Source organism: Alligator mississippiensis, chromosome 5, assembly GCF_030867095.1.
Source record: "Alligator mississippiensis isolate rAllMis1 chromosome 5, rAllMis1, whole genome shotgun sequence".
NCBI classification, from domain to species: domain Eukaryota; kingdom Metazoa; phylum Chordata; order Crocodylia; family Alligatoridae; genus Alligator; species Alligator mississippiensis.
Window position 1 is genome coordinate 158,197,874 of NC_081828.1, and position 72,089 is coordinate 158,269,962.

A 72,089-nucleotide genomic window follows, 5' to 3' on the forward strand; every position below is an offset into this window, starting at 1 on the left:
AATCCTTTAGCCCTTGCCCCACCCCCAGACAACCCCCACCTCAGATCAGCTAGCTCTCCTCCCCACCACTCCCCTCCCTGCTGAGCTCACCAACCCCCCTGATCCTACAAGACACTCCCTGTGCCAGTTTTTGCAGTGTTTGCTGATGCCAAGAGCCAATGGAAGTAAACTGGGTGGGCAGGATCAGGAGGGTTGTTCCCCTGGGGATAAACGGGGCATAAATGGTGGGGGAAAATATTATTTGTTGGGGGGCTGAGTTATGGGATTGGTACGTGCTGGACCTGTACGCTGCTGCTGTTGCTGGCCACCACAAAAAGGTTTTTTTGGAGGGAGAGGGGCTAATCGCTGTTAGCCCTGGCCTTCTGTTGCCCTGATCCTGCTAAACCTCACCAGTTGAATTGCTAAACACTCCCAATTCCACCGTGTCCCCCCCACCTCCCAATTTACTTCAGTCAGGCTCCCAGAACCAATAAAACCAGTCCCAGGAGTGGTTTGTGAGATTGGGGGAAGTTCAGTGGCATGGGGGGGGAGGGGGAGTTGCAGGGGTTCAGCAGGATCAGAGAATCCCTCTGCTCCTGCCAACCTCCCATCACCCCAAGCCTTCCTGTGGACCCCACTAGTCCCCTTGATCTCACCAAACCCTAACAGACCCAACCAACCCCCACGCCCCGCACGACCTCCCCATCTCACCTGCTGCTCCCCTTACCCTGACTTACCTTAGATCAGGTGGCCATTTTTAACCTAATCTAACCTCCCCATAACCTCTGTGAATGTCTGTACATACTCACATCACTGCCTGAAACTGCACAGGAGGCACAGCCTTGCAAAAAGACCTTAACTGGTGTTTGGCCCTGCATGGCACAGCCCTGCATAGGGACCTGGCCCAATATTCTCAACATCATCTCAGCAGCCTACACAGACACGTGGATTTTTTCTGGGGCTTATTAGTATGTACACTTTTCTTTCACCAACCTGAACAGACTTTCCAAGAATTCCTCATCCCCATCCCACTCTCATCTCTTTCAAGAAACTTATCTTGCATCTGTGTTCTCCATTTCTGTTCACAGTACACTTTCTGTTCATCCCTTGTAGCAGAGGCTGTGTGCACAAGTTCCAGGGGTACAGCTACTCTTCAGACCTCAAAGTGCCTGCAAAGGAAAAGAAAGGATACTTGTACCTGTTTTGTGGTGGTGGTGGTGGTGGTGGTGTGTGTCTGTGTGTTCTTCTTGTAAAGAAATGTGAGAATGAATTCCCCACACATTACTTCTTCATGACAAGAGGACACAGTCGGCAGCTGTGATTGTACCTGGCAGGCTACCCTTTCTCCAATTCAGGCTTGGTAGTGCAGAGGTTGCAGGTAAAAATTTACTAAGAAAATAACTGAATATATCATAGAAAGTTATTTTTAGTAGTATATTGAGTCTTTTTTTTTCTTTAATATTTACAAACTGGCAATGTGAAGCGCGTTGCCTGTCATTAGTACAGTGTGGGGAGGAGGGAGGAAAAAAATCTTCAATCTGATATAAGAACTCCTGGAAGCCATGTGATCCCATAATGGTGGTTAGAATCACTAAGAAAATATGAAGAGAAACGTAGCAGTTCCCTTGTTCTTTTTAAATTAATATTTCCCTTTGACAGCAATCTTGAGAAGTGAGAATGGAAACAAGAAGAGCAAATCACTGCGTAAACCCCTGATATATGGCTGCTATCTTAAACAGAAGCCGCTCAGAATCCAGTGAAGAAAAAATCCTCCATCTCTTCACTCATTGGCCACCTACCTGGAAATCCATCTCCTTTTACACCACAACTCCCCAATAAACAATAAAGCTGTAGGGAGCACTTACCAGGCTGAGATTCTGGATTCTCTGCTGTGGAGGTATCAGTGGCTTCAGCACTGAATTCTCCCAGAATTAATTCTCTCAAGCAATTCTCCTAGCATCAAGCTGCTGTGGGTTCACTATGAGTTGAGGCACAGTAATTATGGTCACCTCCTGGGACCATTCCATGAGAGCCTGACCTTTCTCTTTGTCCCTTTAAGTCCCCCAGGCTTAGAATGAGCTTGTGGGAGGCAGCAGGTTCAGTGCTTGAAGACCTGGCAGAGCATCTTGATGAGCTCTGCACAGCAGGGGTCCAAAGAAAAGGCATAACCAGAGTTCTATTTAATATCATCTTTAAAAAAAAACAGACTTTAGTTCAAATTTTGCAGTGATAACAGTAGTACATCAACTTTGATCTATCTTTGTAGCTCCCTTTGATTTATACTTTTAAAACATAACATCATCTTTCATGGATTTCACTAGGGATTATTACAACAGTTGCCAAGATGACCTTCTATAGCAAACTTGGAGCAATGCAATTAAGATCACTCATATCAACACAGGGCTTTTTTATTTGTTATCATTAACTTATTCAAATACAGGACACACACCACTGATGAGAGCTGGGACTAGGAGTGTCCCTGAGAATGGAATGCTGAATGTTATGGCTTTTTAGTTTGTGCTGGTAATGTGGGTAGAAACAGAGCAAGGAGAAAGAGATTAAAGGCTGCTTGAGAATCCATGCTCCACTTCCAGTAGTGCAGCCCAGGGTACCTCTGTGCCCTTGAGATTCTGGTCTGGTCTATAAATGAAATAGCGTTTGGCATAACTGTAGCAACACAGACATCTATGGGGCTTGTTTCCTGGAAACTCCACTACACAGAGCTGCCCAGAATGGCCATAGTAGCTTCATACTCTTCCCACTATTAAGCTACCATTATCAGGGCTTGTGATTACTGACAGCCTTCATGTGCAGTGCTCATGCTTGAGGAATTCTCCTGCGCTGAGTAAGATGTCCTTATTAGGGCTGTGTGAAATGGCTAGGTTTCATTTCGATTTCAAATTCAGCTGTTTTGGAGGACAGTGATTCATTTCTGTGTTTTGGATCATTGTTCCATTTCGATTAGGCCGAATCTGTTTTGGAGTTTCAACGCCATTTCAGTGATTTGGCCATAGGTTATAAAGGGGAATCACTAAACCTGTAACTTGGTCATTTCTTGCCTGCCTGATTTGGATGAAAATTGCAGGGATGGTAGCCCCTTCTAAGGGCATGAAGACTGCCAAGTTTCAAGGAGATAGGTGCAGGGGTTTCTGTGAAACTGCACCTCAAACTGTTCAAAGCTGTCACTGCCGTGCACTGCAGCGGGGGGGGTCGGGACCTTAGGGGCCGTCAGGCGGGTACTTGTGACGCTTGGAGTGGAATTAATTAGGCAGACGCTTATCGGTTGCAAAGCAAGATTATTTACTCATGCCATCAAGGTGGTGAAAGACGAAGGTCAGAGATACTTGGTTAGTTACAGCTTACAGTTCATGAGGTCGGTCTGTAAAGTAGGTTAGTCTGTAAAAATTGGTCGGGCAGAAGGTCGGGCCGGCGGTCATCGATTACATCTGAGATAAGGTCGAAGACTGGGGGGACGAACTGGCAAGTGATCAAATTGCCAGTTTACTCTGACACCTATGTCAGAGGTCTCTAGGTGTATACAGAGTCGCTCTCTCCGACTTCACAGAAATGCAGCGGGGTTTTGTTTGTGTACTAGCCAAATGCTTTTCGTCACGTCATAAATTTAATTAGAATCGCCAATTATCTAGTGGTCTTCACTAGGGTTCTCTCTCACAGGGCTACTCCCTGTTTTCTTTGACCAATTATAATGATTTATGTAAAGCACAGGTTAAAGTTTCATTTCTAGTTAGTGGCGCAGCAATACATTTCTTTTTGACATGCGCAACAAAAAAAACCTGTTACTATCATCTTGTTAGTTAACCCTTAGTTAACCTAGTGGAGACTAAAACTGTTTTGAATGGTTTACTTGCTTGTGACATGGGCACTACTTAATTGGGTTGTGACAAAAGCAAAACTCATGACATCTGTGACTTCATGTGTGTGTTAAGGCACAGTGGGATCAAACTAGCAGGAATGGTAGTCTGTAACAGGGGGCCTTCCCAGTGCTGGTTTGATCTCATCTGTGAAAAGTGGTTTGTAAATTCAAACAAGCACCGAACCTCACTAACCTCATCACCAAAAGCCAACCTCCTACAGCCCAAAACGCACCAAATGGATCCAGACCATGCCATGACAAGAAATGCCTCCTACCTGCCTTTCACCAGGGAGGTTTATGGTCCTGGCATTTCTTGGGGGCTGCCACCGGCAGTCTCACCAGGCCTCCCAACCCTGGCAAGGTGCTGTTTTAGGTCATGCCCAGGACCTGGGGTCTCCTCCTTCCCCATAGCTCCAGCCCATACCTCCAAGCTCATCCTGGCATGGGAGCTCAGCAGGGAGATGTTCTTCCCCTGCTGGCTGGTGATACAGGGAGTGCTGCCTCCAGCTCTGAGAATGAGGCATTAAATGGTTAAAAAATTATATATATAAATAAAAGAAATAGGTGCGGACGGAGTGAGGAGGGTGGCACTCAGTTTGCACACGGAGCATAGGGAACCCCAGCAGTGGGAGGGGTTCACTTTGAGGAACACCAGCTGCTCCACCAAACCAGGATCCAAGGAGGTGCAGTGGGGCATCACAACATCCCCAGCAATGCTAAACCCTTTTGCTTGGAACACCAGTCAGTGGACAGGACAGGTGTTCCTGGGCAACTGTGGAGAGATCCTGCCACATATGACTGCGGCTTGCCCAGTAGGCCAAGGGGTCGAAGAGCAGCAGCTCCACGTCCTCAGTGAGATAGGTAGTCACTGAGGCCTCAGCACTACCTGCTTGATGCTGGGGTCTGGTGCCTCTGGACCTCAACATGGAATCCATGCCCATGGCCCACATTGGCAGTGCCTCTGGTGATGGTATCCCACTCTGTTTTGTTAAGGGAGCCGCTGATCCCAATCTCCCCAAGCAAGCCATCTCATGGATGGCCTTCTGTTGCTCAGCCAACCTTTTGAGCATCAGGTATGTGAAGTTCCAAGTCTCCACATCCTGCATGATTCTGTGCTGTGGAACTGTAACAGGAGGGAAGCCTGGGTCGCCGTGCTCTCCCCTGCCGCCTCCTTTACCGTGCCAAGCTGCCGACTCGCACCCTCCAATTCTCACCTGCCACGACTTTGATTTTATATATTTCTATAGGGAGGCTGCCTTCTGTCTTCTTGGCCATGGTTCTCCTGTCTCAGGTGTTCCGTACACCCCAGCCAATGCTATGCGTGCTATGCGTGGCTCCAACCATTCCTGTACCACGCCCGAAGCCTTGCAGGTGTAACGGACGTTGTTCTGTCTCTCTCTCTCTGTCTCCACGCCCTCTCTGGCACTCAGGCTCTCCGCAGCCTTGTCTCTCTCTGTGCCCTCTCTCTGGGGCCTTCTCAATAATGCCGCCCTCTCTCCAGGGCCTTCTCAATAATGTTGCCCTCCTCTGGGGCCCTCTCAATAATGCTGCCCCTCTCCAGGGCTCACCGCGCCCGCACTGGGGCTTCTCAGCAATGCTGCCCCCTTCTCTGGGGCTCACCGCACCCACACTGGGGCTTCTCAGTGGTGCCCCCTCTCCAGGGTTCCTCAGTAATGCCACCCCTCTCCGGGGCTCACTGCGCCCACACTGGGACTTCTCAGCAGTGCCCCCCCTCCAGGGTTCCTCAGTAATGCCGCCCTTCTCTGGGGCTCATCGCACCTGCACTGGGGCTTCTCAACAGTGCCCCCTTTCCGGGGTTCCTCAGTAATGCCACCCCTCTCCGGGGCTCACCGCGCCCGCACTGGGGCTTCTCAGCAATGCTGCCCCCTTCTCTGGGGCTCACCACACCCGCACTGGGGCTTCTCAGCAGTGCCCCCTCTCCGGGGTTCCTCAGTAATGCCGCCCATCTCCGGGGCTCACCGCACCCGCACTGGGGCTTCTCCGCAATGCTGCCCCTTTCTCTGGGGCTGGGGTCCCCACTCTGCTGTGGGTCGCCTATGAGGGCTCCTCCATCCCCTGATAGCCTCACCCAAACCACCGGTGAAAAAGAGCAAACACAAATACAAGCCCCTTGGCTATAACATAAACAGAAGCTGCCCGGCTATAATCACACTCAAGCCTACTGGGGATTCTTCATCCCGCCGCAGTGACAGACGCTGCTCTTGCATTCAGGCTTCTCTTCTCGTTCCTGACAGGGAGCTCCTTCCTCCTTGGCTGCTGGCAGGGAACTGCCTCTGGCCTCAGCCCCTAGGCTTTATATGGGAGCTAGGCCCTGCCCCTTCTGGTCAGCTGACCTCCTCTGGTTGCCCTGGCAACCCGCAGTTGGGCTCGTCCCTCCCTGCTAGGGCTCCTTCCCCAGCAGTTTCTCCCTTCATAGGAGCAGGGCACTTCAGTGCTCTGAGACAGGGACGCTCAGCTCTGCCTGTTTGTCTCTCAGCATCTTGCCCCCCTTGACGCTGCAGTGGAAGTAACCTGCCACCTTCCTGCATTTTGAAATGAGCTGGCTGGTTGTGATGGCACCCTCACTGGCACCCCCATCCCCCTCCAAGGCATCCCTGACTATAAGGTGGAACTTGTGTGCCACACAGCAGATGCCAACCAGCTTGGCATCACAGAATGCCTTGACTATATTGGTCCCTTTGTCAGTGACCATGAACCCACGGGTGGGCTCGCCCTGCCTAAGCCCTCCCTGTACCATGCAGTTCATGGCCCCCATGATCTCCATTGCCATGTGGGACTCGTCTATCACCTCTGCTTGAAGGAGATCCCAACAATGGCCTCACTGATCGCATCAGTGCCTTGTGAGGGAGAGGTAGACATGATCTCCACCTGGGCTGCTCCAGATGTCAGAAGTGAAGTGTAAGGCCACCTGCAGCCCTGCCTTGTGCAGCTCCTCCCTCAATTACTTCTTGCATGCCTCATACAGGTAGGGCATCACCATCCTGCTGCAGGTGGTGCGCACGGGCATGTGGTATGATGGGGCCATGAGTGCCATGAGCTGCCTGAACCCTGGCTGCTCAACTAAGGAGAAGGGCTGGCCATCCAGAGCAAGCATCTCCCCAGTGCTCTGGGTGACCTCGTTCACCTTTGGAATGCACCCTCCTTTCCCTCTGCCTTTCCCACACTGGTCCAGGGTGGCCTACCTCTGTTTCTGGGGGATGGGGACTTTGGAGCAAGAGGGGGACTTCCCTTTGGGCATGCTCCCACTGGTTCCAGGCTGAGGAGGAGCAAGGGCAAGGGGGTGGTGCCTCCTGATGTGCATCAACATCCCTGTGGTGCTGAGGTGTTTCTCGTCCTTGCCCCAGTTGGTCTTGCATCAGCCGTGCAGGCAGATAGCATACTCGGGATCATCTGTAACCTCAAAATGATCCCACACTACACTACCCCCTCGCTTCTGGGGTGTGGGTGGGGATCCTGCCTTATCTCCCTCCTCAGCAGTCAGAGGCACAAAAATGGGGGAAGCTGAGCCACCTGCCCCCACAACCTCCTCCTCATGCCTTCTGGAGAAGGAGACCTGGCTCTAGGGGAACTTTGAGGGGTGTGGAGCAGAAACTCAGATTCCCCCTCCTTTCCCAGAATTTCCCTGGCAATGGCACTGAGCTTCCCTGGTTCCAGATCCAGCGCCTCCTCTGGCACTGGGAACTGAAATTGGGGTGGAGGAGACTGTTATCCTGGTGCTTGTCATGCTGGTGGTGCTGGGGGTTATTATTACTCCTGGTGTTAGTGGAGGTGGGGCAGGTGCAGACACTGCTCCCACTTCCTTGCTGCCACTAGCAGCAGAAGCCTCATGCCGACTAGGGAAGAGGGTGCATCTAAGTTGTGGAGGAGGCTTACAGCTCTCCCTCTGCCTCCTCTCATTCCCCTGCCAAAAGACCTGGCACCTGCCTTTCCTGCACACTTTATAATGTTTGATGTGCTGGAAAGTGTGTGTGTGTGTGTGTGTGTGTGTGTGTGTGTGTGTGTGTGTGTGTGTGTGTAATATATCTTCTATGTGTTTATTATATCTTCTTCTACCTTATTTTACTATATCTTCTATTTACCATATCTTCTTCTATCTGCTAGGGCTGTGTGAAGCTTCGGTCCCTGATTCGATTTGGCAGAGATTCGGCCCGATTTGGTGGCAGAATCTCTGAATCCAAATTGAAACAGAGGACCCTTTAATCGCTCCGAATTGATTCGGAGAGATTCAGAAAGATTTTGAGATTCGGACATAGAGACTTTAAATGTTTTTCCTGCATACCTCTAGGTAGCAGCGACTCGTGAATGCTGTGATGCTGGGGTGCATGGAGTGTCCCACAGAAGCACAGGGGACTCCCCAGCATGCTTGGCAGCAGACCCAGAAGTGGACCAGAAGCACTTCTGGTCCACTTCCAGGTCTGCCGGGGAGTACACTGGGGCCTCCCCCAGGCCCCCCCTGGCTCAGTGACTTGTGCCTCCTGAGTCTGGGAGGGGCACTCAGGGTCCCCCTGTGACTGATCCCATATCTTGTATCTATAATATATTGGAAAGGTGTATCCAATTCTTTCCAAAAAGAGACACTAGCAGGAGACTGACTAGGAAGCCAGTCACTGCAGCCAGTCAGTTCCTTTCACATGCTGTTACTTCCAGAGAGACACTCACAAGAGGGACAGAAAGGCTTCACACAGAGCCTTATATACTGTTTCTCCATCCCTCCTGTCATGAACAACTCATGCTCCCAGCGGCGGGAGTGCAGCGGCAGAAGTGGCAGGAGAGCGGCGGCAGTAAGCAGGGAAGCTCCCGCAGCTGCTGCCAGTGCTGATGGCAGTGGAGGGCATGGGGAAGTGGCAAGCGCCAACGAAGGGTCAGCAACCACCTGCAGCCACCATTGGCAGCGTTGGCAGCAGCCAGCAAGGATTGTGGACTGCCCGCAGATACTGCCAGCAGTACTGGCGGCGGGGTGGTGAACAGCTATCACCCACAGGCACCGCTGACAGTGTTGGCAGTGCCTTTTTGTAGGGGGTGCACTGCCACGCGTGGGGCGAAACTTTTTAGTTGGTCTTGTTTCATTTCAGAGATGTTTTGGAGCCTTCCATTTCTTTTCAGATTCAGTGTATTGGGTGCCAAAATGGCTGAAACACCTCCAAAACGAAACAGCTGCGGCTAGTAAAGCGACCAAAACACTGGCTTGCATCCATAGATGCTTCTCAAGCAAATCCCGGGACGACATTCTCCCCTTGTACTCGGCTTTAGTGAGGCTGCAGCTGGAGTACTGCATCCAGTTTTGGGCTCCACAATTCAGAAAGGATGTGGAGAAGCTTGAGAGAGTCCAGAGAAGAGCCACGCGCATGATCAGAGGTCAGGGAAGCAGACCCTACGATGACAGGCTGAGAGCCCTGGGGCTCTTTAGCCTGGAAAAGCGCAGGCTCAGGGGTGATCTGATGGCCACCTACAAGTTTATCGGGGTGACCACCAGTATCTGGGGTAACGTTTGTTCACCAGAGCGCCCCAAGGGATGACGAGGTCGAATGGTCACAAACTACTACAAGATCGTTTCAGGCTGGACATAAGGAAGAATTTCTTTACTGTCCGAGCCCCCAAGGTCTGGAACAGCCTGCCACCGGAGGCCGTTCAAGTGCCTTCATTGAACACCTTCAAGATGAAACTGGATGCTTATCTTGCTGGGATCCTATGACCCCAGCTGACTTCCTGCCCTTTGGGCGGGGGGCTGGACTCGATGATCTTCCGAGGTCCCTTCCAGCCCTAATGTCTATGAAATTTCACACAGCCCTTAGTCTTTATGCCCTCTCTCCCCCACTGCCCATACACTGCTGCACTGTGCAGAGGGGCACTACTGCAAAGGAGAAAATAATCGCCTATACATAGAGAAAAGTACGATTGCTTTGTTGGCTTCCTATTCTCCTCTATCCTAAGTCCCTTTTGCCATGGGGGTGACTGTCTCATGGAAATAGGGGAAATAAAGATCATACTCTTCCCATACCCTCAGTTATTCTAGTACCAGCTCTCCAGATTCAATGATTCAGGAGTGCAGGTACCAACCTGCACAGCATTTGAAAGAAGGGCTTTTCAGAAGAAGGGAGATTAGAGGAGATATAGAGGGTGTGGAAAGCTGAACTGTAGGTGGATCAGCTCTGCAAACAGTGGCCTTAATAACAAACCAGTTTAGCTTAAGAAAGAGTCTTTTTATATTATTAAACCACTGACTCTCAACCAGTGTGCTGCCACACTCTGGGCACCTTGAGATCTTTTCAAGGGTGCCCTGACATGCGCTGCTACACAATGTCAGCAGTGTTAGGTGTGCAAATATTAGTTATAAAATAAACCCAGGGATTGGTGGTGCAGGGCACTTATTCAGCACCCAGGACCAGGGAGAATGGGGGATGGGGAGCACCATTCTGCTAACCCCATTCACTCTCCCTCCCGCTAGACACATAGTTGGGTGCAGTGCTGAGCTGCTTAGGTCCTGTGGCCAGGTACAGGCAGTGCCTTTTACTTCAAAAGCTCCTAGAGGGGTAGGGGAGCAGAACACCAATCTGCCCACTCTACTCACTGTCCCCTCCCACCCCCCATACACTTACTGGGGAAGCACTGCTCTGCCCAGCTCCTATGATCAGGCAGGAGCAACACAGAGCTTCCCCTACTGCAGCAAAGACTTGTGGGGGGGGAGAGGGGAGGGGATCCTGATACCCTATCAGAGTTGGCACCTAGGGCAGGTGCCCCCTCACCCTACCCTAGTTATGCTCCTTCCAGAACTTTCAAAGAGGAATCCATGGTGTTAAAAACATTCTGACCTGTTGTGATCTTTTTGAGTTTTTTGGAACAGAAAAAACTGCTCTATTATATTTTTCCATAGTAAAAAATGAGTGAAAACTAAGAGCTAACATTTCCTGAAGGGTGCCTCACATGTAATGAGAGGTGCCTCCAATCTAGTGAGGAGTTTCTTGAATCTAAAAAGTTTGAGAACTACTGTATTAGATAGCACATGAGAGAAGGGAGGGCTGAGCAGGTGAGGAAGGGTTTTGTTGCATGGTTCCTTCATCCCACATAGAAGAGTTAAGGGTGCAGTGTTGCCAACCACAAAAATTCAAAAATCCTAAATTGGATCCTATAAAATCAGTAAATTGCCCCCAAAATCATGGGGGACGGGTTTCCTCTCAGGAAAAAAGAATTACAAATGGCTTGTTTGGGTTTTTTGGCCTGTCTTTTTATTTAGGAATTTTTTCTTCCCCTTCTACTGTGCACATAGGACAATAGCATTGCTAATTCTCCTAAACTGACATGCTCTTGGAGACTGCTGTGCTTTCACTGGCTGCCCAATGGTGAAAAACCTTCTCCTCAAATGCTAATCTAGCCTGACATCTGCCATGTCTCACCCCAGTTATTAATTGTGCATCCCCAGCCCACAATTAGTTCAGCTTGTCAGCACCTCTACCAATGATTTACCCCCACATCAATTAACTATGCCCCCAGCTCTGGCTGTTTTCCCAACTCTGACCTCTAGTCTGCCCCTTCCAACTCTACCTCTGCAGCTCCTGAGGTTCAGCACCCCCTCACTGAAGCCTGGAGGGAGGATGCAGAATTTCCCTTTCTATCCCTACCCAAACCAGTACTGTCAAGCGGAAGAATGTGGGGGAATGGTAGTGAGTAAATAAAAAAGGAGGGAGCAGATTTAGCAGAGCTGCTCTGTGGAGCTCTTTCTGCTCCCCCTTGAACAGTATCAGCTGTTTCTTCTCCCACCCTACCCCATCTAAAACTCTTTTCAGCTTCTGAATGGACATAAGGCTGAAAGCTTATGCTTAAGCATAAGGCTTAAGCTTGCCTCCTGCAGCTTTTCTGATCAGCTTGTCCCAGCAGGAAATGGGAAGGAGGAAGAACAGCCAATGAGAGAGGATTTTTTTCAATCCTCACAAGGCTGAAATTCAAGTGAGGAAGCAGGAGGAAGTGTCATCTAAAGTGTTTTCAACTCCAGCTTCATTAGCAACATTGAGGGAGTAAGGTTTACGAAAAGGGAAATTCTGCATTTGTGTGGAAAACTGGCAAGTGTGGAATAAAAGACTGTCAGATTCTGAAAAGATGGGATGGGATGGGTTGGGGAGAGAGAGAGAGAGAAATAATTTTCTTCTTCTCTTACAGACCAGTCTTCAAAGTTGGGAACATTTAATGAAGTATCAAGCAAATATTACCAGAAGTAAAAGCATCTATAATAGAAACCTATAGCAATAGAACAATATAAAACAATATAATAGTAAAAATTGTCCTGTCATTGAAACGTTTCACACCTACCTGCACTTATTGTGAATCTCAGGCTCCCAGTGAATGAAGTAGAACATTTTGCCAGTTTTCATATTTTATCGTGAGTCTCTTGCTATTCAATTTTCCTCTTACACCTCAGCCTCCTTGAATTTTCAATCTCAGCTTTTGGATTTTTTGAACTAACATCTTGTTATGAATATAGGAGAAAAAACATGAACCATAAAGGCTCAAGAAACCAAGGCAAATGAAAAGGAGCCAACATTTAATATTTTGCTATTACCTCATGCTTTGGGGTAGCGTGACTTGCTTTTGAATGTTGTGGCTTAAGAAACTCAAAGCAGGAAGTACACAAGGAATGGAAGTTTAGTTCCATAAATAAAAATTGCTCAATACTGTGTTTGCTCTGGACAAACTACAAGAAGATTTAGAAAAAAAATTCCAGACCTGTATCAATGTGTGTTTGGGTATACGCATGCACACACACACTTTTTGTATATATTCTATACCAGGTTGATTGCTTTGCTGCTACCAACCATTTCTCATTAAAACAATTAGGTAAACAAATGCAACCACTTAGAAATTTATTCAGCTTTTCTACACAGGTGTCTGTTCCCTAAGATGGAGAAAATTCATATAATTGAGAGGAACTGCACAGAGTATGCAATTTGTGCATATTCTTCTTCTGTAACCTTTCTTTTCTCCAGTAAAACATATGTATGAAAGATAATGGGAGGCAGCTTTAGTTTGACAAATATAAAAGTGGTTTGACTCAGGCCAATCTCATCTAATTATCATCCCACAATCAGTAATGCATATAGTATACATGATGCATATACAAAATGCCAACACAATATATGTCTTCTTAAATTCAGTTTTTGTAAGGAATGCATTATAGCAAAGTCTAGAGTCTAAACTAATGAAGTGAAAATATAGCTGTTGAAAACATAATTTACCGATTAAAATGAAATTCAGGTGTTTTCTTTAAATGAAAACTATTTTCATTCTATTAAAGTAAACATGACATATAACAGCTGGCAAATATTGAGAAGCAGCAGAATGTTAATACTTCTCAAATACATCCAGAGTGTACTTTGAAAGATCACCCACTCAAATGTATTTGTGCTTTCCTACTTTTACAACATTTGGGAAACAGGTGTGAAGTATATAGTAAATCCAACTTTCAAACATGTTCATTCACACAGTACATATGCAATCATTGCTAATGTTCAAATACTAAAGAACATGGAATCTGTGTTACCCTCTATGAAGTGCCTAAAATTACTCAAGTGACTATTGACAATTTTGAATACTTCTCAATAATGTTGCCCTCCTCTGGGGCCCTCTCAATAATGCTGCCCCTCTCCAGGGCTCACCGCGCCCGCACTGGGGCTTCTCAGCAATGCTGCCCCCTTCTCTGGGGCTCACCGCACCCACACTGGGGCTTCTCAGTGGTGCCCCCTCTCCAGGGTTCCTCAGTAATGCCACCCCTCTCCGGGGCTCACTGCGCCCACACTGGGACTTCTCAGCAGTGCCCCCCCTCCAGGGTTCCTCAGTAATGCCGCCCTTCTCTGGGGCTCATCGCACTTGGTATTAAAAATCTCCAAGGATGGAGATTCCACAACCTCTCTGGGTAACCTGTTCCAGTGCTTTACTACCCTCCTAGTGAGAAAGTCTTTCCTAATATCCAACCTAAATTTCCCTTGCTATGACTTAAGACCATTGCTCCTTGTTTTGTTCTCTCACTGAGAACAGTCTACTAGCTCCAATTGTAGGTGCTGCATTACCCTTAGCCCCTGGCGTGGAGTCCTAAATTCAGAACTGGGCACCTCACATCCCTCTGCAGCATGTGAAGAGAACCTCAAAATGGGATTTAAAAAAAGGGTGCTGGGTGAGAAGCCACTCAGAGCTAATCAATAGGGAACCTCAAGGACAGGGCTGTGTTTGAACTCCTACCTCTCTTCTGACCTTTGGCTTGTGACTCAGGGCTGCAAAGGAGGCATATCCATCCACTCAAGAACTAGAACCTGAAGTCCTTCACCAAAGGAAAACACCTACAAGTATTTTTTGAAAGAACAGAGCAGGGGTCACTCTTAAAAATTCAGCTGCAAGGAGGACCTGCCTGCCTTTTACATACTGGCCTAATGGATGGGACACAGGTTCTATTACCTCCTTGAGTTTGTATGGATTGGAACCCACATATCCCATGAGACTGCCCAAATCTCCAGGTAGCAACCTCTGCCCCTCCTGTTGAAGCTGGACCACTGTTAAGAAAGGAATGCATGAGTCAAAAGGCCAGGAAGAGCAAGCTCAAGCAAGCATCTCACCCTAACTCAGTGATCAGACTCCCAGGTGAATAGAGTGAGTTACAAGTTCTGGCCCCCAGCCTTAGGTTTATTTCTAGTTTTTTATCCAGTTACTCTTTAACATAATACATGAACACCTGGGGATACATACTACAATCCCTGACTTCCTGCTTCCATGCTGAGTGTCCCAGCCACTAGCCTACAGAGTCAAGCTCCCACTTGCTTATTTCCCTTCTGGCCTAATACACCTTACATTCTTGCTGTACAATGGCCTAACTTCAACAGGAGGCTGGAGGGTGCTCCCATCCAGCCTTTTCATTAGACTGGTGGTTATAGCACATGCCTGTAGAGGAGAATGTGAAGGAAAATGTGATTTGGCATCCTTGCAGCCTAAAAAGAGCCTAGGAATCTTCTTCCTACTTCCTGAGCAAGTGCTCTAAACCACTGTGTTCTTACATAAAAGCCTGGCAACAATAGTTGCTCCTATTGCCATACTTTTAAATGCAAGCGGCTGTGGCTGCTTTGTGTTGTGCTGAACTCAATGCTATCAGGATGCACTTGACACACACAGAGCATACCTAGTAGATTGGACTCCCTTCAGGAGACAAAGCACTGCTCTGCCTAGTTCTGGATCCCGATGAGACTTAAGCACAAGGTAGGCATCTAGTTATTTAGATCAAGGTAGCTCTGCACACAGGGGAAAAAAGGCAGAATGGCAAGCATCTAGGGAAGTCCCAAGTTAAAAGAGGCACTGAGTGCATTTAGATACTTCCGGAGTTAGGCAACCTCGGAGCAGGGATTTTTAAATTACAATTTTGGATCTGAAGTACACCTGTTTTTGCATTTCCTGCTAATGTCAATGGGGGAACAACATACTGAATATGTTCTTATTAAGCTGTTTTGAATTAAAATATGATGGCTCTTCCCAGCTCATAATGCCTCAAGAACTTCCCCTCAAGGGTAATGGGAATTTCACAATGTAATAATGGAAGAATGGTCTCTAAAAAAGTATCACTGTTGGTATATCTGATTAAGGTTCTCTTTGTTCTTAGAAAAAAGGAAAGGTTGCATGGGACAAAAACCTCCTAATGCATGTGGTGCAGTTACACAGGACTTTGTCAGCAGTAGCCGATTCCACATGCTTACCAATGAAAAGTAGATACAATGTACTTCTTTCAACTACAAATACTTCTAATTATATTCCTATGTTATTTGGAAGTGACATTAATCCTTCCCACTTTGAATGTAACCAAAACAAAAAGGTTATATTTAAGTTAAAACTCTGAATCTGTCATGAGGTTTTTAGCAGAACTAATAGTCCATAGAACTTCTTTGTGTTTTGAAAATGCTATTAAATTTATTACTTGCACAGACCAATATATTAATGTTTGCGTATGAGGATTATAAGAAAAAACAGTATTCAGGCCACTTTATTTTTCCTAAATCATGTAGTGTATAATGAATGTTATGAAACTTAAATAACTTTGTATTAATCAAAATGGTAAAGTTGACTTAAAGACTTAAGTAAAAGTTGTCATTATCTAACTTGTTGCAACAATTACTGTAGTATTTGTGAAATTATTACTGTGCGTGCTACTTTAGACTGCAGGGAGGTTGTAGTTCAATTTTAATAGTTTAAAACAAATCTTTACCAGTAACAGTGTCATTGTTTTTCATTTAGTATGTTACATTCTGGAATGCACAAATAATTTATTTAAATAAATGTATATACCAGTATGACGACAGAAAACTCTACAGAATTCAGTACAATGACTGCATGCACTGAGGAATGTTAAACTCCAATTTATCTTAGAGCAATGAAATATGGATTGAAAACTAGCAAAAGGCTGACGATGCATTGTAATTTCCATCACCACATAGAAGGGTCTTCAAACCTGTAACACATATTATGGATTAAAAAAAACACATTAAATATGTTAGGAAGTCTTTTTTAAAGGCTTACGGCTAGAATCAAATAGATATTTAGCTAACTAGTGATATTTAACATTTAAAAATTATAAAAGTTCTCACTTCAATGAAACCGACAGATCACATTTTTACTGTGATCTTTGAATATTGCAGTGCTCAGCTTCCATGAAAATATATGGAAACCAGATTATTAAATCCACACCCATAAGTATAAAAATGCACCCTGCAGTGCTGTTGCTGCTTTGATGCTGCGACTCTTTAGCACTAAAACTCATTGCCGAATAATATTACATGAATAGATAACACTTACTGCACGTCTCCTAGAATACAATGCCATGTTAAGATATAAATGTATTAGGAGACATTTTAGCTCTTTCTAAGCAGTAAGACTGACATTTTTCAAAAGGGGAGTTAGCAAAAGTAGTTAAGCTATACAGCTCCTTTCCCACAACGTAGTTTCTTCAAAAACTCAACCTGAAGTAAGAGCAATAACTACAAAAGTTTTACAGTGGGCATTACAGTTCAATATTTTAGCAAATTTTTAAACATGACAAGTAAATTCTGAGGAAAGAATTTCATCTTTCATATTCATGTATGCAGATATTTGTCCCCTGTGCATATGGAAGGATATAATTGAGACAGACTGTATACATACTTCATGATCTACAAGATGAAAACCAGGGCACTTGCACAAGATTTTAACAAGGGAGCTATTCATATAATAATCAATATTTCCTTTTATTCCCTTGAATGTTTACTTCCAACTGCTCTGGGACGTTTTCTGTTTTGATGGCCATATAGTCACAGTTTTAATTCAAGACACTCATTTCTACTTTTATGTGAGTAAGGGGATTTAGGCCCCTACGTGTAATTCTATTCTACCTTACTATTCTACCTGAAAAACAGTTCATATAAAAGTCGGATGGATTTTTTTTTCCTTCCCACTGCTGGAGTTTCTGGGGTTTTGTTTGTTTGTGTGATAATAGAACAGATGGCATTAATGAAATTTTAGGGACTTGAACATAGTGGGATAGGATCACTTAGACACCTAATAAGTAGACAAGGATCTCACCTTCTCATTGTTATCTAGCAAGAATGTGGGCACCAACAGTGACCCAGCTTGTCCGAATGCCATTCAGCTGTTTGTAACACTACATCAATTTGGTGAAAAAGATGGTTTGTATGCAAGTCATGAAATGTGGCCAACTACTATAGATACACCCACAGGACATTCTGTTTATTGTCTAACTGGCAGCATGTACATCTGTTTATTAAATATATCCATAATTATATTGCTTCAAGCCTACAACTACTTCTAAGCAGCTTTAAATTTTTTATTAACATTGGATCTTGCTTTATCTTTCTGTTATTTATAAGATCCTATCCAAGGGTTTAAAACTAAGATCTCTTCCTTCCAGTTCTTCCACTTCAAGGGCATGCAGATTTATTATTTTGTTCATTGGTTTTAGGCTATCAGCATAGATCTATTATGCTTATATGTATTATAAATAGAGCATTGTAGCACTTGTGAGGGGGTAGGGAAGAGCTATACAGAGAACTAGACTATTCTACTTACAATGCTCCTTGGATAATTAGCACCGAGAATCACTAATATTTCACTACAGTTTAGAGGATATATAAATGAGTATACATTAAAATGAGTGGGCATAAACATCTGCACATACGCTACCACTAGGTGCCCTTCATCATCATAATCATAATGTGGTACTGTCACTCTGAAGAAAATATTTTCCTGTACTTGGGTGACTGTCCCTGAAGTCTACTGAATGAACAACTGAGATTGATATAATGTGGCATTCTGGTCAGGGAGAGCTTCCTAGACTGGGCTCATGTTACATGTATACTTAACATTAGACAGGTGAATATTCTTCTTGATCTTGGTCATATTGACTTATGCAGCACAACTGGTTTTAGACTTATGGTTAGGGGGTATATTTGCATCTTATATATCAGTGGTTTTCAACCCTTTTTCATTTGCAAACCCCTAGAAATTTTTGATGGGGTGCAGACTCCTGTGTAAATTTCGAATGGAGGTGCGGACACCTTTGAATTCTAAGTGTGGGCATTTACATACTTTTCATTGATCATAGTAATCTTTCACGGATCCCTTAGACATAGCCTGCAGATCTCCATGGGTCCACAGACCACAAGTCGAAAACTACTGCTACACACTAGTGACATGGCTACTGTAAAAACAGTTTATTTCTACAACAGAAGTGTTATCAACAAGTTTTTCAAAAGGACCAGTCAAAGTTTACATACTGTATATTCTTAACAAGTATTAAGATCACAGGAAAATAAGATTGGAAAGGATCCTCTAGGGAAAAAAAATATTTCCCATCCAAAAAAAAAAAAATTAACTGAATTGAGGGGAAAATGTAATTTTTCAAGACTGTTAAATTTCAGCCATTATTGCAATAGCATATTTTATACCTTGCATACAAAATCACCTAAATGAACATAGGCAGAGAGGCTGAAATTCATCCCTGTGAAGAGTGACAGCAGTATTGCAGCCATGAAGTATCACTTTTCCCTCAGAAATCAAGTTCAAAAGGGATTACAAGACATGCCTAGACTTTCTAGTGGTCCTCTGCATCCATAATATCATTTTGTAGCTATTAACATTATACTGATATCATTAATTAAAAATTTAAATCAAATCAACTACAATGGTGTTTTGAATGGTGTCATGAGAAATTAAGACACAAATCACAGGCTTTCAGATTTTTGATTGGCAAAAGTAAAAATGCATAACTTACAATCTTGTTATCTTTTTCATGTAAGCACAACACTCATGAAAAATGTAATTTTTTAAAGATAGTTGCAGTACGTAATCTCCATGCAGATTAATATTGTTTGTTTTCCTACTGAAAACTATTGTTAAGGGAAGCCAGGACTTCTGAAAGTAGAAGTATAATTAAAATCAACAATTAACAGGGAAATACTGTATGCCTCAAATTGTTCCTTGCGTTTCAGAATAAAGACAGATCGCTGTGACAAGTAAGGATGGAATTCTGTGCATTTACAAACATTCTTCCCTTCTTTTAATACCAAGTACTGGTCACTGCCAAAAGTATTGAACTACATTAGATTTGAACCAGAGGTCTGATTTACCATGGCATCTCCTATGTTTCTAGGCAGCTTGTGTGTTGTGTGTGGTTTTTTGTTTTTGTTTGTTTTAATAGTGGAACATTTTTAATAAAACAGACATTAAAATACAGTATTTTAACGGTTGCTGCTTACATCTTTTCAGCCTATGGAAAACATTTATGAATATTAAATTAAATTGTTACATTTAAATTTGAAATAAAAATTATTAAAAAATACTTCTATACGTACCTAGATCGAGGAATATTTTCTGTGCTTTCTCTCAACAAGAGATCAGAAATCAGCGTTTCTGGGCTTGATCTCTTTCCGTATCTATTGAATAAAGAAAACACTATTTTTTCATGTCTCTTGCAGATCTTTACTGAGAAATCTTATAGAGCAGAAGACTGCTTCAGCAAACATTTTGGTTGAATACAGTTTGGTTGTATGAGAACATCTCTCTTTCAGCATCACACTAGCTAGAAGCATAAATATGTTGAGTGACGAAACCATAAAAAGGTGCATCTACACTGCTCAACAGAGCTCTCAGGGATGGCTGTTCTAGAGCTGCCTCACCACCCCCATTTCCCAGGCCCCAACAGTTGCATGTTGGGCTTCAACCTGGCTATAGGGCATCTGCTTATGGTTGCTGTTGGGATCTCTATGGGCTTCAGAATGGCCCCTGAAGTTGACCCCAGAGCAACTTCACCATCTTTTCAGCTTTGGCAGATAGGAGGAGAAGTAGGTAGCCATGGTATGGCATCCTTCCACAAGATCACCATGGAAGAAGTGTAAACATGCCCAGAAAGACTCCTTACAAAGAGGGTTTTCCATAATTACCTTGTATATGCTAAATAATGAAATATGGACATTCCTAACATTTCTTTATGTGATAGGATTGATTAATAATCTAAACCAGCTGAAATTTTCAATTTTTTTTTAGACTCAAGGCACCTCCCATTAGATTCAAAGCACCTCTTGGAAAATGCCAGCCCTTAATTTTCAGTCACTTCCTTACTACAGGAAAATAATAAAGTATTGTTTTCTGTAAAAAGAACTGAGAGAGACCACAATAGGTCAGAATGTTTTTAGCACTATGGATTCCAATTTGAAATCTCTGGGTATATTTTGTGAATCGTGTTTGCATACTTGTTATTACTGTTAGGTGTGCAAACATGATTCACAAAATGGCACCTGAAGCACCCTTAAAAGGATCTCAAAGCACCCCAGTGTGCCATGGCATCTAGACCCATGCCTCTTACTGATGTGTGCATGTGAGAGGGGGACAGCATGACATCATATCCATGGTATACAATTCTTTCCTGCAAATTCAATAATAAAAAAAGTACTCAATTCCTAGGTGCCCAACATTAAAGTGCATTACAGGCACTTTTTCAGTTTTTCAGAAGTTGCTATGCATCAACCTTTTTAAAATCAGTTCTCCTCAAGTTCTTTCTGGCTCCCAAAAATTGAGTTACCCAAAATCATTAGTAATTTTTTTAAAACTTGGCCACAGCATGTGTGTTTGCCGTTTTAATTTTTCTTTTTTTAATCATCATGTCTTTTCAGTACCATAGTATGGACAATTGTCATCTGGCTCAACCTTCATTCAATGTATATGACAAATGTTTTCTATTTCTGCATTTGAAAAGATGTGAAGAACCAATTATTTAGTAGTTAATAGGAAAAAACAAGTGCAAATCCTGTTGCTCATGAAGTAACTGGCCCTCCCTTTCCCTGTCCTGAAAGGAGTAGCAATCATGACCAATCAGCTTGACAGGTTCTCCATCACTGCAAGGAATCATTAGATTAACACAATTAATGATAACCACAAGAGAACACTTCCATTGCTGAAAAGGAATAAGATCACAGTTTATGATATGGCTGCACACCTGGCTGAAATCGTAAATGTAAATGGTATAGGCAAATACGTTCTATGTGCATGGTACAAAAATCCAGGTCCCACTGCAGTCAAATGCAGATAGAATATTCAGTGAGGTAAGGACTTCATCCATTGCCCATAAGGTGGTTCTTCTCTTCTACACTACAGAAAATAAAACTTTCTAAAAAAATTCTTGATATGATTTATATGTTGATTTTCACTGTATATGTAAACACTTGGCTTGTTGTCATTATATTTAAATGACTGGATCTCTTTTCATTGTCTTAGTCATTTTAGAATGTTACCCATACTTCAGAAAGAAAACAGTATCAGTTTCCAGGTTTCAAAGCAAATTTCTAGATATAAATGAACTGAAAATGAATATCTGAAAAGAACCAGCCATACATAGTGAAATGCTATTAGAGTAATGCAATCAAGCATGATGCTGAATCAAATGCCTTATGCTTCATCAACACAAGTCTTTGTTTCTAGTTGCCTACTCCAATTAATATGGATGTGACCATGGCCTCAACTAAGGAAGAATCTAATTCTCCTCATTAAAAGGATTTGTTTTTAAAGAAACTGATCTAACAAATTTAAAATGCCATCCAGCAGCCCAGAGTCTGACAAAAGTAAAATTGACCTTGACGAGCATTTTTTTCTGATTAAGGACTAGAGGGTATCACTTGCTAAAAAAAGATACATGGGTCAGATGAGAAGGAAGATACTTACTTGATACACACAGGCCCTGGACAGATGAACAGTTTACATAGATATATTTAGCATTAGCATGTATTTAGAAAGAGTGGAATGACAATTCAAACCCCTAAATCAGGAGAACTTCACACAGTCCAACGGACTAAAAGAATTTAGGGTAAAACTCTACCAGTATAAGTTACATTAGTTTAGGTTTGGTCTGTCTATATCCATCCTGGGGTAGCCATTTGCAAAGGCAAACAGGCTACTGAATGTTTTTCTGCTGCCTAATGGTGAAGAGCAGCAATAACTGCCTGCAATTAGATTCACCCTAGAATTGCTGCCCATTCTGGCTCTTATAGAACTTGCGCAAATATAGGAAACCAAAGTAAACCACTCCAGGGTATATGTTTATCTGTCCTGGGCCACAACCTCCCGACTCCCATTCTGAGGTACACAGAGTTTGTTTATTTCCTAGCCAAGGCTACACCATCACGGAAGGTGCTGTTGCAAGTACATCAAACCAAAAGAATCAGTCCACTTGGGAAAAAAAGGACTACAGAAGTTAGCTCCTCTATTGTTAAACCTTTGAGCCTCAAGTATTTCCCATCATTCCTGTTGTTTAGGAGACCCCCTCTTCATTGTACTAGAACAAAGACAAGAAAAAACAACTGCAAACCAGGACTGAACACAAAAGAATCAGTTGCCACTGGAGAAAATCCATTGTAAAGTCTTTATGCCACAGGAGAGGATCTTTTCCTCCTACCTGTGTGACAATTCAGATACATTAGAATTAAAATAGTTCAACTTATTATTCACTAGTTGGAAAATATTTGAATGGTCTCTTTCCTAAGGCCTTAAAAAACAAGGCAACACTGGTCAGTACTGTTTGGTAGTCAGTTAGAGACATTAAAGCCCAGGAGGTTTTCATAAGACAACTCCAGTTGAAATCACATGGATTTGAGGGTACATGTAATTTGCTAGGAGTGTCTCAAGTTGGGCAACAAAAGCCTCTTTTGGAAATATGGGCCTGATTATTCAAATCCTACTGGACAGAAAATAAGAGTGCTCTTGGTCTGTTGCAGGAGGTGTTCAGAACACTGCAACACCAGGCCATCACTATAAAAAAGGGTCTGCATGTAATAAAAGCTTTTTTCACATTGACTATTTTGATAGAGTGTGAAACTGAAATAATCTGGTATTACTAGAAACCCATATTATCTAAACTGGTTCAGATATATCTAACCCTACAGCCCACCCCAAACACACACAAGCACCCCTCCAGAACACCTTAAATCAGAGATTCTTCCAGTGGAGACACGGAAAAGCTGCACATGCAAGGGCAATTTGTGATATGGCTATAGGCAGCCTAAGGGATAAGAGATGGCAATGATCACCTATAAGGGAAATGAAAGCGGGAAGGGAAAGGTTAGGAATAGGAAGTTGCAGATAGCATTAAGTGGCAGGGTGATTCCAGGTAGCAATGTAATTGCTCATAAGTAGCAGGTGCTTCAAAGGGAACACAGGAGCTGAAAGGATGAGACAAGGACCCAAGGGTAACAGAAACATTGGAGGAAACAAAAAGCAATCCCAGAGAGAGGTGCAATGGAGAAGGACTCAGTCTGCAAATGGTGGGGGCAGCAGGTATGGATAGCACTAAACCCTTAGAGGGACAACAAAAGACCTTGGTTAGGGCAGCATAGTACAAAGTCACTGGCATAGGCCAGTCAGTCTCACCTCCATCCTTGGCAAAGTCTTTGAAAAAATTATCAAGACTCACATTTGCGAGAGCCCGGCAGGACAAATTATGCTGAGGGGAAACCAGCACGGGTTCATGGCAGGCAGATCGTGCCTGACCAATCTAGTCTCTTTTTATGACCAGGTTACGAAACGCCTGGACACAGGAGGACGGGCGGATGTCGTATACTTAGACTTCAGGAAGGCCTTCGATACGGTATCCCACCCCATACTGGTGAACAAGTTAAGAGGCTGTGACTTGGATGACTACACAGTCCGGTGGGTGGCGAATTGGCTGGAGGGTCGCACCCAGAGAGTTGTGGTGGATGGGTCGGTTTTGACCTGGAAGGGTGTGGGCAGTGGGGTCCCACAGGGCTCGGTCCATGGACCAATACTCTTTAATGTCTTCATCAGCGACTTGGATGAGGGAGTGAAATGTACTCTGTCCAAGTTTGCAGATGACACAAATCGGGAACAGCTGCAAGCAGACCTGGACAGGTTGGACAAGTGGGCAGAAAACAATAGAATGCAGTTCAACAAGGAGAAATGCAAAGTGCTGCACCTAGGGAGGAAAAATGTCCAGCACACCTACAGCCTAGGGAATGACCTGCTGGGTGGCACGGAAATGGAAAGGGATCTTGGAGTCCTAGTGGACTCCAAGATGAACATGAGTCGGCAGTGTGACAAAGCCATCAGAAAAGCCAATGGCACTTTATCGTGCATCAGCAGATGCATGACGAATAGGTCCAAGGAGGTGATACTTCCCCTCTATCGGGCGCTGGTCAGACCGCAGTTGGAGTACTACGTGCAATTCTGGGTGCCGCAATTCAAGAGGGATGCGGATAACCTGGAGAGGGTCCAGAGAAGGGCCACTTGTATGGTTAAGGGCCTGCAGACCAAGCCCTACGAGGAGAGACTAGAGAAACTGGACCTTTTCAGTCTCCGCAAGAGAAGGTTGAGAGGCGACCTTGTGGCTGCCTATAAGTTCATCACGGGGGCACAGAAGGGAATTGGTGAGGTTTTATTCACCAAGGCACCCCCGGGGGTTACAAGAAATAATGGCCACAAGCTAGCAGAGAGCAGATTTAGATTGGACATTAGGAAGAACTTCTTCACAGTTCGAGTGGCCAAGGTCTGGAATGGGCTCCCAAGGGAGGTGGTGCTCTCCCCTACCCTGGGGGTCTTCAAGAGGAGGTTAGATAAGCATCTAGCTGGGGTCATCTAGACCCAGCACTCTTTCCTGCCTATGCAGGGGGTCGGACTCGATGATCTATTGAGGTCCCTTCCGGCCCTAACATCTATGAATCTATGAAAGAGGGATAAGGCATGTAATTACTCATGGCAGTCAAAGGAGCACCACACAAGATAAGCAGGCAATAGAAGCACAAAGAGAAAGCACTGAATTTCCTCTCAAACACATTCACTAATATCCCAACACCTGTTTGACAAGCTGCAAGTTTGCGGCAGGGCTCCAGGGCCACAGGAAGGGTGAGAGGTCAGATGCAGCTTGCTCACACTTACTCATTTGTGCAAGGGGAAGTAACGAGCCCATCTCCAATCCTCTCTTCCTTGCTTTCAGGCCCTTCTCATTCCTGGGCTGCTGACATCCACAGGCTTAGAACCAGTCTTTAAAAATTAATGTCATCTAAGTACTAAGTAAAATTATCTAAAGTTTCTACTGGAGAGCTTTATCTTTGAAAACACTCTTCACCATGACAGATCAAAAACTCTAAAAGGTATCGTGGGTAGAAATATATAAAACAGAATATTACGCTACTTCCTAGGTCAGCTGTATGCCACAATATTTTCTTACTGCAGTAGCAGAAAGTTTCCAAGAGTAAAACTGAACTTTCCACTTGCAAGCAGTTTGCTCTGGTATCAATAATGCACTGACCAAAAGAAGTCTGTCTTTATTTTTGTTTTTTATTAAGTCCTATTTGGGACTCCATTCACTCTTCTGATTATAGTGTAGTCCACTCCAGAAAATGACATTGTGACATGGTTCTACATTAACCGTCTCTCAATTCCAAAACAAAGCTACACCCTTTAAAAACTTTTTTTTCCTTCTAACTACCACCTGGAATACAAGGCTCCAGTTTGTTTGTTTGGGGTTTTTTGTTTTTTGTTGTTTTTTTTTGGGGGGGGGGGTTGCTTCATACTTTATCCTCAGTAAACAGACTAGATTAACCAAAATATTTATTATGCACACAATAGAATGAAATCTAGCTTGCTCTCTTAATTATAGATTGGCTTTGCAGAATAAAGAGTGAGAAGAATGCACCTTTATTTCTTGGCACTAAAGGAAACAAAAATGAATATGAAATACATGCAAACAGTGAGTCTACTGAATCAGGTTATAACATTTTTATGTGGTCACTTCTCAAAAATAGGTAGTGTTTGAACTGTTGTTCTAATGATTAAATCAGCTGACAGAACTTGCATTTGACACGTGAGATATAAGAGAAGAGGCAGGAGACCAATAAAAACTCACATGTCTGAAAGATGGAAAAGACAACAGGCAGAGTGGAAAGATAATTTTGTCAGGTGCCAGAGGTCCAGATGAAAAGTTATCAGATCACAGGCTAACATGAATGCTATACAGGATAGCAAATTGAAGATGCGTCTTTTAAAAATGTGGGGCTAAAGAGCAGTCTTGTTATAAGTCCCTTCATCTGCTGTCTCTGACATTGGTGCCATACCAGACAATGTCAACATTTTGCTAGGAAGGCTCTCAGTTAAAAGATATCCTTCCTTCTAATTTAATTCTTCAGACTTCAAGAGGAAACAAACCAATGAAAATGTAATTAAAGATATCTCATCCATTTCTGATACTAAACGAATTGAATGATAATTCAAGCCTTTCTGGGCCACATGCTGTTCAGGGGTTTCAAGCGAAGTGCATTCCTCTGTTAACCAGAGGAATTAAATTGGACGACTCTTCCAAATAAAGGGATTTACTTGGAATTTGGCTGTACACCTGGCTGTATTTTTACCTTTCACTCCAGTTTAATTTTTTACCAGACTTCAACTAGTTAGGCTCAGTCCTAGATCCCTTTTCTAAGGAAAGGAAGGTTTGGTAGGTTTGCATTACTGGTGCAACTTTTCTTTTTTTTTCCCAGTCGTACCTACTAGGTTAAGCAGCTGTTAAGAAACACAGGATTTCTGAATTACTACAGGACTTCAACAAGAACACAGTTCCTTTCTCCAGGAAACTTATATTAGACGTAGTAGCCACAATGGAAGTGTAAAAGTGGTTTTCTTCCTCTGCCTCACACTTTCATGCTCCAAGTTGGTTATATTTTATTTCCCTCCCTCCTCTGTCCTACTGCTTATGTTCGTGTCCAAACTATGCGTGTTAAAACCTAACAAGACTGAAGGAAATCAGGCTCAGGTTGATACAGCCCTTTTCCCGCCATTACTGTCTGCATCTTATGTTCTTAAGCTAATGAAGTGGCGAGTGTTGAGAGTACTGACAGGGCTGTTTTACATCTCCTCCAGACTCCCACTAGACCATGCTCAGGACCTTATGCCAAGTCTCTACCTAGAACAGGGTGAGATGGCTGTATTTTACACCTGGGAGGTATGAAGAACCCATCATTCATAAATCATACCGGAGTTCAAGCAACACTCCACATAATGTTCATTGCTGACTGCTGTAGATAGGGAAGAAACTTCTCACATAGAGAAGTGTCTGAGATGTTAATTTATTTCCCCTTTTTTCTACGGATTAAAATTCAAGATTCTCCTGTGAGTCACCTTTTGTCCCGTGTTTCTTAGAGACCTGGAGAAGAGGTGTGCTGAGGAATACAAAGGCTTCCTCCCCACAGGATAGCCTAGCCTTATCTACCCTCCATTGCCACGCTGGGATGCACATTGCCTTACCTCTGCCTTGTGATGAGATTGATGTAGTGCCTCAGTGCCGAGTAGTATCTGGCCATGTCCTCTGCTGGTGCATCCTCTCCAGGATTGTCCGGTTTGGATGGATAAGCCTCTGCCAGTGTCCCCAAGCAGATCAGCAAGGACAGGGCAAAAGTCAGCACGGACAGCCACAACCTCATGGTTCCCTGCATCTGCACAACACCGGGGGGTTGGGGAAAAGGGGCAGAAAAGAGCATTAAACTGTATGCCTGTGGGCAAAACTTTGTGAAAGGAGACAGAAGTCGGCAGGCGCCAACCTGCTTTTCTCCTCAGAAGAATCCCAGGCCAAGCGCTCAGCGCTCACGCCTGCCCGGCGCAGCCAGGAGCTGTCCTGCAGCCTGCTCCACATGCAGGAAGGCTTGGCGGGCAGCCGAGAAACTTTGAGCGCCTTCTCTCCACCCCGCACCTTGCTGAGGGGGCAGCGCACAGCCTCGCTCACCTTACTAGTCGCTACCAAGTACTTCACTACACACTTGGATTTGGGGGCCGGGGGGAGCGGCAAACTAACCGACCCAGGAGGGTGCAGGCATGAAGCCCAGCGCGCCGGTTGCAGGCGGCGCGTGCGGCAGGCACCAGCTTGCTGCGAACTAGGAGCTCCGCGGGGCAGGGGCAGCGGCGGGCGCGGAGAAGAGCCGGGCGGGGCGGGCTCACCCCGGGGCAGGACGGGCTGGGGCGGGAACAGGGAGCGCCCGAGGCTCCCAGCTCGGCGCAGGAGCGGGGACAAGTCCTTCCCGCGCCGGGATGGGGGAGAGGCTCCGGCAGGGCGGGCTGCTCGGGGCCGCCCGTACTCACGTTGCTGTCGGACAGCCGGGCTCTCGCTCCTCCTGCAGCCTCTCGCCCGTGGCTCGGCGCTGCTGTGTGCGGCTCAGCGCCTCGCCCGGGTTTTTTATGGCTTGCCCGGCGAGACGGGAGGGGCCTCGGTGGCTCCGGTCCCACCCCCGCCTGCCCCCCCAACCCCCGCGGCGTGGCGCGGCGCGGGCTCCGGCTGCCCCTCCGACTCCCCCACCCCCGCCCTTCCCAAGCGGGCTCTGTGCCGGCCCCGCTGCTCGGGCCCTGCTGGAGGTCCCGCTCCGACTCTGTGGCCTTGCCCGTGCCCCTTACACCGACTCCAGCCCTTGACGGCCGGCCGAAGAAAACCCGGCCTTGGCACCCGGGTCCTGTGAAAACCCAGAAACTGGCCCAGCAAAACGAGCAGGCGCTGGGGCCGTGGAGGCAGGGAGAGCCACCAGCACAACTACAGCAGTTTAGGGAGCCTAGGAGAGCTGGGCTAAGATTGCGCCCTGTGTGGACATGCACTTCCAAATGAAAAGGGACCTCTTCCCCTAGAGCAGGGGTTGGCAACAGTTTGGGGCAGAGTGCCAAAACCCCCTGCAACCTCAACTTGTTGGCGTGCCAGGGGCAGGTGGCAGCGGAGCAAAAAGGGGTCTGGATCCCTGTTGTGGCCGCGCAGCCCTGACCCCTTTCCCACCACCCACCTCAAGGTGTGCGCGCCAAGCAAAACACCTTTGCGGGCCACGCTCTGGCACCTGTGCTAGGGGTTGCTGAACGGGCTGTAGAGCTTCCACTGGCTCCAAAGCGCACAAGGTTTGACAAGAACAAGTCGTATGACAGCAGCAGCAAGAGGGGATTCAAATGGCTCCTAGGAGTATCTGGGACCTCTTGAGCACAGATTGACATTTTACAGAAGCAGGAGGTTGTTCGCTGCCCTGGTTCCCCTGCTTCACCTGTGGCAGGTTAGGGTGTTAGGTCTGCGTGCATCAGGACTGAGGGTAGTCTTAGGTAGAGTTTTTTTACAGTATGGTTATATGTGACAGTTTGGAGAGGGATGATCCTGCCTCAGGCAGAGGGTTGGACTAGAAGCCCTCAGGAGAAGCCCTACTTCTCTATGACACTAATGCCTATGCATTTTGGTGTCAGAAAACAGCAACTGCACATCCATTTGCCAGCCTCTCAGGCTTCATTCGCAGAGCTACAGAAAAAATAACAGCCAGTAATCTAACAAAAGAGGAAAAATGTATGCTAGCAAATAAAGTGATCGCCTGACTTTCAAATCAGGTGTTTCTGGTTAGCTGCTCATCTTTTTACCCTCCTATTTCTGTTCTGCTAACATATTATTTTATTTGATTTTTTGTCTTTAGAGTTAAATAAAACAAAAAAATTATAAATATGAGTAGTAAACACCCCATCAATTACTTTTAAGACTACAAAATAAACCCAGAAGATTTAAAAAAATGGACAGAAATAAATTAACTCAACTTACTCTGTTAAAAAGGTTGCTGTCTACCCACCAGCTACTCCAAGAACAGAGTCTCAACATTTCCACCAAACTAAACCCCTATCAAACTATTTTTCCTTGCAACTCGTTGAGAAGTTCCCAAAATTATGGCTTTCAGACCATGGGAAAGGGGAAGTATCAGATTCCCAGGGCTCGTTCCCATACCTTATTAAGATATTATCCAATATTACACAATTAAATTTGGGCTACATTTTACAGCAAGCAAGAGAAAGGACTTTCATTCATGGAATGCCCTGCATGAATGGTCTATGCGACTGTCAAGGACTTCCTCCTAAAACCAGCAGGTATGCAGAGAAAGTTCCACAGATCCCCAACACAGCAGTCCTGATGGCTATCCTCCCCCAGGCAACATAACTCCTGAAGGACTTGCATCCTGTTCATGTTGCCTTGTAACATATTAATTAGCCTATTAATTCTGCAGAACCAGGAATGCCTTTAATTTTTTTCCTCTAGGGATACCCATGGGAAATCCATGGGTTCAGCCAAAAGAGCATGCCATACCAATCAGCAGTTCTCTGACTCCACTACTACATTTCTAACCTTGCTAGCAAAACAGCTAGGGAAACCAAACTCAGTGCTCCAGCAAATTCTTTGTCAGAGGGTTTGGGGAAAGAGTAGTAACAGTGGTAGCAGCAGAAGCATACAGGGAGAGCACGACAAACTAGTATTCACCATCATTATCAGGCTCTGGCCTCACCTTGCTTGATTTGGCTCCTATTTGTTTGCAGAAGTGGAAGAGAATGTATTGCCCTAATGCCATTTGAAAACTGAAGCTCCTTGTACCCAACTGATTCTGTTGTTTCTAATATCACCTATCCTTGCAACAATACCTCCTAAGAATTCATCTGAATAAGAAATAGGGTTAAATGAACAAGATGGTAATCAGAATGAAATAAGTCAATAATTCAGATCTAAGGACCTTCCAGAGCTAGACATATGCTGCATATTGCTAAAAAACCTATAGCACTACACTCTCCATACTCACATATCTATTTCCCATGGTCCATGAAATGTCAGACCTTAAGCCTGTTATTTAGTATGACTGCTTTGGGTAGATGTGATATCTTTTATTAGACCAACTAAATGATTGGGAAAGTTGTTCTTTGCAAGCTTTTGGGCACAAACACCCTTCTTCAGGCATAGGGAGAGTCTGCTGGTCTTTTGTGAGGGGAGTGTAGCTGGAAAGAGATGGAGACTCTGGAGAGCTTGTGAGGAAGAGATGGAAAGCCAATCAAAAATGTCAAACAGGTGGAAAGACCCAAGTGCATGATGGAAAGGAGATATTAGAGAGACAAGAATGGGTTGTTTACTCTTTGCCAAATGTTTAAATATCCTCCCCATGACCCTAGAAATATGCTATCACTTTACCATTCTGATTAGTTTGAGTTCATAATACCATTTATTCACATTGACAGGCAACTTGATGTCTGGATATAAGAGCCTTGTTCTTCAGATGGCTGCAGGTGACATGAGAAGTAGACAGATGGACTCACAGTTACAAGCTAACTTCATTTGCAGCTAGCGAAGCAATTGAAGTAACTGAGTGGTATATAATGGCGTGTACAACGTGAAACAGGATCGTTTCAAAGTTGCCAGTAAGTATCAGCACAAAATATATCATTCAGAAAAAAAGCCAATATATATTTCAATTGCAAGGAATTTCAAGTTCCAATAGCTGGCTGTTAGCCTAATCATTTCAGGCTAAAAGGAGAACCTGGCTACTTTCAAGATTTTCACTGAAACAAAATAAGGTCTCATGCATCAACGGTCCTAAACTAATACTCCATAATAGCCCATTAACAACACTTGTTTTAAATACAAGAATGAAATCAACATCTTATCCAGCACACGGATGGTATTTAAGAGCAGAAGCCCCAGCTGGAGAAGCAGAGGTGTAACTAGCAAGAGTTGTACCCTGGACGCAAAGCCCAGTAGTCCTTTGGGAAACGTAAGGGAGTGTGTTGGCAGTGCTGACCCCCCTGGTCTCCCCAGCAGCCACATCTATTGCCCCGTGCTGCTGAATCCCATTGCTACCAGGACTTAGCAACATTTGGATTTGGCAGCACACCCTGTCTGAATGCTGCCACAACCCCCACATGTCTCTCCAAGTATTGCTTCTACTTCCACCCCTTCCTAAAGTGATGCACTTTCCTTTCCTGAGCATCACCAGTGCCCACTTTAACTCAGCACTTGAGGCTTCTGCCCCAGACACCCACCACTAGTTACATTACTGCTGAGAAGTCTTGTAAATTATCAGGGAAGTGGAAATGGCAGATGCTATCAGTTAGCTGGTGACGGCTGTGCTCCCCTGTAATTTGCTCTGCTTTCTTGAAGTTAAAATGCCTCATACAAGGCTTCCATAGCTGAACAGCCTTGCCAAAAAATTTGACTCTAAGATTGGAAGTGTGGAAATTCAGTCAGATAAGCTTTGTATATTTATTCAGTAATCACATGAATTTATCTACAACTCCTTGGTCAGAAAATTGAACTGCTAATCCCACAAAAATGAGGTTTATCACACAAAATCTGAATATTGCTGATTTCAGTCTGGCTAGAAAAACCTCTACAAAAGCTTTTCTCATTATGCTTTGATAGACTTAGTCAATATCCATATTTTCACATTTGTAATGCCCACTAAGTTCTCCCTTTCGGGCAAAGGACTTGTTTTTGGGGCTTTTTACAAATTCAATTTAAATACTATTCTTATTTTGCATATTAAAGAGATTCAGATTCAAAGTCTATAGTCCTAAAGTGTAGCTCTCTTTTTCTTGGTAAATGTTAAAGGCTATTCCCTGCCTAAGCAAGTGCTGGGAATACCCACAATACCCAGTCACGTTCCTGATATTCTTCTAAAAAGCATAAGTGTGCCTGTACAGAAGCTAGCTCACCAGAATCTCTCTTACATTTTATGCTCATGAAAGCAGGTATCCATGGAAAAAGTGACAAGAGCAAAGTATTAGCCAATAAGGGACCAACACACTCTATTCAAACCTTGTCAGGATGAGAATGGAAGACAAGTGAGAAGATGGAGAGCTACTTCTCCCTTATATATCAAATAATCTGCTTCAGAACAGCTCCCATTTCTAAAATACCTAAACACCATAATTCCTTCAGAATGAGAAAGCCATGCCATTTACTGACCAAATCGAAGTCCACAGAGTCTGAGTTCATTTTGAAAGATGAGGTACAGAACTACAACACTACACTGAGGAAGCACTATAGATCTAAACTCCAACATACATAGATAGCCCGGCCACCATGCATTTCCATCTACCACGGGCAAGGCAACAACCTTGAAAAGAACTAATTATTTTCACTGATGATGAGTGACTCTATTTAACTTATTTGAATTGGAGTTGCAGTCTCAAGATTTAATATAGATACCTACCATTTTATTTAAAGTGGTGCTGTTCACTCCATCACTGCAAAGGCGCTGTAAGCACAGAAACTTGTAATTGGAAACTGGAAATGTGAAACTTTGCTTTAGCGGAACCTTCAAATAAAATATAATTGGTTTTACAAAAACACAGCAATTCACCAGAAGTTCTCCTGAGAACATTGTAGCAAGGTCAGTAGGGCACCAGTAACAATTCTCAAGATACATATTCCGCTACAAAGGAACACAACTACACTAAGAAAAGCAACAAAAACAAAGCCATAATTTTGACAATAGAAAGCCTTGAAACTTGTTTGTTCTTATGCTCCTACTCCTCTACACAGCCCAGGAACACAGAGGTACATTCAACAGCACATAGAAAACAGAATAAGATCTCTAGTGACAACCCAACTACTGAGACCAAAGACAACAAGAAACAATATACAAAAAAATAAGAGTTAAAGCAAATGGTGCAAAAGAAGCTCTATGGAAAAAATAAAATCTCTCATCCCTAGAAAATAAACCCCTGCTTTTGCAGGAGTATAAAACAGGAGAGATCTGTTGTAGCTCAAGAACATAAAGACTTACTAAAATAAACAATGATACTAACGTAGTATAAGCATTAACTTCAGCCATGTTGGGAGACAGGAGAAAAAGGAAATCCAAGGAAGTTTCACAACAAGAGTTTGGTGAGATGAGTCATCAGAATAGACTACAAAGATTGTCTGAAACAGAAGAGTGGATGTGTGCCAAAAACTGAAGAAAACCAATCACATTCAGGTAGAGGATTTTCAGCATCTTACCTAAAGGAAGACAATTAAAAAGGAAGGTGTAAGTAGACCCTTCATTAGCAGATCATTACCACTAATAGATAGACATGAATTAGTCCGGAGCAAGGCTGTCCAACTGGCGGGCCCATTAGGTGCAAGCAGCCCTCGAGGGGTTAAATTGTGGCCCACAGGGCTTGTCAGTGAAGCTGCTGAACCCTCTGTGTTAGCTCAGCTCTGCTGGAACCAAGGGGTGAAAATCACTGCCACTTGCCCCCTACCCCTTGACTACCACCAAATTTGGGATGTTTGCTTGCTGTTGGTAATGAACATTGGCAACAGGAGAAAAGTAGAGGGTAAGCAACAGTGGCCTTCATCTCCTTGGTTCCAGAGCTACATCCACAACCCTGCCAACAAGCCTCTACCTTTCTGCCAGAGGTGGGTTTTCCAGTCTGTGAGAAGCCCCATGGGCCAGATCCACCCCATAGGGCCAAATGCATGGGGCACCCTGATCTAGATCCAAGGCACTGAAGCTGAAAAATAGCCTTGTGCTTAAAGTTTGGTTATAGTTAGACCAGGGGTAAGCAAATCCCAGCATGGGTGCCATAGCGTGGCATGTGAAGGCATTTTGCTTGACTCACGCACCTTTGGGCAGACAGCAGAGAAGGGGCGGGGGCTGCGCTGCCATAACAAGGATTGGACCCCTTGTAGCTCCACTGCTGCCAGCGCCTTGCATACCAACATCTTACAACTCAAGGTTGCAGGTGTTTTTGGTGCACTGCCAAAAATGTTACCAACTCCTGAGCTAAGACAGTTGACTGTGTAAATTTGGCAACTTCTTCCCCAACAGGTCCACCATCCAGCTGTAGTCAGAATCATGTTGGCTTATTTTGCTGATAAACATTTGTTGTTACTGTTGCTTTTATTCACTAGGACTATAAAACCAAAGACACCTAGACTATACAAATGATTACCTGTATTAGCTCTTAAATCTAATTCACTTAACAACTTTTACAGTTTCTCCTTCACTTAGCTCAAGACTTTCTATTAGACAAGGATTCCCTGTTAAAGGCAACCTTAAAAGCATCCTTCTAATTTGACAAGTCTAAAAGTGTCTTTTGTTTGTCATAAATCATTCTGATCTTTTCACTGTACTTGTATTCTAACTACTGGATGTTATTTATGTTTGCTACTACCACTGTCAGGATGGCTATTGGCTCATTTACTGGGGCCTTTATCCAGCCAGTTTATAGGTAAACACAGTCCTACTTGTTGGGTAGTAATAATGATCAGTGGTATATTAGATTTCTGTTGCTATAGAAGATATTTTGGAAGCCCCTTCCCCCTCTGTTGTATAAAATGAAAAATACTAGAACAAATGCAATTACTTTTGGCTCCCTGTATTTTACTCTGAACTCCACCCATAGTGAGAAACAATGAAAGTGGTAGTGGTTATTTAAGTGGTAGTGTGCGAGTGGGAGTAAAACCCTGAAAACCTGCATGGTGGTTAGGATGAAATGATTAGCAGCAGGCTGGAAGCTAGAGAATGCCCATTGACAGACAAGTTAGAAGTACAATGTTTATAACTGAAAGAATAGTCTGTTGAGAAACCAGAAGCTCAGAATAAGATCCCTGTTCTGATTTGCAATAATTTGAAGAGGAAGGAGTGATGAGTGGTCATGTGACCATAGTTCAAAACAGAATTTGGCCTTGATTCTTCTTCAGTCAAAATGAACAGCTTCCGTGTCTTGTCTATTTTGTCACAAAGAGTTGCATTTCTAAACATGAAAATAAAAAAATAAAATAGACAAATCCTCAGACAAATCAACAGATAGCTTTGTATTTTGGCAATGCTTATTGAAACCTTAACACTTGCACAGGATGGACAGAAGAAGGTCAGCATATGGTTTTCTGCAATACCTATCACCATATCATTATTCAAGTGCCTGGGACTAGAAAATGTAGGTACATTTGTGAAATTATACATCTATGTATATATATATATGTGTACAAACACAAAGCTGCCCAAGGAACTCAATAAATAATTCCCTTATTGATGTAATATGCTAGCATGGTATTTTTAAATACAGCTAATGTGATATTGGTCTTAGGTACCAAAGCCTCGATTGTGCAGATTAATCCCCTTGGCCTTTAGTTTTTTGTTTTATAGTAGTCTTTGTATGCTTTGTAAAGCTATGTTTAAGAGTTGATATGATTTCTAAATCGATATTAAAGATTTTCTAGCACTTACTTTGATGACTGTTATGCTCCAAGTTGCTCAAAAAGCATTAGTATTTCCATATGTTTCAAGATTCTCCAAATGATTCTTTTTTTATTTTTTTTTACTGCTGGGTAGAACAAAATTACCTGTAAAAAAGGAAACATTATTTAAAACTGTTGGGACAAATTAATCCCTATTGCAACACTACTGAGTGGCATTACACTGGGATTGAATAAAACTTCTTATTTTTAGTTTACTCTTATCACAGGGCACGGTTTACATTACATTGTTCTTGCATTTCCAAGAAGGTTAATATTGGTCTGTAAATTTCTAGTTTAAACCTTTTCTTTTTACAATTATAATAATATATGGAGGGAGGAACCAAAAAAAGATATGTATCCTAAAACCAAGTGGACAGATGGACACACATAGGGCAAAAGTTTGCTATAAGCTCAAATTTCACTTGTGACAAAGACCTCACAGAGTTTCAATCTTCCCCAAAGCTGATAAAAACCATTTTAATTTCCCACCACAAGAAAAAATAACTGGCAGTCAAACTACTTTTAAATATGATTAAAGTACCTGGTATTTTGATTTCATCATACCTTGCCAGGTCAGTCTAAAGCAGACATTATTGTTATAAGGGGCTTTGGGAAGGGGGGGGGTTATCAGAATTACTCTTGAATACACTTTAAATACAAGCTTCAACTTTGCTTTTAAAATCAGTTCCACTGAAATATATTATTTGTTTTCACTTGCCCTCCCTGTAATACAAAGATGTTAGAACAATAACTGTAAGAAACAACAGAAAACCAGATCTTCCTAAAGGACTGAAACCTGAAGCTTTTACTTGCACTAAACTTCCACTGACTATCTACCTATGTTTTCTCAAGGTGTTTAGCATAGACATCGATTCTTGACCTTCAGGGACTCCTGAGAAAGGACAAACTAGAGTGATCAGCACTAAAGTAAGTGCTCTCATAGGAAAGAGCAGCAAAGCATACAAATGGAATTCCCATTAACATGTAGCACCCCATGATATAATTGACTAGGATCTTTGTTCCATACACATTTTAGGACAAAGTTACTGCACTCAGAATAAATATATTGGTGCTCCTTCACAAACGGCAGTATTATCTTTGTGTACTACAGATAAGGAACTGAGACAGAAAGACAGTGCAGCTTGTTCAAGATAGCACATACAATCCTTGGCAGAGATGAGAATAGAACCCAAGCATCTTGAGTTCTTGCTTATTAGGGATAATTTCAGCCATCTATCCCCATGCCATAAGACCAACATGCAGTGTTCTTGTAAGAAAATATTCCCAATGATTGAGGCTTTCTCAAGTGTTTGAGAAGAATCTAATGCTATGTTGAAATTCTCCACAGATTAGAAATCCAAAATACAGTTTCTTAGCTGCCCCTATGAACTACAAGCCTTCATGTGAGCACTACAACCAAACATCATGTAAATACGAAGTGCTATATAATTACTGTAATTATACTATAATTACAGCAACATTTAGTGAAATCTTAGCCCCACTGAAAGCAATGGCAAAATACCCCTTTAAATTCAAGGTGCCAGGATTTTACCCACAGACTATAATTGGATTACTCCTGAGTTACACAGATATAACAAAGGATAAGCAGGTCCAAAAACTGAGAGACCCTAGAGGAAAATCAGGAAAAGTAGAGTAGATATAATTTCTGTGGTTTAGTACCTTAAAACAACATACAGAGTGTTTTGTTTAAAAAAAAACACCATACAAACATGCTAAATCAACATTAAAAGCATCTAAAATGAGGAAGAGACTCATCCTCAGAGCATGCAAAAGATTTGCTGCAATTTCTCTATGATTTCATTTTTCTAGGTGAGCAGGTTTACGTTCTGGCAATACTAATGTACTAGTTGTATCTATCATTAATTTCAGAATTCCATTCAGCAAGCCTTAGCCCCACTGATAAAGGTGAGTTTACTCTTATCAAAAATACATTCCATACAGAGAAAATTGTGTCCACAAAATGAAAAAACATCATTACTACCGAGTCCACTATAAACAAATTATCCTCATGTGGAGGGCACATGGATGTTAGACCATTTCATCATTATATATGAAATACACATTTTGCGAGTGTTTTTAAAACACAATGTATGTGATTTGTAATAGGTTTTTTTACGTTATTATAGGATGCAGTTGAATAAAGATCTATATGATAGTAGAAACTAGGATAATTTTCTTTTTATTGTAGGCAGCTTCTGAATTTATTGAGCTAAACCTGCAGCATGACAGATAGCATCCCAGCTCATCCTTTGCCAAGTCATGGACTCTGTAATCACCAGTGCCACTTTCATCGTTGTTTTTGCTAATTTTCTCTATTCATTTTGGATTCCTATTTGAAATCTCAAAAGCGTCTTATCAACCGAACACAGTTTTTAATGTTTCCATGTTTCATTTAGACGACTAAAATGTTCAATTATTACATCATTTATACAATCAAATATCATCTTTAAATCAATTGTCTGGACGAGGACCTGATCCAAAGCACATAAGAATTTTTCTCTTGAGTTCAATGGGTTTTGGATCAGGTACCCATGGAACTTATGTAAGTAAAAGTAAAATTTCAAAAGATCTTACCCATTTTGTGAGGTAGAATCTGGATAGAGAAAAGGGGAATGGATAGATATAGGCAAATGGGGCAAATAAATCCATATTTCATGTGGGTGATTAAAAAAAATCACTGCTATATCCTCAGAAAGGACCCTTCCAAAGTCAAATGAAAACTCACAAATGTGGTTAAAACTATTAGCTCCTTTAGCCTCTATGAACATGCAAAGTCAAGCAAGAAAAGCAAAGCAGGCTCCAGAAGCTAAAGTTGCATTACTATGAGATAAGTCTTACCTTCTCCAGGGACAGAGAGGGACCCTGACACAACCAAATAATTTAGGAGCAAAATTTAAAGCAACCACCTGAATAATCTGGGCCTCCCAATTATCAGTGGATTCTGCTCTATAAGAACTCCCTATGTAATCATGGCTACCTGGGGACAGGGAATAAAGGTAAATCACAAGAGGAGCAGTGGCAGCCCTTTGTCCAGTCTTGGAGCATATCTATATTATATGGTCACTTTCCTGACAGGGCTATGGTGACAGAGGTCCCCACTGGAAAGAAGTCCTTTGGCCACAGAAGGATGATTTTCTACTATCTTTGCCAAAACACCTCCCCAAATGATAGGAGCTCTGTTAGCAAAAGCCCTTCTATTGGCATAACTCTGTTCAGATGGTGGGGAAATTGCTGGCAGACATGTTCAGGGCCAGATTAACCCTTTAGTGGGCCCTAGGCAAACAAACTCATGGGCCCCTACTTTTTTTTTCACTCAATAATTATAACATGTAAAATAAACACAACTGGTCCCCTTCATCACTTAGGGCCCTAGGCATGTGCCTAGTTTGCCTATGCATTAATCTGGCCCTGCCTATGTTAGCTAGGGACTATGATCTTTCCATACTCTCTAGCTGACAACTTTGCTGGTAAAACTTTGTAATGTAGACAAAGCTTTGGTTGAAGGTGCATCCCATGCCAAGGGATACCTGAGACCTCATGCTAGGGACCCGTGTGTCAGGAATAAATATGTTTATATCAGAATCATAGCTTGCTTGCATGCTTTTAAAGCACGTTTCTAGCCATCCTGGTTAAAAAGGCTATCTTAACATTCCGAAATCAGTTGGGACAAAAAACGTAATAAAAAAAAATTAAAAGTTGCCCAGTCTTGCACCACAGTTTTTCAATTTAGAAAAGAAACTGCATTGACTAGAAAGCCCTTGTGCCTAAAGTGGGAAATGACAACAGCTATAAAAAATAAGAACCCCCCAGCTTTAATAAACAGAAGAAAGAAGAAGCTGATGACAATGAAAATGAATCAAACTAGGAAATGTTGAAAACTGATAGGGGACGCAGAGTGACACTAGGCAAAAATCTATGCCAGCAGACTGAAGGACAGTGGCCGCATCTACACATGCACTTTACTGTGTATAAGACTAATGTGCGGTACAGTGTCACCATCTACACATGAGCCACAATTAGTGCACAGTATATTACTTTACTCCAGCATAGGATAGCCCCATCAGACACAGGTATTATCCTATGCCACAGGAAATTACTGCATTTAAATGCACATGTAGACAGTGACATTGAGCCAGAGTATATTCAGCTACATTATTTGCATGTGTAGATATACCCATCAAGGAGGAGTTTAATTAAATGTATTAGAAACAAAAGGAATCCTAACAGTTGTATCAGAAATAGTACAGAAGATAAAAGTTCAACATATATTTCTGCTCTGTGGAAGGGAAAGGAATATTAATTCATGTCAACAAACATGAGTTTATGGAAATAATTCTTGTCAAACTAGCTTGCTATCTTTTTTTACAAGATGCAAGTTGGTTGATAAGGGTAATTAATAATGTTGATGTAACATATTTGGACTTCTGTGAGGCATTTAACTTGGTACCATATAAGAAATGACATTTTGATTAAGAAACTAAAATGATCCAAAATTAAGAGATGACATGCAATAATTGGATTAAAATTAGCTATCTGATGGCCCTCAAAATGTAACTGTAAACGGCTATGTTTCTAGTGAAGTCCCAAGGGAATTGTTCTTGGTTTTGCAATATTTTAAATATTTATTAATGACAAAGAAGAAATTTTAAAAAATCACCACTGGTAAAGTTTGCAGATGACAAAAATTGAGGGGGAGTGGTAAATAGCACAGGGGGTATATCCTTGTTATAAAGCCATCTGTAACATGAGTCTGTAGGATGGGTCCAAGTTAACAATGTGTGTTTTAACAGAGTCAAATGTACAATCATTCATCTAAGAACAACGAACGCATGCCATACTTATAAAATGGGCTCTCTATCATGAGAAACAGCAATGCTGGAAAAAAGATTTCAGGGTCATGGTAGACAGCTGCCTGAAGGTATACACCAATTGTGATGCAGCAGCCAAAAGGATGCGATTCTTGGACATATCTTGTGTAGGAGTTGAGAGGATATACTACCTCTGGATTTGGCACTGATACAACCACTGCAGGAACAGTGTGTCCAGTTCTGACGTCCACACTGCAAGAATGATGTTGATAAATCAGAAAAGGTTTGGAGTGGAGACACAAGAATAGTTGAGGGATTAGAAAATATGCCTTATAATGAGAGATTCAAGGAGTTCCATGTAATTCACTAGTAAAAGAGAAAGTTAAATGTAACTTGATCACAGTTTTTAAGCACCTATGTTGCTAGTAGAACTTTGATAATGGGTCCTTCAATCTAGCAGAGAAAGGGATAAGCAGGTCAAATGGCTCGATATTGAAAAATTCAAACTAGAAGCAAGATGTGCATTTTTAACAGTGAAGGCAATCAATCTCTAGAACATCTTGCCATGGTTATGAATGGATTCTGCTCCAATGGTAACATTTAAAATAAGATTGGATAGTTTTTTAGAAGATACAGTCTTGTTCAAAGAATTAATTCAAAGATACCTTTGGCTTGTGATATACAGGAGGTCAATCTAGATGAGCACAATACCAGTTCTGGCTTTATAACCTATGAAACTCTGGAAAACTGCAGACTAAGTAACACAATGATGTTTGCCTAAGTTTACAGTAAGCCTGACATAACGGCTCTGAAAGGAAAGCACTGTCACAGTATTTCAGTGATACTAACTTCAAGATGTGCTATTCTGAAGAGGAACCCCAAGGGACAATGTGCACAAGGCCCATCCCTGGCTGGGACTGCTTCTACACATGCCTACTGGTCAATGATTCCTATGGAGAACAATCACAGACATGATAGATTCTAAGATATTCCTTTCCTTGTATCCCTCAACCCCCTTCCCAACTCCAAACTCAAACTAGTAGTAAACTATACAGAAAAAATAAAGAGCTGTTAACCCCACGAGAAACATATGCAGCAGATAACCAAAGAGAATACAACCAAAGCATTTCTACAACCCAATACACAATTTTTTACAGGTATTATCAAAAACATATTAGCAGTAAAGAGCACAGGAGGATGTTTGTTATATCAGTGTGAATATAGGAGTCCTGGGAAGAGAAGGCAGAAAGATGCAAGCAAATCTTATTAGAGACAAGTTTATAATAAAGGAAAAAACTAAACCTAAAGCTCAATTGTATAGTATACAACAACTCATGATTTAATTTGACTGTATCAATCTCCTCCTGCAAAACAACAGGTGATGTTAAATTATCAAATTAAATGGAGGAAACAAGTTATTTTCCACCCACTGTTTCCTGCATTTCTATGGTTAAAACCTTCTCCTTATTTGCACACCTTTTAATTTGAACCTTATGCTTTCAATTTCTTTCAGATCAATCTCTTCATCTCCTAGAAGTCCCCATAGATTCATGGCTGGAGTGTGAACAACATAGCCAATGACTTGCTGTTAATAATGGCAAGTACAAAGTAAGTATGAAAAAGACAGACTCCCTAATAGACTTTGTAATTATATATCTGGCTCAGTTCATGTCATTTTAACTCTATCCGTATTTTTTTAATACACAGATCAATCCAATAAAGAAACTTGAGTGGAAATGCACATAGGGTGAACTGATTATTGGGTGTGTATTTTTCATTGTATGTATGTTCCCTTTTAATTGTATTATGCTGGAGATTAGAACCCATCAACACGTGTTCAATCAGGAGCCTTTGAAATTGTAGCCAATATTCAGAAGCATGCTATGTGTGATACTATTCAGTCACCACATGGAGATTTTTGACTGTTCTGCAGTAACCCTAAAGACTATAATGGCTGACCTACCTCCAAGGATAATCCATTCTTTTTATCTTGTATTTTACTTCGGTTCTGCCTGATTAATTCTCTTCACAGGGCAACAAATGGAAAGCCCCTTCCTCAAAGACTTGATGATCAATATGATGACTTATCTGAGTAAGGTAATCATAAATTGGCCCTTCCTGCTCTCTGTAAGTAATTTAAGCATTGCTGCATAAAGTAGCTGGCAGAGTCTTAGAGAATTAGACTGTCAACTCTAAAACAATCGCATGCTTCAGAAATCTATGGAAATTGAGTTCAGTCCGCGGTTCTCATTCAGTCTAATCTTGCATACAAAAATGGCACCAGGTTTCACGTAAGCTAAGGTCTTTGCAATGCGCACCTGTGCAATCCTTAAGCACACAAGAGCAAAAATAGCCAAAGTATACAGTAACTTAATATAATGGAGGGTAGAAATACACTTTTATCTCAACAGATGACATATTTTGTTAGGCTGATCAAGTACATATATTACCCCAAGGCTGAGCCAAATACAAAATTGTATTTAAAAAATTACTGAATGAATAATTCCATCTTGATGAATCATGTTGATTTTTTAATTGTTGGAAGTAGAAGGAAACAAATAGAATTTTTAAGACAGTGATCAGTTACCACAGTGTCAGCCAATCAGGGTTCATGGTAGAGATGATATCTTTTATCAGACCAACAAGATTTTTGCAAAAAAAAATTTATTTAATTGCAAACTTTCAAGCACAAACACCCTTCATCTGGCATTGGAGAAAAGACTGTAAAAGTTCTCCTGGGTAGAAATGAAAGTTCATATTTCATAGGATTTCACAGAGGAGTCAATAAATGGAAAACTCCTCTGGGCAGACGGTTCATATCCGGTATGAAGCCTCTCACCTCCTGTGAGGATCTGTGATGATGCAAATTACCTTGAAACAAAGGCAGGAGCAGGATCTCAGGTTTCAGGTGGTCACAGTTGTTTCCAGCTTGGGAAAATATGAATATTTCATTTTAAAAAATGTTAGCCAGTAATTTCAATGTAATTTTTTACATAGTCTAGAGACAGCTTTGTGAATGTTCTGAAACTCAGAGAATTAATTTTACCATGCCAAACAAATGGTGTTCTTAAAATATATGGGATCCTTTGTCTTAGTTCCTCAAACTGTATTCAGATTTTAACAGGGTTTCTCTGCCAACAACTTCACTATTATACATCCTTTTTTTTGTAGTATAAATTCCCACCTTCTGTTCAACAGGAGTTAAGCAGACCTTCTCTATGATTTGCTATAAATTAGCAGCATCACTGTTTCCATAACTTCTGTGGCTCTATCTTTTACTAGTATTGGTCTGGAACTCTACCACTACATACGGCATGAAGTGGCCATAAAGCAGGGTAAATATTGAGCCAAGGCTGCAGACTTCAGAGAATCACTTTTTCAAAAAAAGATTAATAAATTAATAAGTATTTGTTGCTTCCACCCCCCTGAGTCATTACAATTAGGTACCTCACTGATTCTGGGAAATTACACTTAGAATATCTACCCAAAATCTTTATATCAATAATGACGCTGAAGAACCAACACTTAATCACTACCCACTTGCAATTACTTTTCTTTATTAGCTTTATTATCATATAATTAGGCAGAGAGTTTTACACACACACACACTGCTAGCATACAGCAGTCTGTACTTTCCCTTAGCGTTTCTTAGTTTATTAGCAATAAAAAAATTAAGTGTTTTTGTGTTTATGCTGAGTGAATAGTAGTTGTATAAATGTCTTCTAATATTGGTCATTGTTTTACATAGTGAAAATACTAGGAACTAGCTCTCATGTAATAAAAAATAACTATTATAGTACTTGATTAAAAACATAAAATAATTGCAAAGAACCGATCACACTTGTACATATCCAGTTTCTTTGATTCTTTTTTCCCCCCTCATGTATAGAACCCAGCATGGCTAGAAAGGAATTCTGACAATAGTGTGGCATGCAAATGAGCATGGAAAACATCTCCCCTTCTATTACATATGGCTATTTACACTGTCTGTATTTAATCAGACAAAGTGCTATAACACCTCATTAACATGTCATTTACAGTGCATACAGTACAGAGACAGCATAATTTAAAACTATCTGTATAAAAGCAGAAACTATTGAAAAGTACAAGATTTGTCCCTGATCTCGCAAACTGATATAATTCCATAACTTGAAACATATGAAGTCACTACACTAAAACACCTTCACCTATTTCAGGTGCTTCACTGGTTTAGGAATAGCTCAACTTTATCTGAGCCCAGGGCTGCTTTAGATGATCCAGAGATCCTATGCAACCCTATGATACTACAGGTACCTCTTCACTGCTAAAAGAAGTAGAGCTTTTTTTGTTCTTCTATCTGCATTTCTCCCCACTCTGAAGGGGGAGACAGGTAACTAACAGGTATTAATGATCTCACTGTAGTCGTATCTTTTTTGCGCATTAAGACATAGCCACTAGGGATGTGCAAAACGGGCTGTATTTGGTTTGGATTCGGCCCAAATCAGGGACAGTGATTCGATTTGTTGATTTGGATCACTGTCCCCGATTTGATTCTGCCGAATCTGAAGAGTCGATGCTGATTGGGAGAATCAGCAATTTGGCCATAGACACAGCTTTAAATGTTTTTTCTACATACCTCAAGGTACCAGGCATGGCTCATGAATGCTGCAATGTTGGGGTGAAAGGAGCATCCCACAGGAACATGGGGAGCCCCCTGTATGCTCGGTGGTGAACCTGGAAGTGGACCAGAAGTAGTTCCAGTCCACTTCTGGGTCTGCCACCAAGCGTGCTGCCTACCCCCACCGTCCCCCTCTGGCTTGGCTATAGGTTGCAGCAGGAGCCAGGAGGCACCAGTTGCCAAGCCGCAGGGTGGAGGGCCTCAGCGCACTCCCCGGTGGACCCAAAAGTGCTTCTGGGCCACTTCTGGGTCTGCTGACGACTGTACTGGGGAGCCCTCCATGCTCCCTCCATGCTCCATCCACCCCACCATTGCAGCATTCACAAGCTGCCTCGTACCTTGAGGTATGTAGAAAAAATATTTAAATCTGTGTCTATATCTAAATCACCAAATCTTTCTGAATCAATTCAGGGGGTTCCAATTCAATTCAGAGAGATTAAAGGGTCTCCTGATTTGATTTGGATTCAGAGATTCAGCCACCAAATTGGGCCGAATCTCTGCCGAATTGAATCAGGAACTGAATCTTTGCACAGCCCTAATAGCCACAGCATTGAACTCACACCACGGGTGAGAAGAGCTAGCATGGCTCTTAGTTACCAATGCCTCTGGGTCTTCCTAATCCTGGGCTGCACTTGCAAAGTTGTTACTCAAATTTATCAGTGGCCTATCCACAAGGTTACCTGAAGAGGCAGAAACAGGTCTACATCCCAATCTTTGATTTGTTTGCAATTTAAAACATAAAAACAAACATTTATACCAAAATCTATCTGGCCAACATCACAACCCAACATCACAACATAAGGCACTGACAGACATGCAGGTCCCCCACTCTAACTCATGGTACTTCACATAAAGCACCACGAGTTAAGAGTGACGACCCCCCCCCCGCCCCGATGTTCACTTGTTGGGTTGAGCGGCGGGGGTGGGGGGAGTGGAAATCGAACTCCACTTTGGAGACAATCCAGTGGAGGAGCCTGCCTGCAGCCTTCCTCCCCTAGCCACACCATCCATCCCCAGCCCCACCAGCTCCAGGCCTGTCTGCTGAAAGGGAAAGGGGAGAAGGGAGGGGGACAGAACTGAAGGCTAGGGTTTGCCTGACCTGAGCTGGAGAGGGAAGATACTGCAGGGGTGAGGGGCAGGGGGTCATGAGGCAGGAGGGATCCATTCTACCTGCACCTGCTCCAGATCAGTCCAGGCAAACCCCTCTCCCCTCCCTTCCTGCTGACAGCACCAGGGGCAGGACTGGGATGCATTAGCCCAGCCCTGCTAGCTCTGACAGATTGATCCTAAGGAAGACACATTCCCTAAGGTACTCAGCTTTGGAGCACCTTCATCTGATCCCTCATTAGATAGGGGTTAATTTGTCACACGATCAACCAATTTTAAAGAGCTCTGCAGCCACACACATGTCATAGCATGACTGTAGAGTGTTTTCAGGGGGCCAGTTTCATGAAAAATGTAACTTCTATCAGTGCTTACAGATTCTCACCTGTACTGGCAGGGGAGACTTGGGAAGTGAAAGGAGGGTGGCACACAGATTGGCACCAAGTCTTCTTGAATTTCCTGAATTCTCCAAATTTCCCTCTAGCCTATGTCCAATATTTATAGATGACTTGTTCTAGTATTCTAATCCATGATCTCTGGTTTTATTTAAATGTCTTTGTTTCACTGAAACTTTTGGAACCAGACTGAATCAGATTTCTTGTGGTCTTGGAAGATGTCAATTAGTTGGGATTTATATCCTTGGGAAAGTAAAAGGATGGGTTTCTAATCTCTTTTCCTTTCCTATTGTGGGATGCTGTTCATGTTTCTTCTTTACCTTACTTTATGATCTTCTTGGACAAGGCTGTTTTGTTTTTACAAATTATCTAAGCATTTTAACAAAAATATCTCTAGTATGGCAAAATAATATCTAATACATTTGGTTACATCAATCACTACTACTACTATTTTAAGTTAAAGCTATGATATAGTGTATATATTTTATAGATTATTTAATGTATGGTCTTGCCATGTCTTCTTTCAGCCTTGTGCTTTGTTTAATTGGGTTTGATGGCTCCCTTTACTTGCTGACCAAGCTAGTTGTCTCATCTACAATGGTTCACGCTATGGTCACTCAGAAACAGGCTTTGGGCCTTCTGCTTAGCTACAATTCTGCAGCTTAGTCTAGGCCCTTTGAAAATGGCCAAGGTTGACAACAAGGTTGGAAAGGTCCATTGTTTAAATTAGCCAGTCTTGGTGGGCCAGGTAATTATAGCAGTATCCCCAGTGTTGTAGCACTGCTCAAAAAGCTCCATGGGGCTGCAGATTAGAAGCCCTCCATTAATATACCCCACTGTACTTTTCTAGTTGTACCCCAACAACCACATCTAACATGACCCCTATATGCTAGTGTAAGGACTTTAACAGCTCCTATGCTAGGAAAATATTTTTGTGGACTTTAAGGGCCCTGTTACACGACATTGAATCTCATTGTTCTCAGCCAAAATCCATAAGTTTTTTAAACATTTTAAAGCATCAGTGCATGTTTATGCATGTTCATTAATTTACAACAGGCATATATGGAGGTTATTACTGCAGCATTAAGTTTTGTTTTTTCTTCTTTATCTTCACAAAGAGTCTGCAAAAACTTGTGATGGTCATGAATTATTCATCATTCAATATTATTTCCTGAATAACTTCTGTCAGTAGATCTTGGTTTGTAGATTGTTCATGAGCAATTTGTTGCAAATATTCTAACTTCAGGATCTAGGTAGCATGGGTTAGCATTAGGGCTGCGTGAAGCTTCGGGTGGTGATTTGATTTGGAGGAGATTCGGCCCGATTAGGTGGCCGAATCTCCAAATCCGAATCAAATGAGGGGACCAATTAAAAGGTCCAAATCGATTCGAAGCACTCCAAATCTTCAGAAATCTTCCGAAAAAGATTAGGAGGGCTTCAATGATTCAGACAGTCCCCATGCCTGCAGCAGGGAACTGCAGCCAGACTCTGAGCTAGTAAGTAGGGGGCGGAGAAGCGGGGGCTGGGGGAGGGGACCCCTGCCAACCCCCATCCCCTTCCTGCTCCCTCAGCCCCCCAACCCCTGCCCACTAACTGAATATACTTCTTCCCTACTACTAACAGTTCAGAGGGAAGTTGATGTAGAGCTTCAAGAGTGACTGCTGACTGATGTATAAACACTAAAATTCTCAGCCTGAAGAAAGAGAAAACAAGAGATGTTGCTCTGTAATCTAATCTCAGGGAATAAATTGTGTCCATGTTTTATTTTTTCTATACTTACTTATTAGTCTGTCTTACTTACCTTGTTGCTAGACCCTACCACCTCATTCAACAAAAAAAGAAGCTTAGTCTGAGACTGATGGCAAGCACTATTTTGAGTCTTCCTTCCTGTGAACAAGTGAATAAATTGAAAATGGCTCTATCCTTCTCCATTCACTAGTCTGAGTAAGAGACCAGGCAGAAGAGGAAAATATGCCTCACTCCTACAAGAGATGAAGTAATTAATTATTTTTCTTGACCCAAAAAGGAGAGAGGATGAGGTGAGGAACTTTCTCTCAGACAGAAGCTCCTGAGACAAAAAACAGGTTGGAGGGTATGTGCCACAATTCTGTGTCTTCCCCCTCTCATGCTATGGGCCACTTACAGTTTGTTGGTAGTTAGAGTTCAGTATTTGATAGTTCAGCTGACAGGTAAACTCAGAGGGGATGCTTAGAGTTAATTGATTCTGTGACACTATAGCCATTCATTTATATCATAACCAGTTGTACATGAGGTATATTTCTTCCACTGCTGAATCTAAATTAATATAGAAGCTAAAAAACCTCCAGAATATATTACCTACTGATACTTTATTATACCCACTACATAATCTCTTCCTTATAGAAAAGTGTGCTGTAAAATCTGCTTCAGCAATGAAAATGTTTTCCATTATTTAAGAGCAGACAAGGTTCTTTCGGTAAATATGATATCTTTTATTAGACCAACTAAATAGTTGGGAAAATAGTTCTTTGCAAGGTTTTGGGTACAAACACCCTTCTTCAGGCACAGGGAGAGTTTGTCATTTCTTTGTGTGCTCTCCTGGGTAGAATGGGAGCCACTATGCAAAATGCATGTCTGTGAAAATGCAAATGTGTGCCAGTAAGGATCAAAGGCCCTGGAAGACAATAGGCATGAGATAGGTAGGAGTGGGGGCAGGGGGAAAGAATGTAGCTGGTAAAATGCAGACAATTCCTGGATCTTAAAGCTGCACCTCTAGAAATGTAATACATCCAGTGTACTAAATGCCTGGACAGAAAATATGTAAGAGAAACCAGACAACTGTATACCAGAATGAACACACTCCAAAAATCTATCAAAGACAAAAATACCCAACTACCTATCAGTGCACACTTCTCACAAGATAACCACTCCCTCCAATCTCTTAGTTCTAATCCTCAAAGGGAATTTACAAAATGCCTTTTGTAGACGAGCCTATGAACTTCACTTCATAAATCTACTAGATACAAAAAATCATGGACTAAATATAGACATTGGATATATGGCATATTATAACCTGCCTAACATCTGATAATCCTAGGTAACCCATCTGCATTTTACCAACTACATTCTTTCCCCTTTTCCCCCTCTCCTACTTATCTCACACCTATCATCTCCCAGGGCCTCTGGATCCTCACTGCCACACATTTGCATTTTCACAGACCTCCATTTTGAATATTGGCTTCCATTACACCCAGGAGAGCACAAAAAGAAACAACAAACTCTCCCTGTACCTGAAGAAGGGTGTTTGTACCCAAAAGCTTGCAAAGAACTATTTTCCGACTATTTAGTTTATCTAATAAAAGATATCACATTTACCCAAAAAACCTTGTCTGCGTATGTCCTTAAACCAACATGGCTACAACCAACAACCGTAAAACATTCCTTTATTTCATAATTTTAACTAAGAACCCATTTGCTCTTGAACATTTTGATGTTTTTGTGGGGGGAAAAAAAGCTTTCTGTGTGACTTAGTATAGCTATACCTCAGGGAAACCTGAGAAGAAATTGGGTTTCTTCAGAAACCAATTAAATAAAACTTGTGTTGTTATGCCCAGCATAAAGAATATTGTTGAAATTATCGCATCAGGAATATTACACTGCACTAATATGCTTCTTTTTAATAACTTACAGGGGAAAGAAGTAAATTTCTCAAGAATTTTTTATTACTAATAGAAATACAATTAACATAATGCAGTGATTCTAATATAATAATCTTCAGAATTTTCTTTATGATCTGCAAAACCAACTTATTTGTTGCTTTAAACTCATATTTGTGCATCTATTATACACATATCTTTGACATGCATTTAAAATACATACACAAACTTAGGTACTTTCTTAAGAATTTATGTATCAAGATATATTTAATTAACATTTGGCTCCAGGCCCTCAGCCAGGACATTCAGCAACTAAATTATTTTTCTAAGAACTATTAGTGAATACATTCAAACAGGAGGTACAAAAATAAGGGAATATATATTATGTATGATTAATTTGAATATTTTATCTTCCAGTGTTAATATGCTGCCTAGAATAGCTAATTTCTTGTTGAGTCTGTGTTATGTTGGATCTTGGTTAGCTATGTATTAACAAAGAGCAGCTCAGTCAGACATCATTACTTTCAATCAGACTAGCCAGTTTCAAGAGTAAATTACAAATCCACTGAATATTTGTTTGTTGTGTCAGTTGGACAGTTCATGCATTCAACTTCCATGGAACCTCTCTCATTTTCTGTCATTAAGAGAGAAAAACTGAATTGAATTTCGTGTTTGTTTGTCAGTTTCAGTTAGACAAACTTCTAGCTGCCTTTTTGTTTTCAAAAACCCTTCTATTTATTGTCTAGGTTGCTATACAAGAAAATATATCTTGAAAAGATGGTTTCAAATATCATTCTAGGTTTCTTAAAAATATTGGTGGAAAGGGCAATAGCAAGTTTGGTTAGATAATACTATTTTTCAAAGATATTGTTCTAGGAGCTCTCTGAAAACTCATCTTGAGATGAAAGAGCTAGCTTCTGGTTTTGACTACGCACCTACACAGGGGAAGAAGTGAGAGTAAGCAGCAATCTCAGCAATCTCCTCTGGCACCCCTAGGGTTGGTTGAGCCTGTAGGGATAAATGGATTACTTACTGGATTATTCCCTTCCCCAAAGCAAATGGACAGGGAATGGTTACAGAGTTGATTGTTCTTCTACTCAAAGGCCAACATAGCTGAGATACTTTAGGTCTGTGGTAAATCCACTGCACCATCCCAAAAAGCAAGGAAGAAACACTGAACAAGCACCTAGCTGGGGTTGTCTGACCCCAGACCTCTTTCCTGCCCAGGGCAAGGGGTCAGACTCAACCCAGTGAAGTCCCTTCTGACCCTAACATCTATGAATCTATGAACACAAGAAGAATTACAACTCTAAGGGCTGTTTGTGAGGCAGTGCAGGATTAGGGGCTTCAGTGTACACTGCTAACATTGAATAAAGATTAATTCTTTAGTTAAATTAATTCTTTATTTAAAAAACACAATAATTGACTCCATGCACAAATGGGGTGGGGCACATGCCCCTTGGGCCTCCCCAGAGGTGTGTACAGTGGCAGTCCCCCCCCACAGCCCTGGACAAGCCACCCAGGGCTTCAGTTGTCCCATGACCCAGCCCGGCCAAGGCCCCAGTCACCCCAGCCCCTGCCCCTGTCCCACATCCTCCCTCACTGTGGAGGCCTGGATCTGTCCTCCCCCTCAAGGCCATTCCCTCTCCTCCTGCCCCTTCCCACACAGACTTACCTGCTGGGCAAGGGGGTAGGGGGGCTTATGCTCATCCCCTACAAATAATTTTTTCTCCCTCCACCTATAGCAGCAAGTTACCCCAGGTGGAGTAGGGAAGGCTGGGGCTAGCACTGGGCTGGCCCCAGCAGCCTTACTTGGGGTCCTGGGGGCCTCCCAGGGCTGCAGCAGTGGTGATCCTGCCACATAGAGCCTGGTCAGCAGCTGGAGTGTGGCTCCAGCTGGCCAGGCTCCAGTTTCGAGCAGCACACGTTGCCCATGTGTGCACCACTCTGCTTTTTTTCTCTGCCCCTCATTCTCCCAAGGACCCAGCTACTCCCCCTGATTCTACCAAACCCTCCTGGCCCCCACTAACCCCCTGCAGACCACAGTTGCCCCCTCTCAAGCCCCTCTAGCAAACTGTGCTATCACCCCCAATGCATCCCACAGACCTATTAGACCCCTGATCCCCACCATGGTCCCTGCTAACCCCTCTTCCCCCCCCCCAAATACCCCCAAGCCTTCCTGCTAGCCCCCCATCCCAATTTACCTTAGATCAGGTGACCTTTCTTAACTCAGTCTAACCTGCCCCTAAACTCCCCAAATGTCTGTATATACCCTAAGTGATATTAGACTTATTTAAATCCACTCTCAGAACATTTAGAGATATTTACTGTTGTTTGTGAAATTGTGAATACCAGGGTATGTGTTTTGAAAGAGGAGGAAGAAAATACACACTTGTTCAGTGCATAATTACTGTGTATGAATTTCTTGTCTGCTTTTATATTTCATGGTACATGTAGGATGCACTTGAAAGCTCCAGGATTACTTCAGCTCTACATTGGCACAGCAGATGAACATTTTCAGTGAGAAGCAGAAATGCCAAATTCACTGAAGAATTTACAGAATTTACAATAGAGTAAAACAGGAAAACGCGGCTTAGGAATTACTTTCTCCAACATGGTATTTTTTAATCCTGATGAATTACATTTAGTGGCACATTGACAAAATGTTTCTCTTCCAAGTGAACAGACTTGATTTTTTAGATTGGATGTTTAGTCTATATTTAGATGTAGATTGAGCTACCAAAACTAAGTAGGAAATTATATTGAAAAGGTGACAGAAAGTGGCACTACACTAATGATAGTCAAAATACTGGGCAAAATGTTTATCCATAGATTGGCCTCTAAATCATGCTGGCATCATTTGTCAAACCATGCTCTGCCCATGGAAAATTGTGTGTGCACTCAGAAAAGTGTTCACAAAAGTGGGAAGCACATTCAAACATTGTAAGTGCCATTTAAGTGGCATTTGTTTCTCTGCATTTGAATATTTAGGCTAGATTGACTGCTAGTGTAAATTGGGTCCAAATCAGTAAATCTACACCCATACATAACATCATCTGGCCCTTTTATCCCACAAGTATCACTAGTAAAACAGACACCTGCTTCTATAGATACAGAAGATGACTTTGTTCCCAAAAGTAGCGCTGGCCTAATCACAAATTAAATAATGTCCACCCTCAGGCACTTGTTAACCCTACTATGTGACAAAGCCATGCTTGCTGACACAGTACTACCAATGGCAAGTCTCTTACCTACAGACTAGATAACAGTTGCCAAGAGCAACAATCCGTAGATACCTGCCCAGCTGTTCTCATTTCCATATGATCTTACAGGCAGAAATACCACCCCTTGTGGATTCTACAGTTCCCCTTGCCTTTCATCAGTGTGTCATGTTCAGGGCCTATAACCTCTGATTGTTAGTTGTAATCCACTCTCTTTACCCTGAACACCTCTCACACACATACGCTTTGTTCAGGTGTCTACATAGAGTAACAGATCTTCTCTATCTCTGTTTTCATGATTCAATGGCTTCCTGACATTATTAATGTAAATAATCATCAGTTAGGTAAATGACAAGCTGAAAAGTTCTATTTATCTGTTAAAATCTGTCCATTATGGTACCTCATTCCCTCACCCACTGTCTTCCTTAATTGTCTGCTATGCATATATTGCTCATACAGTGCCTATTATAATAGGGCCTTATTCTTTGATTGGGTTTCCCAGGTGTTCCTGTAAATGAAACAAAATAACAAGAAAAACAAAACAACACAGCACAAAACAAAACAAAATCAACAGAAATATTCAGTGTAGAACATGGAACAAATCCATCCCACCATCTAAAATAAAAGAAAGCAACATAGACATTTCCTGAGGCTAAAGAGGCAACAGGTGTAACTATCTATCAACCAAACAAATTACTGAGTCACCAGCTTACCTAACACCAGCACAAATTTGAAATCTAAACTACCCAAAAGCATTCTTAGCATAGGATAAGATTATCCACACTAGGAGGTAATGCAAAATAAATTTACAACCTAGCTTATTCCATGCTAACTTCTACATGTTGATAAGTCCTTAGAGTGTGCCCCAAACTCCACTGACTCAATGAGATTCTTTCCATTTTCTTTCATGGGATTTGGATCAGACCCTTACTAAATGAACCATACAAGTATGGTAGAGAAAAAGAGCAAAGGACTGTGATCCTCTGAAGTTCTCATCATATTGGGTTAATCCAATAGGTCTTCAGTATTCTGTTTATTCACATTGTCATGAGCTGAATGATTAACATAGATACATATGCTGATAAGAGGAATCAGCTTGCAAATAATATTTTATCTCCCTTTTTAATATATCTATATAATTTTTGGAGACATTAGAACGTTTATTATACCATTCAGAAATCGAGGTCTAGCGTGACAATCTGCTGAAAAGTGCCTCTGTGATTATAACGAGAAATCAGTCACTTATTTTGCTGGATTGTTCATAAGACTGACAGACATGCTCAGTATGAATCTGAGAAGCCTGCACCTGGTCAGGAAACTGCGAGCTATGACAACAGTCACTCTGTTGCTAATAATTATACATCCAGTTTAATCACCAACCTCAGGCTTAACAAAATGGAAGCGCAACACTGGGTAAATGATGAAGCTATAGGTATTTAAATCACAGAGCATTTTTCATTCAATAAGCATGGTGATGAGTTTTGCCATTTGTTTGAAATTCTAGCTGATGCTGACAGTATTTAAAATTAAGGTTAGAAATTACAGCAAAAGAATTTGACTAGTGACATGGTACAAAAAAGGTGTCATTTTGCGACAGACAGACTATAGATCTTTGACAGTTTGAATCATGACTCCAAAACCTAAAATGCAAACAAAATTACAATATTATTAGTTATTTCCAATGTATAATGGTCACTTCTGGGGTTTCTGTCTTGCAAATTTTGCTTTCATTGTACTTCAAGTCACAGACTCGCAGCGTGCACATCAAAGTCTGATCTTATCACTAATGAAGTTTTGCTGGGCCAGCTGAAAACGTTTACATTACGTGTTAGACATGATTGTGAAAGATCTCAATATGAAGGGAAAGGGCATCTCCAAAAATAAAACCAACTTAAAGATGTGTGTTTGCTTTTCAGAGAAGAAATGTTAAAATTTTCTTTTTAAAAATGTATTTAACTTACACTCTGTCACACTGTCTCACAGATATTTCTGCATTAGTATAAGACATGTTTGACAGTTTTTTGACACTGACAGCTTATCTCAAGGTTCTAATTTCAATCCATAAATGAAAACCTTAATTAACTATTCTAAAAAGCAGATTGAAGTAGAAGAAAATGAGAAGAACATTGAAGTTGTTTGTTCAGCCTGTTAGGAAATAATAACATTTCTATGGAAATGTCTAGAAGCCTAGCAGAGAAAGGGAGAGAGTCAGTGCTGATTGGAGAGTCAAGCATGGCTGATAGACAGAATCAGTTGTGACTGGACATGTATGGAGCCTGGAATTGTTAAAGGAGATGGGTCAGCTAGACTCTGAACGTTTCAAAAAGGTGAACAGGATATCTGATTTATTTTTTTTTTTACCTATACCTGAAGTATATACTCTAGGTTAGAAGATGTGCTTACTAAACACAATTAAAAATTCTCAGGTGGTGTTCACACCAGGATAGAAGGTGCATTTTAGGGTTTGCCCTGATCAGATAACACGTTAAAAAAAAAACAAGGCCAGTTTACATCAAGACTTTAAAATGCACGCTTTTGATGATAACTTTTTTAAACACATCATGTGACAGGATGGGACTTCAAATTTATGAATTCCATTTTTTCTGATGTGGTGAACACAAGTCTATTGTAAATTTGCCTGACAGCAGCTTATAGGATTACATTTCAAAGAACTGCCCAGGCCAAGAAAGTTGCTTGACGGTTAAAGAACTATCAAGGCTTGCCACATCAGCAACGGGTCCTGAGTCTGCTAATATACTCCAGAGACAGAAAAGTGAGGCTGTTCCAAACTCTGTGGCCTTTGGTGAGTGCAGCATGCATGGATTATACACAGTTCCATCCTCACCAGAACCCACTCCCAATGTGGTACAGACAAGCCTTCGCTGAGAGCAGTCTAGGACTTTTGGCTTTCAGTGAATCTGCAGTACTACCCCATTTTCTTGGAGCAATATTTTTTCTAGTTTAAGCATGGTTGGTGGAGGGAGCACACAGCAGACACACAAAGGCCAACTGAAGCACAGGATTCTCTTGTATTGTGAGGAAAGGATTCTACTCTATTGTGATCGTTGACATGCATTAAAAAAAAGAAAAGAAAAAAAGGCATGTCAGAGGGACTCTGCCCAGCCTTGTACCTAAGTGCAAACACACCTGTATCAGAGATAGAGACTGCTGTGTTTAGTGTCCTGTCCTCCGTTGGTAGTTAACCTTAAGATCAGGGATGGGCAAAATGGTGGATCCGGCCTGCAGCCAGAATCTATTTCCCAGCAGCCCCTGCCCACATCTGTGCGGCTGGTTTCCATGGAGACCCCAGAAGCAGCAGCACTGTGAGCACAGGGCCAGGGTTTCCATGGAGACCAGCCCCCAGCACCGCTGGCAGGGTGCACAGCTGGGCAGAGAAGTGGACCAGAACACTTGGGTCTGCTGCCAAGTGCACTGGGGAGCCCCCCGTGCTTCTTTGGGACACTCCATGAGCCGCAGCATCACAGCACTCACGAGCCCCTGCTACCTAGAGGTAGTGAAGAAGTTTTTTCTGGATATCCAATCAAAAATTAACTTTGCTTCAATTTTAAGCCATTAGTCTGCATACTCCTCTCTGCAGCAAGAGAGAAAAGGTGGTTTTCCTTTTCTATATGGCATCCCTTCAGGTATTTGAAGATTGCTATCATGTCAGGTAATACATTTATAACTGATAGCATTACCGCAGGTTAAGACTTAGGCTTTCATAGATTAATAGTGTGGATTCCTTAACAAAACTAAATATTCTTATTCATGTTTCATATCTAGTTATGGGAGATGGGGTGTTTCCGTTCTGGTGGTAGTTCTAGGATGTACTGGGCAAGATCGCTGCAGTACAGAACGGGAGGTAACTAATATTATTGTGCAAGGCATCAGTAAGGCCTTATTTAGCATGTTGCATAAAGTTCTGGTCACCTATGATCCAAAAAAGCCAAGTATTAACTGGTACAGGTACAGAGAAGGAAGTTTACTGGGATGATTAGGGTCATGAAAAAAAAGTTTTATGAGAGGAGATTAAGAGTTTGGTTTATATAGAAAAACAAGGGCTGAAGATGAACATGGTTAGTCTTTATATATCGGGGCAGCAAATTATTTCAGGCGGAGAGCCACTTGATGAGTTTTGGTGAGCTGTCAAGGGCCACATGGGTAGCCCCCCCTTCAGTTGTCCCACCCCCTGGTCACCATCTTGGGACCGGAAGTCCCGCCCCCTGACCTTTTCCACCAGAAGTCCATCCCCTTGCACAACTTACCAGGTAGCAAGGGGTTGTGAACCTTCTAACATCCTGCCCCAGCTTCCCTTCCCCTGACCAGTACTGGTCACCAGACCCCTCCCAGAAGCAAGGACCCAGCCCACCCCATCAGGCCCCAGGCATCAAAAGCTGGCCAACCCCCCCACCCATCACTGGTGCCAGCATGACCTGGTCCTGACCCATCCCAGCCGCCCCCCCCCCCCCCCCCGGCACAGCAGAAGTCAGCCCAGGCCCAGGTCCCCTCACCTCTGGTGCTGTAGGACCTCTCCTTTCCTGAGTCACAGGGGGCTCAGCCACAGTTTTCCCTCCCTGGTGGGGCCTAGTTAGCCCATCCCGTCCCCTATCAAGCAGTGGCTCCCCCACGTGCTGCTGCACTTTCCCCCTACCTGTGCCAGCTGGCCCCAAAAGGAGGAGGCTCCGCCACTGCTTCTGCTGGCCAGTGCCGACCCAGCCAGGCTCACCCCATCCCCAGCAGCATGTGGGAAGCTGGCTTCAGCTGCATGCTGCTCTGGATGGGACGGACCCAGTCAGGTCTGCACTGGCCAGGAAAAATGGCATGCAGCTGAAGTCAGCTTCCCACATGCTGCTGGGGATGGGAGGATCCCAGCCGGGTCTGCACTGGCCAGCAAAAGCGGCAGCAGAGCCATGTACCGCTCAGGACTGACCGGCACAGGCAAGGGGAAAGTGCAGCTGAGCCCCTGCTGCTCTGGCCGGCTCCTCCCATCCCCAACAACATATAAGGAGCCGACTTCAGCTGCATGCCACCTTTCCTGGTCACTGCAGACCCAGCCAGGCTCCTCCTGTCCCCAGCAGCACGCAACGAGTCAGCTTCAGCTGTATGCTGCCTTTCCTGGCTGGTGCAGACCCAGCCGGGTCCGTCCCATCCAGAGCAGCATTCAGCTGAAGCCAGCTTCCCACATGCTACTGGGAATGGGGCGAGCCCAGCTGGGTCTGCACCAGCCAGCAGAAGCAGCGGTGGAGCCATGTGCCACTCGGGACTGACCAGAGCAGGTAGGGAGAAAATGTAGCTGAGCCCCTGCTGCTCTGGCTGGGGTCATCCTGTCCTGAGCAGCACACGGCTCCACTGCCACCTCTCCTCCCTGGTGCTGACTGGGCCAGAGCTGCAGCCCAGCTGCTGCTTCCCCTCCCCAGTGTGGGCCCAGCCCAACCCTGCATGGCCCAAGCAGCACAGCATGGCACGGGGAAAGCCTGCCCAGCAACCGCTTTCCTGGGCTTACCTGCAGGGCAGGGCCCTTTCCAGTCCCATGCAGCAAAGCAGAACCAAGCCCAGACACTCTTTCCCCTCACTGGTGCCACAGGTTCTGGCCCAGCCCCCCCCCCCCCCCGCCCCTCTTAAGCTGCAAATGTGGCCTGAGCCAGGGGCGGGGCAAAGCCAACTGGGTCAGGCTGAGGTCAGGGTTGGTTGCCTCGCAACCAGAACCCAAGGAAACAGCCTGAAGTGCTGCAGCTGGCGGCTGGTGCCGCAGGAGGCTTTTAGAGAGGCAGCCACCATTATGTGGGTTTTGGAGGGGCTCTGCAGGCCGGAGGGAAGTGCTTGGCGGGCCGGATCTGGCCCGCTTACCATATTTTGCCCACCCCTTTTATATATACAGGAGTTAAAGTTAAAGGGGAGAGCAACAAGGGTGATGTCATGGTGAGTGTCTGCCATAGACCACCAGACTACAAGGATGAGGTGCATGGATGAGGCTTTCTTCAAACAGCTAGCAGAAGTTTCCAGATCATAGACCATGGTTCTCACGGGGGGCATCTGCTGGGAGGACAATACAGCAGTGCACAGGCAATTCAGAAAGTTTTTGGAGAGTGTTGGGGACACTTCCTGGTTCAAGTATTGGAGAAGCCAACTACAGACTGTGCTCTTCTTGATCTACTGCTCACAAACACGGACGAATTGGTGGGGAATGTAGAAGTGGATAGCAACTTGGGTAGCAGTGACCATGAGCTGACTGAGTTCAGGATCCTGAGGAAAGGAAGAAAAGAGAGCAGCAAAGTAAGGATCCCCTGACTTCAAAAAAGCAGACTGACTCACTCAGGGAACTGATGGGCAGGGTGCCCTGGGAGGCCAGCCTGAGGGGGAAAGGAGTCTAGGAGAGCTAGTTATGCTTTAAAGAAACCTTACTAAGTGTATAGGAACAAAATATCCTGATGCTCAGGAAGACTAGCAAGTATGGCAGAAGGCCAGCTTGGCTTAGCAGGCAATACTTCAATGAGCTAACACAAAAAGGAAGCTTACAAGAAGTGGAAACTTGAACAAACTATTATAAGTGTATTGCTTGGACATTCAGGGATGAAATCAGGAAGGCCAAGTGCAATTGGAGTTGCAGCTAGCAATGGACGTGAAGGGTAACAAGAAGAGGTTCTACAAGTACGTCAGCAACAAGAGGAAGATCAGGAAAGTGTGGGTCCCTTACTGAATGGGGGAGGCAAGCTAGTGACAGAAGATGAAGAAAAGGCTGAAATACTCTATGCCTATTTTTACCTTAATCTTTACTGGCAAGGTTAGCTACCAGACTACTGTACCTGGCAGCACAATTTGGGGAGGAGGTGGACAGGTGATGGCAGCAAAAGAACACATTAGAAAAGATGGACATATAGAAATCCACGGGGCCAGATGCGATGCACCCAAGGGTGCTGAGGGAGTTGGTTAACATAATTGAAGAGCCACTGGCCATTATCTTTGAAAACTGGTAGTGATCAGGAGAGGTCCTGGACAATTAGAAAAGGGCAAATATAGTGCTCATCTTTAAGAAAGGGAAGGAGGAGGATACAGGGACCTACAGACCAGTCAGCCTCACCTCTGCCCCTGGAAAAATCATGGAGCAAGTCCTTAAGGAATCCACTTCTAAACACTTGGAGGAAAAGGTGATTAGGAAAAGTCAGCATGGATTCACCAAGGGCAAGTCACATCTGACCAACCTGAATGCCCGCTATGACAAGTCAACTGGCTCTTTGGATGCAGGGAGAACGGTGGACATGATACTCCCTGACATTAGTAAAGCTTTTGATAGAGACTCCCACAACATTCTTGCAAGCAAGCTAAGGAAGTATGGGTTGGTTGGATGAATGGGCTGTAAGGTGGCTAGTAAACTGGCAGGATTGTCATGTAAGGGTAGTAATCAATGGCTCAATGTCTAGTTGGCAGCTGGTATTGAGTGGAGTGCCCCGGGGTCAGTCCTGCAGCCGGTTTTGTTCAATATCTTCATCAACCTGGAAGATGGAATGGAGTGCACCGTCAGCAGGTTTGCAGATAACACCAAGCTGGGGGAAGTAGTAAATACCTTGGAGAGTATGGCTAGGATTCAGAGAGACCTAGAGAATTTGGAGGATAGGGCCAAAAGAAATCTCATGGGGTTCAATAAGGACAAGTACATAGTCTGAACAATCCTATGCACCAGTACAGACAGGAGACTGAATGGCTAAACAGCAGCTCTGCAGAAAAGGACCTGGGGGTTACAGTGGACAGTAAGAGGAATATGAGCCTACAGTGTGCCTTAGTTGCCAGGCAGGGTAACAGCATACTGGGCTGCATTAGTGGGAGCGTTGCCAGCAGATTGAGGGAAGTAATTATTCCCCTCTATTCAGCACTGGTGAGGCCACATCTGGAGTACTGTGTCCACTCTTGGGCCCCCTACCACAAAAAGGATGTGGACTAATTGGAGAGAATCCAGCAGAGGGCACCAAAATGGTTTGACCGCTGGGCAACATGACTTCTGAGGAGAGGCTGAGAGAACTGGGCTTATTTATTCTGGGGAAGAGAAGACTGAGGGGAGATTTAATAACAGCCTTCAACTACCTAAAGGGTTCCAAAGAGGATGCAGCTAGATTGTTCTCAGTGCTGGCAGATGAGAGAACAAGGAGCAAGTTTTGACAAAGCGAAACGGAACTGTGGTTTTGAAATTAAACGAAACTCAAAATGAAACACTGTCCTGTTGAAACAGAAGTAGAAGCAAAATGATGCTGTTTCGCACAGCCCTATTGGAGAGTCTAGTGGAGGGAGACAAAAATAGTGAGGGGACTGGGGGACATGACTTATGAGGAAAGGCTGAGAGAATTGGGCTTATTTAGTCTAGAGAAGAGAAGACTGAGGGGGCTCTGACATGCTTAATTACAGCGTGAAGCAGACTCGATTGATCAAGTCTTCTGGAATGTGGTAATTAGCAGCTCCAGCAGATTCCAGCGCCACATGCTTCAGTGCTTCCATGCTGAAAAATGGTGGTGGGGGTGCTTTAACTAAAGTTCGTTTGATGAGCTTTAGTTAAAGCAATCCCACCAACATTTTTCAGCACAGGGGTGCTGATACACATGATGCTTTGAGCATTTAAATTAAAGCAGCTCTCGGAGCCACTCTAATTAAAAGTGTCCCTCCTCCCCCACGCTCCCAGAGCACATAAATAAACACCCTCATTTTCTATGATTCTATGCTTTCAGAAGTAAATACCAGGGAGGGAGAAGAACTTCTTAAGTTAAAGAATAATATTGGTACACAATCAAATGAGTAAGTTATCCCTGAAACAATTTAGACTGGAAATTAGAAAAAAAAATTCTAACCAGCAGAGATGTAGTTCTCGAACAGCCTTCAAACCATGGTAGTGGTGGCAAGAAAGTTGTACAGTTGGACAAGTTCATGGAAGATTATATAACAGGATAGGGGTGATCCTAATGAAATTAAAGTTTCTGATAAGAGGCTTTCGGCATTCAGTTTGTTTAGGCCCCAAGAAGTGAGGGAGAGAAGAGTTGGTCAGCATGTAATTGCTTGCATGTGAGGGTTGAGAACAGCAAAGGGAAGCTTTTTAACTTGTTGATAGAAAATGTTAAGATCAGATGGATGAGACTAAAACCAGAGAAATTGTTCTCCAGGTGAGAGAGAATTTCTTGGAAACAGGGAGATTGAAAATTGGAAACATTTTTACTGTGGGGTTGACAAGGTTAGTAAAGCTCACAGCCTGTGAGGTGAGTTTGATGTCTTTTTGCAGAAACACTTCAGGTCTAACAGTAGGGAAGTCTATGGCTACAGGGTGTACATATAAGGAAGGCTGAGCTGAGTAGTTGCAACAGCTTTTTCTGGATCTGGTTTCTTCTCCAGTTCATTCCCTAGAAAAGTTGTACCATATTTAATTAATTAATTAATACATACTATGCTTCAGGGGTTTCTGCTGGTTACCCACAAAGGCTAAGGGTTTCCTACCTTTGATACTGTATTTATTCAAATCCAAAATGACACATTTTCCCAAGACCCATTTAACATGGTGGAGAAAGCCCCTAATCTTGGACTTCAGTACATGTGGTAGGAGCAGGTGGTGGTTGAAGCTCCAACTGACCCTAACCCAAACTTGAGATTGGAGTCACAGCTGATGCCCCCACCACCATCTGCCCACCACAGCTTTTGTTCCCCGCCAGGACCTGGCCACACTGCCACCTCTGCCCCTACCTTTTGCCCAGGTCTGCTGCTGCAACCACTGCTGCATGACCAGGTGGGGCCCAGAGCAACCATAAGCTGCATGCCCCAGGCCAAAGCTGGAGGCAGAGCCACAATGGAGGTAAGTGGCAGTGGGGTGGGTAGGCAGCAGGAAGGGCCAAACGGGAAGGAAGGCATTAGTGGTGCAGGAACTGCAGGGGGTGCAGACAGGAGAGGGGCAGATATCAGGGGGTGCAGGCACAGGAGGGGTGGAAGCATGGGGTTGCAGGTGGTATGAGGAAAGCGCTGGGGCACACAGGCAGTGTGGGAAAGGCAGCAAGGGGCAAGGGGCAGATGTCAGGCCATTTGACTCCCCTGCTGCTTACCCCACTGTGCCATCTACCTCTACCATTGCTTGCCCTGTTGCACTGGTGGCTCAGTTTTACAGGCTAAAGCAGGGGTTTCAACCTTTTTAGGTCAGTGTACCCCCAGCAGCTGGACGCTGAATTGGCAGGAGGGGGAAACCAGGCAACACAATGGTGCAGTTGCCTGCATTGTAAGCCAGTCAGGGCTTCAGAAACCCCCAGCTGGCTGTCAGGGCAGTTGGGCGTGGTCTGAGGGCTTCTGCGCCCCCAGAATCCATGGGAGTGGTCACCGGGGACCCTGTCAATAGTGGGTAGGGAAGGTGACCCAGCAAAGGCCCCCACCCAAATTATTGGCTCAATCACTGGCTCCGGCCACTGTCAGAAAGCACTTGGTAGGTGTGGGCTTGCGGCCCTGGCCCCCCAGCTAGCATCCAGGTGGAGGCTGGGCACAACCCCCACAATGGTGGGGCTCAAATTCACCCGTAGCCCCAATGTTGCTGGTTGTCAGGGGACCAGCCCAGGCACTGAAACTGACAGGGAGCAGGCTACAAGCCCCACTGCCTGCCAGTGAGAGTGACACTCCCCTTGATTATGTTGTATTCACATTATTTAGATAAGCAGGGTGCAGCTGGGCAGCAATCAGGGGTTGGGAGATGGGGGGTAGGCAGGTAACGGATCTCACTCCTTTAGCCCCCCCACACAACAGGGGGATGTCTCCCAGCTCGGAGAGCTGACTGTTTCCCAGCAGGCTGGAAAGCAGGTGTGTTCCCTTTCTCCCTCTCTCCATGGCTGCACAGGTTGGATACTGTCTGCCTCCTCCCTGTGGCAGACTAGGGGCATGACAAGTAACTCTTGCAGAGAACTGTACAGAAGTTCCCTGAGGCACTCTTAAGCAGAATGCCTTAATCTGATACTTGATCAGATGAGGGTTACTTTTTCACCAAACAGCCATTTTTTAAGCGGTCTCCAGCCATGTACTTGTGTTTGGTCACAACTATAGAGTACTTTCAGGGGCCAGGTAAGGCAAGAATCGTCACTTCTGTCTGCGGCTTTGTTTCTCTGATTCTCTTTCTGTGGCACACTGTAGTTTTATTCTTTTGCACAAGGTTGTTTCAGACAGTGTTTTGTGGTTTGTGATGTGGGAGTGGACTTGCAGTGGATTTTCTTGTGGATCCTTCTAGACTTAAACAATTTTGTAGGACGAGACTCCTTCCAGTCCTATGCTTTAGATGATTTTGCAGTGAAACTGCTTTTAAGTTTCTACATCTTATTTGGCAATTATCATGAAATGGCTAAAATATAATTCATCAGTTACATTTTAAAATTTGCCAATCTTATAATTCTATTGAAATTCATAATAGTTCTGTACAGAAGAAGTCTTCTACTATCTCATTAAGTTTAACAACAACAACTATGATAACAGCAACAGCAAAAACAAACTACCACAACCACCATCACCACCATCAACAATTAAAATAATATGAGCTTTTCCCTGCCACACAAGAACAACAAAAGACACGTTATGCCAAGGCTTCTTACAATTGCCACTGCAGGATGGTACCTTAGGAAAGCAACAAAAAATAATTCCAATTAATTAAACAATCAATAGCTACACTGTCAATCTTTTAAAAATTTGGTGACAGATGATAAAGAACAAAGACAACAGGGCTGGTGGATGTGCACGTGGGCAGTGTCACAGATGACACTGCCCTCGATTATATTGTTTTCAAATTATTTAGATAAGATTTCCTTTGGGAAAAAATTTAAAAGTGGTTTTACTTGTAACTTAAGTATACAAAATCTATAATAACATGATGAAAATATACTGAAATGCTTCTCTGTGTCTTGCTATACACTCTAAGAATACCATTGATAATACAGAAGTAATCATAAGGTGTATTTTCTCATTTAGATATTTATGAAGACTATATTTTATGGCAGAGAAAACTAAGAAAAGATGCATAATTGATTCTGTTTTACATTTGAAAGCACAGTTATTTATATTACTAATGTTAATTACATTTTTGCCTTTAATTACCTTGCCTTCCTCTAAGCCAGCATGTATAAAATACAATGCATTTCTATAGCATTCTATAAATAAATTCATAGTTATTAATAAACAATGAGAATAGCATACTAATACTGATTATTTTTAAACAAAAATCTTAATTATTACTATATTCTTGACTTCCCTACTGTTTAAGTGTTCAATCTTACATGGTGCTACTGTTTTTCCCTTTTTGGAATACTGCGTAGAAATGCTTTTGTATGTTATTTTAAGATCATATGTGCAATTGTACATTCCACAGCTGATTCTCTACTGTTTTACAATTAAATCAATAGTCACAGGTATAAAACTGGCATAACACAATGAAAAATGTGGCCTTATGTCATATGTACTACTATATGCAACATTAAAATGACTATTATATAACATACAAAATCATATTCAGCAATATCTTAAATATGTCACAACCCAAGGGTGTGATTTTTGTTTGTGTGTGCTTCGGCACTGCTGAATTATTTCCCGCCATTTGTAGCTTTCTTTGCAGGGTGCATTTCTTCGTTGCAACACAGAAATGCACGTTGCAAGGAGTTCCCGCCATTTGTATTCAGATTCGTGCCCCACTATTGGTCAGTTCTAAATTATTCCTACGTGGCGGCTAGTGATTGGCTTGCTAGCCATATAAGAGGCTTGAGTGGTTTCCGCCCAAGTTGGAGATCTCCGGAGGAGAACCCTGCAAGGGGGGACTCCGTAAACATCTTGAGGAGAACTCTAGGTGCACCGCGGAGCCTATCGGACCTAGCGCGTGTGCCTTAGAGCTGGCTATAGAGGTCTGATCAGCCTCTGGTCTCTCCCCGTCACCGAGCGCAATCCTTCGACGAACCCCTTTTCCCTGCGCGCAAGTTCCACGGAGCCTAGCAAACTTCGTGTGAGTGAATCCAGAGCTCTATCCGAGTCCTTAAACTGGGACTTAAGCAAAGTTTTCCTGGAAGTTTTCCAGCCTGCACCGCAACCATCTACGGTGTAAGTAAACAATCTTAAATCAACCATTAAGCGTCCGTGCCTAATTCTAGCGTGCCACCTGCCTTCCCCGACCCGGCGCGTCCGGGCTGCTGGCCACAGCCTGCTGCGCGAAAAAAGGGCCTCAGACTGCTCCCGGCCTGCACAAAATAGAGATATATGAATTAAATCAGCATGGCTCTGCTACTATTGCTTTCTTTTTTGTACTAAAATAACTGATATAAGCATAGCTTTTAAAAGTCAGTTTGGCTTCTCATTACTGACACTAATTGGTGCAGAAGTGGGCCTGATTCTGTTCCATCCACCTCTCCATTCTGACTTAAATATGCAACTCCATGCTAATGATCTTCTCAATGTTGGTCAAATATACCATATTCTAAATATAGACTAGCAACTATCTTTTCCAACATCCCTATCAGACCTACTCAGAGCCACCCAAACACTTACCAGTTAAATCTGAAATTCCTATTTATTTGGAAATAAGCTGGAAAGATGGGAAAAAGTATAAAATTATGCAAAATGGAGCACTTCATCTCAACAGGACAGGGACGTCTTTTAGTGTGCAACTGGCAGACTATTTTCACAAGTTTAGATGGGGTAAATCAGGATGGGTGGAAGCGCAGATCATTTACGTTCGGGATATTTCAACATGTTGTGAACTACAGTCTTTGATAGTTTTAAAAATTTTAACTTTAAATGTCCTCATTTTCAAATATTTAATTTTTTAGGAAAATTTCATAATCTAGCAGCATTGCTTTAAAATGTTATCATATTTGTTTCTTTAATTTGGGAATGGATTCAGGCTTGCAAAGTGTTTTGAAAACTTCAGACAGGTATATATATATTAGAGGTGCACCGATACATCGGTCAGATATTGGATTGGCACTGATATAAGGAAATTTGGTTGTAACAGAAATCGGCCAAATGAAGCCAATAATTTGGCCAATAAATGCTCGTGTATGCGTGCAACCACAGTGCAGCATGCAGGCAGCGAGGAGTGCAGCCCAGCAGCTTGAACAGCTGTGTGCAGATGATAAGTTTGTTGTGGTGGAAGGGGAGAGGGGAAGAAGGGAGTATGGCAGGACAGACATTGCCGAGCTGGGGTGGGGCGGGGCACGGGATGGAGCCGCAGCTCATCTGGAGGGTACAGGGGACAGCTCCCACAGCTGCTTGCACCCCGGGAGGGCACCGGGGGGGGGGGAAGTGTGCCCTGGATCTGCATGGGGCAGTGCAGGCAGGCTGCAGCTTCAGGCTGGAGCCGGGGCTGCACTGGGCTCTTCTTGGTGGGGGCTGCACTCTGGGCTGGTGGTGCTGGGGCTGGAAAGGGAGGCTATGGGGAAGCTACAGTGAAATATGGGGTGGTTGCAGCCACCCCTCAGTAGCCCCCTCCCAGCACTGCCGCTGCCTGCTGCAAGCCCAGCCCCCACCAAGAAGTACCAGGCACAAACCCAGCTACAGCCTGCAACTGCAGCCTGCCCATCCCACCCCACACAGATCCAGGGGCACACGCCCCCCACCCCGTGCCCTCCTGGGGTGCGCACAGCAATGGGAGCTGCTCCACCCTACCGGTGCATCCCCTGGATGAGCCATGGCTCCATCCTGCACCCCATCCCACCCCAGCTGGGCAGTGTCTGCCCCTGCCCCACTCCCTACCTCACCATGGGGGGCATTGATCTGCCCCCTCATGCCCCTTCCCTTCCACCACAACAGATTTACCAGTTTCACACAGCTGTATTGGAAATCAGATATGCCTCCTTAAAAATCGGCTACCTGTACTGGCCTCCCAAATCTCTATCGGTGCACCCCTAGTATATATAGTATGTGCAAATGGGTTATCTTGTTTTTAAAGTTGGTCTCATCTTTATAAAAAAAACAAATGCTTCATGTAATTGCTAGATAAACAACAGGCACTAGTGATTTATAAAGTGTTTTTGAGGCTTAAAAAGCTATTGCATTTCTTCTTGAAATTGAGCTGTAATATCCTCCTGATGGTTTCATCTAGCAGTTCAGAGAAATTAAGTATATTCAGATTTCAGATAATTACTTGTGTAGCATACGTAATCTCCTCAAAGAGATGGTAGATTTACTATCTGTACATTTAATGGATTACTATTTTGTCACATTACTAACCTTAGGCTTGTTTAAAGATCATTAAATTAATGTTTAATTAAATGAACTAGAAAACTGCTATGAGGAAATGCATAGTTCAACTGGCAAGAATTTTGCAGGGATAACACACATAACAGCAAGAAAATGATAAGTTACCCTGCAATTATGACAATTACTAAGAAAGGCAGAGAGAAAAGCAGGGCACATAGGCTGCCAGAAACTGGCAGTCCAACATGCAGAAAAAAGGAATACTAATTATTTGAATCCAATGTTTAAAACACCTAAAATATGGGCTGTCGAAATGAAGACATGTAAAGCTGATCCCAAATTTACCTTTCCTTTCTACATCTGTAAATGTGACGTTTCAAAGGAAATTTTATCTGAAGTCATTCCCAATAGTTACTATGCTAATGTACATTGTTACACATAACCCAAAGTAAGTAGCAGTTCTAAAATGTACCAGTTCAGAAGCTAGGCTGTATGAATACTGATCAACCAGATGGCTTGCAGAGTCAAGCACCTGACCCCTGTAAATTATATTTATTATTTGCAGTCCTGCCTGGATCCAAAATCAAGGCCTTATTGAAACATATAACATTTAAGAGAGGATCATGGTCCCAAAGAATTTGGAATCCAGCAGACATTTATTATCACCTCTGTTTTATATAGAGGAAAGGGAGGTCACATGATAAAGTGACTTTCCCCAGGTCACACTTGAAGTCTGGGGCAGACCCAGAACTGTGCCATCTCCATTTCATGTTACGTCTGCAAGAGTATCCTTCCTCAGGAACAAAGCAGGTCCCTGGCTAGGAGAAGTTAAGGTTCAGACCTGCAAAATGTAGCTCCAGTCAGGCAACATACTACAAAACATGCTTTACTTTAAGGGTGCTGACAGACATAAAAAAAACAAAACATAACAGTGCTTTACCAGAAGAGGAAGCACATTACTTCGACCTGGATCCTCACTGTCTGTATAAATCAGACGCTTCAACAGGGCTTTTGGCAGGGCCAAAAGGCCTCACTGAAGCATCCGATCTATATAGGTATTGGGCAAACTGGGTCAAATAATTCAATGTCTCTTCTGGGCATGCACTGTGCTCAACACAGGGATGTACCAAACTTAAAGTATTGTTGGGTTTTTTTGTTTGTTTGGTTTTTTGTTTGTTTTTGTTTTGTTTTGTTTTGTTTTGTTGGGGGGGGTCATGTCTGTAAGCAGCAGCCTAAGCGACTTGCTGGACTGCGGCAGAAGGTCAAGCACCCAGCAGGTCTGAGCCCAAAACTACTAACTAGAAATAACTAGGTACTAAAAAAAGGAAGAGAGACTAATGGGTCAGAGGGATCAAGGGAATAATAATTTGGTTAATATGATTTAATTAAAACAAAAAATAAGTATCAAGTCACCGTTCTACAATGCCACTGTAAAATTGCCTCCAGATGCCTTTGAAGTAGCTAACCCAATAGGTTTAATCTGATGCACTCAGTAAAAAAAATAAAAAAGACCTTAAGGACAGCAATCATGGGTTGCTTAAGGGTAAAGATAAATAAATGTCAAAAGAAAAGGGGACAGAGACTTAGCAGGGAGCAGGTGATGAGTGATAAGTTATAGGTAAACTATGCAAGCTTTGCATTTTTCATTAGGACTGGCACATGTATAACATTTCTTATTCACAAAATAACTCAATAAAGTGCTTATATTGCTGGTATAAAAAAGAATAATTATGATGACTGAACACTAGTGATTAACACTGTCAAAGTGCACATTACTAGGCTGAATTATGCCAGTTGTAGGGTAGGCAATAGTTTGTATATAGTATTTATTATAGCCCCAATTCAGCAGTCCTTACTCAGTTTACACTCTTATTGTACTGAGTTTTGCTCTAGGATTATAGGATTAAGACTAATAGTAGTAATACCAATAAAAATGTAAAACCACTTACAGAGTAAATGCTATTCATCTTTAAAATTTCATCACAAACACCAACCGTTACATTTTATCTTCCATGCTAAACTATAGGAATACAGAACACTTGAGAACTAACATAAGGATCTAGATAATTTACATTCCCCCTGATGTGGCAAGGCCAAAACAGCACGTTGTTTCATTCAGTAGTTTGTAAAAATCAAAACCAGAAAGTCTCTAGCTTTTCAGCTCTCCATCATGGGCAATTACATTTTGATCACAACACAAAAGAGTAGGCACCTCCTTTCTCCAGGTGCTGCACGCTACACAAAAGCTATACAGTTCACTTTAAATCAACACTGGGTTTTAGCAGATAGGTTTGCAGAACTGATTGCTCATAAATTTAGAGCAAATTAGGTTGCCATGCAACTATCAGTGATTTTACTTACTGTCAGTAAAAAAATAAATAAAACAGAAACTTTCATTTTTGAAAAATGCACATCCATCAAAATGGCAAGAACATTTTGGAAAATGTTTTCCAGACTATATAAGCATGTTAAAATATCCACTTCAGATGTAGAAGCTATAAGGTGTGTCCAATGTGGCATTTTCTATGGAAATAGTCGTGTGTGGCCAAAAAAAAATGTTGGTCAAACTACAGACTGGGTTTTTTTTTTTAATCCATTCATAATTTTTATTCCAGTGAAATCACCCAGATTTATTAGCTCTTGTTTGAATTTAAAATTTGGTCT

The 72,089-nt window shown here is 43.0% G+C and overlaps 1 protein-coding gene across 3 annotated transcripts; it reads right to left on the reverse strand.

Moving 5' to 3' along the window:
- Positions 1-676: 676 nt before the first annotated feature.
- NPY (neuropeptide Y) lies at positions 677-28,619 on the reverse strand. Of its 3 annotated transcripts, none has more exons than XM_059728924.1 (4): positions 28,511-28,619; positions 27,683-27,870; positions 19,738-19,818; positions 677-1,148 (listed from the first exon to the last, which is right to left on the reverse strand). In XM_059728924.1, exons 2-4 carry the CDS (start codon positions 27,868-27,870, stop codon positions 1,133-1,135), a joined length of 285 nt encoding a protein of 94 aa, XP_059584907.1. In that variant the 5' UTR covers positions 28,511-28,619; the 3' UTR covers positions 677-1,132. The 3 variants fall into 3 exon arrangements, with proteins under 3 accessions (XP_059584907.1, XP_006263006.2, XP_019353615.1); XM_006262944.4 differs by lacking the exon at positions 677-1,148 and adding an exon at positions 12,033-16,343 and having other exon boundaries at positions 28,511-28,618; XM_019498070.2 differs by lacking the exons at positions 677-1,148; positions 28,511-28,619 and adding exons at positions 12,033-16,343; positions 28,158-28,251.
- Between the last annotated feature and the right edge of the window lie 43,470 nt (positions 28,620-72,089).

Excerpts from the sequence above, each read along its gene's own strand:
- NPY (XM_006262944.4), bottom strand. The coding sequence starts at position 27,870 with ATGCAGGGAACCATGAGGTTGTGGCTGTCCGTGCTGACTTTTGCCCTG. Across the intron at positions 19,819-27,682 it reads AATCTCATCACAAGGCAGAG|ATACGGAAAGAGATCAAGCC; the intron begins GTAAGGCAATGT and ends TTTATTCAATAG. Across the intron at positions 16,344-19,737 it reads GAAAATATTCCTCGATCTAG|GTTTGAAGACCCTTCTATGT; the intron begins GTACGTATAGAA and ends TATGTGTTACAG.